The following is a 72,089-nucleotide window of genomic DNA, read 5'->3' on the forward strand; positions in this document are numbered from 1 at the left end:
AAAGGGAGAGCTCTGCTTCTTCTATTTCTTTCCTTTCTGTGCAGCAGAAGGGGGGGATAGAGGGAAAAGGAGAGAGGGAGAGAGGGAAAAAGCAAAAGTGGGGAAAGAGAGAGAAGGGGGGAGAAAGGGGGCAGGGGAAGGGATAGAAATAGCAGAAGGGAGAACAAGAGAAAGGGAATAAGACAGAGTGAGAATGAGAGAGCAGCTGCACTTGCTCATTGATCAGGGCTGGCTCATTGGTGGAGAGGCTCTGACACGCACACACACACACACACACACACACACACACACACACACACACACACACAATCCATAATATAAACAGATACAACTTGTTCCCACATGGACAAACTAGCCACTCAAATCAACAAGAAGACATTCTGCCTGTTTTCCCGACCTCAATCCTATTAGATGTGAATGAGATTTCTCCTCCCAAAGATTTCCTGCCTTCGTCACCACAACGATAGTACCAATGACATCATTGATAAGAGCCTCACCAGGAAAATCATATATTGATTTGGAAACGCAAAAGTATCAACTCAATAGGTGAGATTAGCCCAAGCAGTATAAACCCGGCTAATGTAGTCGCGGGAGAGACAGTGGTCCAATAGGAAGTGCAAATGCTTTTTTTGTTCTATGTGTAGGCACGCGCCTGTGTGTGTGTGTGTGTGTGTGTGTGTGTGCGTGCTGACAGTAGCGAGAGGGTATATTGTCTCTCACACTCTCTAGCACGCTACGCATCACTGATGGCCTCAACCGCCACTCCCACACACACACACACTCCCACACACACACACACACAGACACACACACACACACACCCCACACACACACACACACAGACTCCTCCGCTATACGCTCCAGTGGCCTAAAACACCCCTCGCCCGCTTCCAGAACATTCTAATGGGCCGAGCTTCCGTGCCAGACGCAGAGGTAGGTGGCCTCTGGACGGGATGCCGCCAGCAGAGAGCTACTCCTCTGTATTACATTGGACCCCTAATCGAATGAGTCGCGTGGCGTGCTGTGATTTGATTCCGCCTGTTATGTGGTCCTTATGCCGTCCCTCTGGCCATCCAACGAGCGCAATATGTTTTAACCCATGCTTCATCTATCTTCTTACCCCACACGGGCGAGCTCTCCGCTAGAATGACCTTTGGAATGAGACCGTGTGGAGTAGCTGTGCTTTAGTGGAGCTATTTTGTATGATGATGTGGTTTCTGTTTGTCTATGAGATTGCAGGGTATATACAGAAATTCTTAAGTTGAATTTAATACATTTTAATACCTTTTTTAATACCTTCACAATATTGTTTAATAACAACACGACTTCGAGCTGCAACTAGCGGCAACCTTTCGAAATTCAGTGTTGGGGGTGACTAATTATAAAGTAACAGATTACTGTCATTTTTGTTACTTAACTTTCTGAGTAAGAAAGTGTAGCAATGCTTACAATTCAAATCAAGTATCTTATTACAGTTACTGGATACTTTGTTCCTTTTTTGCTTCAATAAAAACACTGGCCTATACACAATTATTTGGGTAACACTTTATAATAACAACACACAATTCATCATTTATTAAGCCTTTGTTACTTATTAGTTAATGGTTTGTTCATCATTAGTAATTTCTAATTTATCATCAGTAAAACATTTGTTCACACAGTTATAAATATAAATAGTTTGTTCAGAAATAAGCCTATATCAAAAAAATATGTTTATACATTATTGTTAATACTTAATAAATGATATTTCATAATAATATTATTATAACAGTTGTTACATACACATGCACTAATGATTAGTTAGGGTGAGGATACATATTTTATAAACCACTTCCTAATACTATAATTCATAATTAACTCAGGAGTTACAAGTGGTTAGTTAATGATATTTTGTGAGCTCATCTAAAGTGAGGACGTTTTATGCCTTGCAACACATTTACAAATAAGTTATAAAGTTTACACATGCATTTATTAAAGGAACCATATGTAAGATTGTGGCCAAAACTGGTACTGCAATCACTTTCAAATTACTTTAGAGCAGTGTATCCCCTCCCCCTCCCTCCTGACTCGAGGTTGCCAACCCAGATGCCGAAACACTACTGACTTTGTGATTAGTAGATACAGTAGGTAGAGGGTGGCGCATCAGGCCAAAACACAACATCAACATCAGTTGAGGGCTGCAACTTCAGTTTTTAAATGACAATATCCTGGCCAGACTACTGTTGTCAGTGATATAAGTATTTGAAATGAACATGATTTCTTAATGTCTAGTGACATATCAGGGCCATTTTATGATTAATTGAAATACATTTCTTACATACGGTTCCTTTAATTTAGCCGACACTTTCACCCAAAGCGACTTACATATGTCAATGAAATTAAAGGGCAAGGCAACATTGGTGGACGCTGGGGTTTGAACCCCCAACTTTATGGATTACTGCATGTTAACCCAGCTCCCTATCCACTACACTACCTCTGCCCAGTGGTATTACAACAGTCAATTCAAAAATATAATATAGATATGCGTGTTTACTATGAACAAACCATTTTTAACTGTGTGTAAACATGATTTACAGATGAGAATTAATGTAGGAATAATGCTTTACAAACGAAGAATACAGCATTTAATAATAGTTTACAGATGTTTAATAACAGTGTTTAGTAGAAGAAAACAGAAACTCTTGCATAGTTGTAGGGGTTTCTGTCTGGGCCAAAGTAGTGTAGTGGATAAGGAGCAGGACTAGCATGCAGTAGCCTGAAAAGTTGGGGGTTCAATTCCCAGCTTTCACTGTTATGTCAATGGCCTTCAATTTAATTGACATGTGTACGTCGCTTGTCTGCTAAATGAATGAATGTGAATGTAATCTTTACAACTCATTTGAAAATGTGTTGCAAGGCATAGAAAGTCCTCACTTTAGATAAGCTCACAAAATATAATTAACTAACTACTTGTAACTCCTGAGTTAATCATGAATTATAGTATTAGGAAGTGGTTTATAAAATATGTATCCTCACCCTAACTAATCATTAGTGCATGTGTATGTAACAACTGTTAAATAATGGAAATATTACTTCATCAACAAAATATCATTGCAAGATGTATTAAGTTTTAACAATAATTCATAAACATATTTTAGATATAGGCTTATTTACTATGAACAAACCATTTATAACTGTGTGTACAAATACTTTATTTATGAGAATTAACATAGGAACAATGGTTTACTAATGATGAACAAAGCATTTTGTAATAGTTTGCAACTGGTTTATAATAAGAAAATGATTTCATTATAAGTGGTTGTTTCATTAGTATAAATAAGTATAAATCATGTACTTACAAACACATTTTTTGGATAGGCTTATTTACTATGAACAAACCATTTATAATTGTATGAACAAATGCTTTACTGATAATAAATTATGTATGAACAAGAAATTACTAATGATGAACAAACCATTAACTAATAAGTAACAAAGGCTTAATAAATGATGAATTGTGTGTAGTTATTATAAAGTGTTACCATTATTTGTTATTTAATCCTAACCCAAGATAAAAAAGTTAGGTAACACTTTATTTTAATGTGTCGCTGTTACAGTGTACCTACCTAATTAGGTACAGTGGTACAACCTGTGTAACAACATGTACTATCAGGTACTATCATTGTACTTGCATTATGTATTTGTGGGTACCTACATATAGTTGTTACATTGTAATACTTTAAAAAAGCACTGTAAGTGCTTTTACAAAACTTTGCCAATTTGTCTAAATTTTCATCAGAGGCAAAGAGCTGACCTGAGACCTGCTGGATGGGGTAAATCTGGTCATGATAGATTTGATACACAAATCATTCTTAGCTCCAGTCAAGGCCTCATTGTCTTCAGTGTACATGTAACAGCTGTGCTGCTACAACCTTGTTACTCTTTGATACAGTGGAATAAACCTATTAAGTGTACCAGTTAATTACTTACATGTACATATGACATGTATGTTATGTCTTCGATGTCTTGGAACAGGTCTACTAATTCACATGTTCTGTGTGGTGTAACAGCAGACATGTTTCAACACATCAATTACAGGATGCATGACATCATTGACAGGATGTATATAATATGTATGTACTTAACTGGTAATGTAAGTACTTAACTGGTACACTTTATTTTAATGGGTTTATTCCACTGTATCAAAATAGTAATAAATGTGTACCAACACAGTTGATACATGTACTACAGTATGTAGGGTAATGGCAGACATGTTCCAAGACACCAATGACACAACATACATGTAATATGTAATTGTAAGTACTTAATTGGTACACTTCATTTTAATGGCTTTGTGCCACTGTATCAAAGAGCAATAAGTGTGTACCAACACAGTTGATATATGTACTATGTGGTGAATTAGTAGACCTGTTCCAAGACATTGAAGACACAACACAACATACATGTCATATGTACATGTAAGTAATTAACTGGTACACTTAATAGGTTTATTCCACTGTATCAAAGAGTAACAAGGTTGTAGCAGCACAGGTTGGAGCTAAGAATGGTTTGTATATCAAATCTATCATGACCAGATTTCTAGATAACTGGTCTCAGGTCAGCTCTTTGCCTCTGATGAAAATTTAGACAAAAAAAAAAAAAGTTTTGTAAAAGCACTCAGTATTACAATGTAACAACTATATGTAGGTACCCACAAATACATAATGCAAGTACAATGATAGTACCTGATAGTACATGTTGTTACACAGGTTGTACCACTGTACCTAATTAGGTAGGTACACTGTAACAGCGACACATTAAAATAAAGTGTTACCAAAAGTTATTTCATTGTTATGTGTAGGAAGAGCACACACCATTTCTCCAGCACTACACTCTTTCTTTCACTATCATTCTCTTTCAATCAAGACAAAATGACAAATAAAAATAAGAAAAGGTATACTGGACTTTCTTCTAAAAAGGCCCACGACCATACGCAGTACACACACACACACACACACACCCTTGCTGTCTCATATAATTTGCCAGTCAAGGTATCACATTCAAAAATAGGCTGTCACATTTTACAAAAATACTAATTATTAATTTGGGTGCTGCTGGAGAATGTGGGCCCCATGTGATAAAATACTTTTGGGCCTGCATGCTCCCTGTGATGAATATTTTGAAAAATAACCCCTTAAATGGTGACTTCTGGGGAATTTTGTGGAAACTAATTGACAAATTGACCTAAAATATATTATATTATATTATATTATATTATATTGATAGCATATTACTATACAGCCTATACAAACCTACACAGGTTCTTATATTCAACAAATTTTAAGCAAGTCTATTGGGACTTTGATCTCATCACATACTACATCAAGGGAGTAACCCTATAGCTCCTGAGCAAGCTTTGAATAATGTAAAGGTAACACCTGTTAAACTAACCTTAACATGACATTTACTGAGGGTAGAAAATGTTAAATCTTATAGCCTAAACCTTATCTTATAGCCTAAACAAAGCAACACTGTCAGGCCTATATTTAACCTCTATTCTGTAGTCAAGGCAGGGGTAGCTCATTGCAAATAACCCCTTATAACATGTACATATGTTTACATGTTATATTCTTGTTTTTTCCCCCCTTTCATTTAATTAAATATTTGTTTGAATGAAAAGGCCTTCTGCCTTTATGGGGATTTTTAATTTGAAAATGGGTTATTGTGATACTGTATGTACTGTAGGCTTATTAGACATTCTCTGGCTAGGCCTAGTTTAGGCTATGTCTGCTGTTCTTACAGCCTGTGTCATTGAAAACGCGATGGCGCAAGTGATTACTTTTTTGGATGACAATGACAGCTGGTAGAGTAGACTTACTGATAGTTTCAATGACGCATATTTATTTGGAGACAGTAGCCCTACGTGGCCGATGAGCCAGGCAGTCGACTCTTCCACCTCTGATTACGTCCGCCCATTCTTGTTTGCTGGCTAGTAGACTCCAGAGCGGTAGAAAAACGGCTCTGGTAGACTCCATATGTGACCTGACGGCATTCACTCCTATCCAGGGGCATTTATTGTCTTTTTACAGACGTGGTAATAAGCCTCTTGGCTGTTGCCAACTGCCTAAGCCAGTCTTTGAATCTCGAGACCTCTAACCAAATGTCCAAAAAAATAAAATTTCCCATGACATCGTCAATGGTAGCGAACTTTTGGCAACAAGTTTAGGCAGTAAGCCAGCCGTATATCCAGTTTGAGCATAGAGTTTGAGGGGGTGCTAAAAGTTTTTACCGCAAACGCACACTGACATATCGCTCAGGTCCTACTCGCACATATAAATAATATAATATAAATAAATTCACACAAATTTTAGGAGATAGGCCTGCACTTAACACAAATGGAAAACATCATAGTTAGTGGTTCGAAAACTGAATACCTCATCAGATGACGTTTACTACTTTTTAATACTTTTAAATGGCCTTAAATTTGGCTAATTTCATTTACTACCTTTTAATACTTTTTACAACCCCGCGGACACCCTGTATGAGATTGTGACTGTGTGTGTGTGTATGCTTATTTGTTTGTTGGTTTGTTTGTGTGTGTGTGTGTGTTTGAGTATGTAGTTCTGTTTTTGTATTTTTATAAAGCCTACTACAAAATATTTAGTGTTTTAGTAACAGATTAAAATGTAATATTCAAAACTTGTAAAAAAAAAAAATAGATGCAAATGCTCTAGAAATTGGATTTGAAATCAGTGCTCTTGGATATAATATAAGAGTATTAAAGCTTTTCCTAGTTGGCAGCCTATTTCCTGTTCTTTCATGCAAACCAAAAGACACTGGTTGAGGAATATGCAAAATAGCCCATTTCAAATGGCACATCTCTCATACGGCAACAACATACTGTAAATCAGAATAAATGGACTCTCATCAGCATCACTGCGTCCAGGAGAGAGCCAAGTGCATCTTATACTCAGCTCTGAGAATGCACAGTGCAGTGTGGCTGCAGTGTTTATAACCTGATGTTTGTCTTTGTCATTGTGAACAAATCACCAAGCCAACCTATAGACCACATCAACATTCTTGGTGATGATTTATTTGCGGTTGTTAATTCCTTTGTTGAATACAATAGTCATCCATTCATGGTTGCAGTGAGCTGTTTTTAAATGTTTACTGTTTTTCTGGCTCATAATCTGCATGTATTGGTTTGTAATTGTGAACCGTCTGCTACGTTAGCAAAACACCACTGAATGGTGACAGTCAAATATATGTGCTTGCAAGCATTTCGTACATTGTCTCTGTCTTCTGTCTTCTTGGGGATCCATTTTAGGCTACACCACAGAAAACACATTTCAAATCAACTTTTTCTTCAACTGTTGACCAACCTACGTGTGAAATCCATTTCAGAAAGAGCCTGTCTGTGCGTGTGGGTGTGTGTGAGTAGCAGGTGTACTGGCCTCCGTCCAGGGCTCATAAAGACAGGACGGTGGCTGTAGCCCTGGCTATCTGCTTAGCCCGCACCCTCTGCCGTCATCCCCCATGTTCAGTAGCATTCACAACAGACCTGCAAAGCAGGTTTTCTGCCCACATACGTGTACACACACTCACACATATACTGTACATACACACGAACACACACACACACACACAAACACACACACAGATGCACATACACAGACACACACACACACACACAAACACACACGCACCAATTCCATCCACTCTCCATCCCTAAGGCCTGCCTGCAGAGGTTGCTTATTTCATGATTATTTTAGGCCAGGGCGACACATTCACTTTTTCTTGAGAACATTTTCACACCTACAGATGTGCTGAGTCTGCAACTGAGTGCGGTGGAACGCATAACGCCCGCTCCTGGCGAGCTGTTTGTGCGTTTGAAGTGTGTGTGTGTGTGTTTGTGCCCGTCTGTGTGTATGTCGGGGGGTGGGGGATATTTGTGTGTGTGTGTGAGTGTGTGTGTGTGGGTGTGTGTGTGTGTGCATGTGCGTGTGTGTGTGTGTGGGGGGGGGGGGGGGGCGGGGGGTTGGGTGTGTTTTGTGTGTGTATGTGTGGTCTGAAGTTGGCAGGTGGTATCTGATAACATCTTAACTTGTCACATTCAGCCGTTCTGTTTCTCAGCGAGACACCAGAAGCCTTGAGAGAAGACCTTGCGGCTTTGTGTCCACCGTGCACACAACCGACCACAGATTAATTACACTGACCACACCGGAGGGTTATCAGAGAGGAAATGAGAAGTACAACGCCCCCTTGCTATTCATCATCGTATTCCAACACTTGGCCTCTGGCAATACAGTACCAGGCAGTGCCAGCGGCTTGCTGTTATAAAAGTGAGAGTGAGTCATCATAGAAGCATTTTCCCAGATGTTGGTCTTACTCAAAAGCTTTTTGAAGAGGTCATCTGGGAACACAGCAGGTTGCTTGAGTAATCACTAACACTAGTTTAATTGTATTATTTATATGTGTGTATATGTGTTTATATGTGTGTGTATATATATATATATATATATATAAAAATCTTCCCATGCTTTTATGACTAAAGGAGTCATAGACTGTTTATGTTCCATTCCAGTAGCTTCAAATCAGGGGAGCGCATTCAACTTCTTGCAGAGTTATGCATATCTGCCTGAACATGATGCATGTTTGTATTGTAAACAAGATGCATGCTTGTATTGTAAACAAGATTAATGTTTGTATTATAAACATGATGCATGTTTGTATTGTAAACAAGTTGCATGCTTGTATTTAAACATGCACCACCTTCAGTCAAAAATTCACCCATGTGTTAACCACATTGCCTAATGGTCAAAGGAATCAGAATCAGATCAGTGCTTTAAAGGAGAATTCCGGTGTGAAATTGACCTTAGCTGCACTGAAAGATGTTGCCGAGTACTTACATGTGTCCAATAGGCACCTTCGGTCACCCCCTAGTATTCCGAATTGCGCCGATTTTCGCCGAACTTGCATAAGGTTTTCAGCTAGCTGTGGGGACATAGTGTAGCCTATGCAGCTAAATCGCTATTTTTACACCATTAAAAAAGTAACTCCACACTGCATTGGTAGACTTCTGAGGGTCCTGACATTTAAAACGAGATACTGAGAACTTTGGAAGTGCACAGGAAGTTTATTAAAAAAGACTGTTTATACAAGCAGTACCTTCAGAGAATCTCCGCTGGCCGCCATCTTGTAATGAAGTCGCGATCAGTCGACTGCCGAGCACGAACTAACAGGAAGGACAGGGGAACAGATTGCAAAAGTAATTACAAAATTACTAATTACTAATTACAAAAGTAAATAGGAAATATATAGTTACTGTCTACATGAGCATGATGACTACACGGTATCAACGAAGCTCAAAAGGTTTTACATCAGTGATGGGAATCTCGCGTAATATTGTTGACGGAAGACGTGCTGCACACGTGAAGGAAACAGCTGGTCAGTTACGTGATTATTTACATTACTTGTGGACTGGACTTGGAAGTTTTCAAATCTTGAGAAGATGGCAGAATACGAAGAAGACACATAGTTATACGAGGAATTTGAAATCATCGGATCTGCAAAATATAAATGACTACGCTATTCAAAATGTCCGGATAGTAGTGACTGGCTTGGACACCATTCCAAATGCAATGGGTGCAACCATCCCCCACTCACCTCGGCGGATCCCGAGTCACGTTCGGCCAGGTTAGGTTACCTGGAAAGTAGGGATCGACCGATATGGTTTTTTCAGGGCCGATACCGATATCAATTATTACCAAAACAGGAGGCCGATAACCGATATGTAAAACCGATATGTCAGTTGTCAAAAAGGGGGGTAGGTAGTAAAGGCGATGTGCTGCAAAAAATTAATTCAAAAGCATTTAATTATGCAAACTTTTCCTTCTTCTTTTGATACACAATTGTCTATCAACTTGCATCTCTTGCCAGTGTAAATCCTGTGTATCATGTTAATCCAAGAGCTAAGTGATAGCAATTATTTTCATGGACTAGGCCTACACAATGGGCTATGTGCTTGTTAAGGGACCTGTCACAAAGAGGATGCTTTGCCATCGTGTGTGTGAGTGCACGAGAGAGGGAGAGGAAGAGGTGCATGCGTGATGGCAAGTGTTACGGTTGAATAGTTTAACAAAACAGTTTTAAAATAGTTCTTAGGCTATTTAAGTATGCAATTTGTGTCCATGTGTAGGCTACAAGCTACACTTTTGAGAGCCTAAGGCTCAGGACGCGATTTAGTTCAGGTCGGATTAAATTACGGCTGGCCCTGGGTGCATGTTGTCTTGACAGTCTGTTTCAAAAAGGAGCAATTAGACTTTTTGACGTTCGCTATCGTATAATTTAGGACTTGTCTGTACTATGTCCGCCGTGGTGTCCCGTTATTCACAATTAACGAACGAGGCGGAGGCAGAGAACTCCCGACACGCAGCGCCCGAGTTTGTAGGCTAACTAGTAAACAGCATCAGTAATGTGCATCAATCGGGAATTCGCTAAATGAAGGAAGTGGGTGCTTTATTTATTGATCGGATCAAAGAGACAATAGCTTACAAAGTGGAGTTTTTGTAACTTCAGTGTAGATGATTGTGATTCATTGCAACTTCAGCAATGTAAGCTACCTTCCTTACCTTCGAAAAATAGCTCCGTACAGCTGAAGCCCAGTCTACAGTCTGCCTCAGTGAGAATCCTAAACTTTGTCTGTGTTCAGTCTTCGATCCTGATTGGCTGCATTTGTGCTAACTAACAAATCAGACGGTGTAGTGGGCGGGACAATGCTCTTGACCACAGAGTAGCAAATGCAGGGAGTGAGAGACGCTTTACAGACAAAGTAGCGCGTTTCATTCTTTATCCATTTCAATATCGGCTTATCGGTGGAAAAAATGACCGATACCAATTATTATAAAAATGCTAAATATCGGCCCTAATAATCGGCCAGGCCGATAATTGGTCGATCCCTACTGGAAAGCGTCCGGTCCCCCACGCATGCATCTATTCCATTTATCAAAATACACACTGAAACAATGCCCACCCCTTCCTCCCTCCCAAACTACATTTCTTTCTATTTCTGATGGTGGGCTAGGAAAAGTAACGCCAGCATAAACTGCTCTCCGGAATACAAAGCTAAGTGGCTTGTTAGCAAGCAAAGTTTGGTCATGTAACGTTACACGATTCCAAAACGGTGTGATTTACATGCAAACAATTTCATACATACCGCCGGAGTAATTACCGTAGCTTTCGGGATGGCATTTTTCTTCAGATGTAGCCTACCCGTCTTGGGGGGTTTGATCCTCTTGTAAGGATAGCAAACTCGTCTGCATCAAAATGTCGACTACATACACGGTAATCCTTCTGTTTTAGAATATTGACAGGTGTCTCGACATCGAGTTGCAAAACAACATAGTGCAAAAGTCAGGTAACTATATATTTCCTATTTACTTTTGTAATTAGTAATTAGTAATTTTGTAAAAAAATTACTTTTGCAATCTGTTCCCCTGTCCTTCCTGTTCGTTCGTGCTCGGCAGTCGACTGATCGAGATTTCATTACAAGATGGTGGCCAGCGGAGAGATTCTCTGAAGGTACTGCTTGTATAAACAGTCTTTTTTAATAAACTTCCTGTGCACTTCAAAAGTTCTCAGTATCTCGTTTTAAATGTCAGGACCCTCAGAAGTCTACCAATGCAGTGTGGAGTTACTTGGAACATTTTTAATGGTGTAAAAATAGCGATTTAGCTGCATAGGCTACGCTATGCCCCCACAGCTAGCTGAAAACCTTATGCAAGTTCGGCGAAAATCGGCGCAATTCGGAAGACTAGGGGGTGACCGAAGGTGCCTATTGGACACATGTAAGTACTCGGCAACATCTTTCAGTGGCGCTAAGGTCAATTTCACACCGGAATTCTCCTTTAATCAGAGAAAAGACTGAGAGAAAAAAATAAAAATAAATGCATTCCCATGTTTAGCCCGTTGTTTTGTATTAACCTCTTCAGCTGAGGAAAATGTTGCAAAGTCGATAAGTGAACCTTGTGAAGACTGGAAGTTATGGTAATGAATGCATGTTTGATGGTGAGTCCAACATGACATGTTGAGTGAAGATAAGTTGATGATTAGATGTATGTACACAGACCTCTGTCTCTAAATAAACTTTCATCCATCTGGGGCAGAGTTGAGGGACATCTACTGTTGTGGTGTATAATCACTTTGTGTTAAAATATTTTATTAATGTGTCTGTTTGCTGTAGCACATTGTGTATTTGTAAACCTTGTGTACTGTGCAATTCTCACAGTTTCCACTACACCCCTTACAAATCAGTTACTTCAAATGGGGGCTACATACGCCAAACAGGTACCTAAAATCTATATAAGTATATGAAGGGGAAAAACTGATACAAATGACTTTCACATCTAGAAATCATTCTACACAATACACGGAGGGTTGTAATGGAGGCTAAACACAAGTAAATGCAGTTTATCCCCCTCTGAAATTTCAGAAATAGAGTTTATCCACCTCTTATTAGAGTTTATCCACCTCTCAAAAGAGTTTATTCACCAATTGCTACATTTAACATAAAAAAAAAAAACACTGTATCCACATTGGACAATAACCAAGCCAATAACCAATAAATAAGCATCATCAAATATGTTCTGAATGTTCTGAAATCTTACCAAATGGCCCAGTCCTCCCTTCCGTGATCACGGAATTCATAGTTTACCCACATCTTATTTTACCACTGAGAGCAGATGTATCAAATTGAGGTCTAATTCTTATCAATTTGGTTGCAAATGTATTCATTTATTGGTGCTGGTTAATAAACAAGCAATTCATACTACATTACATTTCACACATGTAATTGGTATCATAGTATATGGGCTAAAATGAAGTCTAATAATCATGCTGTTAGATATTGCAGTTGTACAGCATAGCATTCTGATGCTGATTTATACTGCAAACACATAGCAAATTTAAACTGGCAGAGCACTGGTCCTGCAGCTCCATTCTCTTTTTGCAGCAATCACATGTTCGGTTGACCATTCTGGATGAGCTCGCCTCGAAGCTGACCATAAAGAAAGACAGATGTGCAGATGTTAGCAGGCGATTTTTTAACATTGTATAGCTGTTGTAATCAGTGTAACCTACGGACTCGAGTGGCTTATTGCTTTTCTAAAACTATTACTACCTGGCAAAGTTTCATAAAGTAAAGGCACAGCAAATAGAAATATAACGTGTTATTCCTAAATAATCATTCTTCCGCCAAGAAATATATTTCCTCTATCTGAATGGTTGCCAAGCAACTTTGAGACGCAGCTACTTTAACTTTTGTATCAAGTTATGGCAGCGCAGCAATATAGGACGAAATGCGGTCAAGGTGTATGTTTATGCTGCATTTTACAACGGCATCGAACGCGATTCAGCCAATCACAATCAAGGACCGGAACCATCAGTTTTAGAATGTTCAATTTGCAACATTCCTGTCACACCGGTGTGATGGTACCAGCTGAATTGTTAAAACTATGTGCACATGTTTTGTCTTTTATGGATTGCTTCTGAACTAAATTAAGTTATACAGTATGTATGTTGGTCTGTAAATTCTGTTTTCCCACTTCACTGACATGGTGCAGAATACATATGGCTCTCTCCTATTTCCTCACAATTGTAAAACTGCATTGAATGTGAGAATGTTTTTATTTTATTTAAAAACAACAACAACAAATAGATAGCTAGACTACCCACAAACAAGGGTAACACTTTACTTGATGGGTGAGTTCATAACACATTCATAGCAGCTGTCATAAACTGCACATGAAGCATTCATGACTGTTTCATGAGACATGACATTCATACCAAACTTTTCATGAATGTGGAAGACAGAAGGACAAGAGCTTGTCAAAATAAAAGTCCAAAGTCGCAAAGCAGCATTGCCGCTTTTGGTCCAAACCTCTTACCTGATCACGTCACATCTGAGTCAATGGGTTACTCCAGTGCCAAAAAGATAGAACATGGTCAAGCAAATCATTTTTGTTTCATAAAAATGTATTTGTTTTATGATGTAACCTTTGCAGATGATTTCTCATCTTTTGCTACTGGAAATGTCCAACCGTTCATTCCAGGTTACACAAATATGGGTCAGCTGAATGTAGGCTAGTTTACCTCCCAGTGTTAAACTTAGTGATTACGAATACTTCACAACTTGTATAGTAAAGTGACATTCAATGTAGACTTCATAAGATATTCATGAAATATTTACAAAGGCTGGAGAGATTAAATTAATGGTATCCAGATACAAATACAATGTTGGACTTTTATTTTGTTGTCGTTCTGTCTTCCACATTCATGAAAGGTTTGGTATGAATGTTGAGTCATGTCTTATGAAACAGTCATGAATGCTTTATGTGCAGTTTATGACAGCTGCTATGAATGTGTTATGAACTCACCCGTCAAGTAAAGTGTTACCAAAGAAAGTGTAAAGCATTCATAACTAGATGTACCGCAGAGCGGTACAAAATATGACCGCCGCCCAGTCCAGCACATTTTTTCCACAAAAATAAATCACGCTGAAAGGCCTATATGATTCTAACTGTCTCACTAAATTGCATTATCCACACTCAATTCTCACTGGTATCTGCTAGACAACAAGTACCAAAACATGATTAGTTCATAGATTTCACATGTAAAATTAATTTTATACAACCCCACCCCCATCTTGCCTGTTCATAATTCTGAGAAATTCTTGAATTGTGTACATGTGTGTGCGTTTATGTTTATGTGTGTGTGTGTGCGCGTGCTTGTGTGTTTGTCTGCGTATGTGTGTTTGTGCATGTGCATGCATGCGTACATATGTCTACTGTGTGAGTATGTGTCATACGTATGATTACTGTGAATGTATGTGTGTGCGTGTGTATCTGTTTATGCACATGTGTGCACATGGAATGGGTTAACATGACCCTGGAGGCAAACATACAGAAAAAATTGATCATCCTAGGCCCTATGGTTCTCAAGATATTCACAGAAAACTGTGTCTGCCCTACCCTCCTTTCGGGGGGTCCAGTCCAGCGGGGGGGCTACAGATCTAAACGAAAAACGATGGTGCCATGCTATCCATGTGGGGTTACATGCCCACCAAGTTTCGTGTACCCCGGTCTTTCAGTGTCCCAGGAATCCTTGTTGGTGTACGGTCACTAAATGTACACATAAATCATTTTATTGTAAGGCCCCCCATGAACGAAAGTTCACAAAACTTGGCATGCATTCGGAAGGTGTCATAATGATCCTACACTTTCAATTTCGTGCAGTTTTGACCATGTCAGCCAGATATTGTGATGAAAACACCTACTTTTTTGCTTTTTAATTTTTAACTAGGTGGCGCTATACATGAAATAAGTGGTAATGGGATGGGTTGACATGCCCCCTTAAGACCAACATACAAAAAAACAAAAATGGTCCTCCTAAACCCTACGGTTCTCGAGATATTCACAGAAAACTGTGTCTGCCCTACCCTCCTTTCAGGGGGGTCCAGTCTAGCGGGGGGGGGGGCTACAGAAAAACGATGGTTCCATGCTATCCATGTGGGGTTACATGCCCACCAAGTTTCGTGTACCCCGGTCTTTCAGTGTCCCGGGAATCCTTGACGGAAATTTGGACATGCGAAAAAAAAAAGAAAAAAAAATCTGACTAAACCTATATGACCGCATGCTTCGCTGCGCGGCAGTCATAATAATACTTTGAGTTTTATTAAGTGTGCTTGCTGCAAAGCAGCACACTTATTGTTCTTCTTAAGTTTTATTATTAAGTGTGCTTGCTGCAAAACAGCACACTTATTGTTCTTCTGAAGTTTTATTATTATTTTTCCCGTCTCCCTAATTTTTTGTCAGCTCTAGCGCCTAGGCCCTTTGAGACAGAGACACCGTTCCAACTTTAAAACGTCCGGTCAGTACCGGTGTAAGTTGGTCGCGAAGATGACGTCAGGTGGGCGTGTCGTTCGTCCGCCATATTGGATTGAACAGAAAGCGAAACTAAATTTTCACAGGTCACAAATTTGGTCCGAACGCCACGAAACTTGACGTACATTATCCTTGGACCAAGCCTCACAAAAGTTACCGGAAGGATTTTTGATTTTCGAAAGCGTTTGCCCGTCACAGCCAAACGAAATCGGCGGCGAAACTCCGAAACAGGAAGTCGTCCATATCTCAGGAACACTGTCACATATCGATACCAAATTTTGTATATGAACTGGGGACTCCATCCATTTTTGGTAACTATCACCTTTCACATTTGCAGTTGTACTGCTATCACAATGCCTTCCAAGTATACACAATCTCTCTGGGGAGCCACAATGTCTCTAGGCAGCCTTGCCCAATCATGAAATCCTTGCTCTGCCATGGGATAGTATGGACTTACGAACTGAAATAGCAAGGAGAACAGTAGCTATATATAGCTTACATAATAGAGTTGTTTTCACATTGTTACAAGTATGCAAATTCATATATTTACGGGAAATGAGGTTTTACTGGGTTGTTTTGTTGTAAAGACATGCAAGGCATTCTGGGCCATGTAATAGACAAACAGTGGTCGGCAGCGTTAACTTGATTTCCTGTATTAATATGAATAGGTGTTTCTGTAAACCTAGGGACAATAAACAGCTATATCTGTTACAAAAACGAGCTGGTAATCGCTCATTGAAGAGGGAACTATGATAAAAAAGATTGTTTTCCTAAAAGCATGGAGTTGACGAAAGAATAAGCAAGCAATGTCACGTTAATGCTGAACGCTAGGTGGCAACGTTGTATTACATTTTACTAAATACGGTGGCATTAGTGAGCTTCATAAGTAAGGAAGGTGCAAATATGTAATTTATCATGGGAAATGTTATTTCTTGTTTATTCTAATTGCAAACCACACACATCCATTCGTAATCACTCGTACACTTTTGATACCATTGGTATCAAAGACTGTCATTTCGTTTATTTGTTGTTGCCTAGCAACTCTGGGAACAACAGAGCAAAGATTCTAGAACAGAGCTTCAAAGAGACACGTTTTGAGTTCGTGGCCAAGTGCCTAAAATATCGGTTTCCATGTGTATGTGCTGGATGGTGTGCGTCCTTTATGAAAGTAAGTGTTTTATACAGTTACAGATATAATGAGTCATATGGTAGTGGTCAACATAAACGTGCCCCTTCTGTTATTAGAATGCTAAGCGGAGAAGCATGCCAAGCAGAGATGTAACATTATTCATTTCTTGTGTGGCTAGAAGCTACGGAGAAGATGTTGCTGTATGGGATTTATGTTGCTTAGCGTGATGCCATGGTCATTTGATATGAGATACTTGTACTCGTAACTTTAGGACTCCTATTTTTTTTTTTACTAAGAGTAATTCAGGAAGCATTTTAGCCCTAAAAGTAGCGCCTGAGTCTGTGACGGCTTAAAAGAAGTCGCGAAGACTCCTAACTCACTAAGACCGAACAATTTTTTGTGGTGGCATTTCACATCGCGATGTTTTGAAATGCGTCTGCAGGAGCTAACAATCGCGAGGGAACAATTTTGCATTGTAGGCATAACTAAGGGATGCAGTAACCCCACCAACAACAACCAAAACTAGCCTACTCATTGTCAACATGTTTATTAAATGTAACGTTTCATTGTGAATCAAATTAAAATGTTCTCCTCCTTGCAAGCGTTGGCATAGAAGCTAGGCATATGGTGACAGATTCATTTAATAATGTTGCTGCGTGGATCACGGTAAGTGTGAATGAAGTGGCCACTTCTTAATGGGACTCGCTGTATGGAAGTAGGCTAAGTAAAATAGATAAGATCAAATAAGGTTAGGATATGTTAGGAATGTGAATTTTGGCACATTTTCATGATCCACTGGGTCGTTATGGGCCACACAAAATACGGTGTTGCTAAAATTACTCCTATTGTGGCTATTAGAGACATGCGCACACACAAAAACATCACTAATGTTGTGGACATTCCTTTATTCTGAGATACATCAATAGGCTCTCAAAATAATCCCAAACAGACATAAGGTCTTTATAGAGCAAATCTATATAGATTATTTGTCAAATAAACCAGTAAAACAGAATTAGGGGATGGAATATATAACATTCACACTCATAGCTCATATTTTTTAAATAAATCAGTGAAAAAGTATCCTGACAAACAAGCAGCATTTTAATGCCTATTTCATAATTTCAAAATTTTCTCTAGGTTACCTGATAGCCCAGTTTGAGAGGTGCAAGACGCGTGACATTATTTATTTTTGCAGCCAATCACTGCTGTTGTTTTATTTTATTGATTTGATTTTAGTCATAGAAGCTAAATTCGAAGGCAGGCCACAGGTAAAATCCAACGAACTGCATTCACCCCACAAGGCAATAGTTGAATTGAGCTTTTGAGGTATTGCCACTGCTCCAACACTGAAAGGCACTTTTAGAATGCTTGGATCAAGCCAGGTTCAGCATAGCGTATGTCACTGTCTGCTCACGTTGGTGACCGGACCAGGGCAAGCACACTTTCGCAGTTCCCGTCGGAAATGCAGTCTAGTTATTTTTACCATTCAAGAATATAATCTAAGTGAAATATGTGATAACTTCAACCTTGTGATCAGATCAAAGAGATTGGCCTACTCACCAATTTCATGACATTCATTCTCTGCCCCAACTGGTAGCCTACTGCCCGGATTCTGTGAGTGAAGGAAATGATGTATTGCTTAAGGATGAAAGAAAACAATTGCAGCCTTCTCCAAACATTCCTATCACAGTTTTAGGTCTGGGTCCTTAGGTTAGTGTAAACTCTGAAATCCATGGCAGGGGTTTTTGTTGTTGTACAATAATGAAGTCATAAACAATGAGTTTCCTTGTTTTTGAACCTTTCTTCTGCAAAGTCTTGTGCATCTATTTTTGATTACTTGGTTTCTGGTTGGGGCATGTGCATCATGATAGGCCTATGTCATGTTAAACTTTTTCACGATAAGCATGATAAACCTACAATAATAAATAATAAATGCCCCTTCTATACAAACTGGCCAATGACAATGTCATTATAGATTTAGGTACTATCAATCGTAGGCCTATTATTAAGAAATAATAAAAAATTGGGAAAAGCTACGTATTGCAAACAGTCACATTAATTTCACAAATCGCACATAACGGACGAAGGGTGTCGACTATACAGACCTTCGCAAACTCCAAACCCGCCGGGATTCTGATACCCCATACCCGGCTTTAGGATAGGTTGTCTGTACATGCACTTCAGGCCCTCTTCGCAACTCCCACCCAATCCAAACTGTCCTCCGCAGCGCTCGCCCTTCAGCTTGCCACAAACTTTGCAGCACCCGCAGATATCAGGCACCAGCCCCCCCTTGCAGTTGGTAGGATCCACGCATGACACTTCATAACAATTCTCGCATAGCAGAGCCTGGCTGGTCGTGGAAAAAAGGATAATAATTTGGAGGATGAGAACGTATTTTGCTAGAGGATACATCCTGAATGAGACCCGGAGGAGACTGTAATAACCCTGGACTTCCTATTGGTTTCCAAGACTGTTTTGAACTTCTAAATTCATGCGTCTCTCTCCCTCTCCGTCTCTACTTATCTCTGGTCGTTTTTATGCAATACCATTGCGAAGTTGGCTTGTTTGATCCAGCCCTGGTGTCACGAGGTGAAATTCAGTTGAAATGAAGTTGAAGTAAATGATTAGATGTGTACATACATTTAATCATTTACATTACACAGACGACCTCACTATGCTGTCACTGTGTATTAGCTTCTTATCGGACGAAATTGTTGCAAGCCCAACATGACATGTTGAGTGAAGAAGAGTTAATGATTAGATGTATGTACACAGACCACCTCCATCTCTAAATAAACTTGTGTATTTTGTGAATTTTCTATATGCCTATGTCTTTGGTGTATTTGTCATATGCATATGTGTGTGTGTCGGTGGGTGTGTTTTGTGTATCTGTGTGCATATGCATGTGTGTGTGTGAGTGAGTGTGTGTGTGTGTGTGTGTGTGTGTGTGTGTAGGGGGGGGGGGTTGTGTGTGTATGTGTGGTCTGAAGTTGGCAGGTGGTATCTGATAACTCAACATCTTACCATGACCTCACGGCTTTGTGCTAAAGCGAGATCCACAGTGCACACAACAGACCACAAATTAATTTAATCAGAGAGGAAATGAGAGGAAATATCACTTCTCTGAGAAGGTTCCAGTTGCTGCTACTGGAAGAAACTGGAATCCATGCATTTCCACTGATTTATTTTTGGAATCTGATCCCTTATCATACCTGTTCATTCTTACTCGTCGCTCGACTTATCGTGACTAAATTCAAGATGGCTGCAAACGCTAAACTACGTGAAGATACTGTCTGTATAAATCGTCTTGTAAGTAAACTACCAGTGCTTTTTCAAAGTTCTCAATGTCTCGTTTTAAATGTCAGGGCCCTCGGAAGTCTACCAATGAAGTGTGGAGATACATTGAGCCTCGTAAATGGGTGTAAAACAGTGATTTATTTGCATGGCTAGCCCGATGCCGAAGCACCACTACTGAAAAAGCTGTTGGTAGCATCGGCTAACTAGCGCCAGATTTTGGAGTGCAGGGGACAAGCCGAGATGGGCTATGAGACATACGTTCACACTCGGTATCATGTTTCAATACACTTTAGGTCAATATCACACCAGAATTCTCCTTTAAGTAGCCTACATTGCCTAGGCTACTTTACATTCATTTTGTGGTCAAAACCTAATTTAGTGCTTTATAGGCCTAGGTCAGTGCAGACATGAAATATTTTATCTAATAGGCTACAACTTCAATGAAATACTGCGCTATGCACAGGTAAAATATCAGAAAATGAATAACTGGTGAATGACAAGAAGTTCAATAAAAAGATTGTTTAATGCTTATTTCTCCTATTACTCCATTTGTGTGGATGGAGGCGGAACACATCTCCTCGTTGCCCGATCCACCGCCGATTGAAACACCTGATTGCGTGTTTGGTGACTTCAGTGTCCGTGGCAGACCGTGTCACCATGTTTTTCCTCACAGCACCTGTAATCAAACAGACAGATATGTTTATGTTTATGGTATGTAGCATCCAAAGCCAAGTATGCTTACACAATACAATATATGAGATACAGTAGGTATTAAGGAGATTAAATTTAAAAAGAAACATGACTTACAAAGCTCCTCTGTTCGCTGCACGTTGAGGGCTGGTGTGGGGGTGGAGGGAGTTGAGGAGGGACTGCCGTTCCTGGCACATAGTGAGGTGGGCGGTGTGCGAGAGGCGGAAAAAAATTGTATTAAATGGTAGTTATCTGTTAACCATGACTGATAATACACATGGGGCCTTTCTATTCACTAATATTTCAGAGATCAGTCCCTACCTTGAGTAACTCTCCGTATGTTAAATGCAGGTGCAGGGAGTTGAGGTGGTGAAGAGTGTTGCGGTCCTGCCCCATGGTGAGGTGCTAAGGGAGATAAATGGTTGTGATCTGTTAACCATGGTAGGCTGAGAGCTACAGGGCCAAACAATGGCAAACAAAAACAAATCTCTGGTCATGCTGGACACGAATTTGTATGTTTCAATATTTTGGTATGCACTATCTATATCAACTCCATGAATGGATTGACATTGAAATCAATGTGTTTCAATACAATCTGATAATAATGAATTAACTTTTCAGGCAATATTGCATGAATGCAGATGTTTTAACTGACAAAATATTTGGCTGAGATTTTGAAAGTAATGGATAAAGTATGCAGAAAATCTGAGATGGTAATGCAGATGCAATCTGTTGATCTGAAATGGAGTGACTATTGCTGTGTTAATATAGATGGGGCCACTGTATTCAATATTATTTCAGAGATCAGTCTTTACCTTAACAGTTTTCTCCAGGTTGAGGGGTAGTGACTCGGCTGCCTGGCACTCGGCGAGATGGTGGAGCTGGAGGAATAGATACAAAGAGAGGGGAATGTCTTTAGCTCTAAGAATGTTAACCATGTCTCTAATATTAATATTATGATTTAGTTATTTCAATGTTAAGAGATTATTACTTACTTTGCCAGTGCAATTGGCTTGGGCTTGAGGCTTCAACTGATATACCAGGCGAGTTGGAAGGTACCTCAGAGATGCAAAGTCACCATTTTCTGTCTCTTCACTGTCATCAGAGTCCCCGAAACGATGGTTGTTACATAACAATATCATTATTGTTATTGCAATCCCAAAATTTCCAAATATGCATATAGTACAAGCAGACCCGGCGGCAGACACAAATTCACAGACGGGCATTACACCTTTCCAGGGGGGGCACTGGAACTTAAATTGATCACGGTAGTTTAAGCTTACACTTGACAAAACATTCCAACATGAAAATGTAGATCCAATTGTTGTAAAATGGTGCAGCTCCTTTAAGAGAGCCCTGTGCGCAGGGATGGAGAGAGAGAAAGCGAGAGGGGATTTGTGTGTTAGAACTGAGATAAGTGTGGAAAAAGTAGACAGGCTGTTGAGACTGGAGCTAGTCATATTAAAAAAAAAATGCAAAAATAAATCCGCAGATAAAACCAAAATCCTTGTTCATTTGCTAACCACTTTCAGTGAGTGTTAGGGAGTTAGCCCCGAAGTTACGGATAACTTCGGCCCTGGAGTGGTAAGCTCCCTGTTCTCCGACTAGGTCAGAAGAAAAAAACTGTAAAGGTTAACGCTATCAAACAAACCCAGAAACTACTAGGCATACTTCTACTAACTACGATATGAGATATAGCCTACCTGCGAGCCGATAAGCTATATTTGTCATCGGATGACAGGGGTTAGTGCAGAAGTGAAGTAGACTGCGCCACGTAACCTCCTCCTCTCCATTTAGGTGATGGGCTTACCTAATGTTCCTGATTGATTAGCTACGGAATAATACAGATTTTACAAGTTTTATTTGCTACTTGCTAGACTGACAAACGTATAGGCTAGGCCTACATTTAATAAGTGTTCAAAATCAATCTATGGGATTGGGGTTGGTTGGAGCAGCCAAGCTCGTCCAGGGCGGGCACAGATGACTTCCAGGACGGGCCTGGCCCCCCAAAGCCCCCCCATGCCGCCGGGACTGAGTACAAGCATCTCTGGTCTATTTTGGAATGCTACGGGAATGTGTTCACATTACATTTTAACAACCCAGAAAGTATCTTACTTGATCAAGCAAACCCAACAGAGGCAATCGTAACGTTAGATGCTAGAATCCAGCCGATAAAAGTTGACACTGCAGAACAAACAAAATAGAAGATGGGGACCAAGTTCCATACAGTTAAGTTACGTTAGCATAATAAATCACAAACAGATGCCAATAGTTAAACGACTTAAACGGTGATTAAAATGCTTTCATTACAAAGATGGCAGATAGACACTAAAGTTACGTATGAGACCAAACTTGGCAAAATGCAAACGTTAATGCACAGCTAGCTAGAGGCTAGGGCTAAACCATTATCAGTGAGTCGACATGCTAAAGTTGTAGGTAGCTATCATAGCAGACGAGTGCTTCACTGACTTCATTGACTGAAATACCAGTGCCAGTATCACCTTAATCAAGGTTTGCATCGCAAACGTGATTTCAATATATGTATAGCACTAATAGACATTAGCAATAACTTATGCAATTGCGCCTAGCAGCATGCTAGCTAGCAGCTATATGCCGCTAGCATAGTAGCACTATATGGACAACAGCGACACATTAAAACAGACAAGACCAGACTAATGTTAAATAACAATGTGTGTTTTTTAAATCACACTACCATAACATATTCTGCCTAAATTGCTATCCCATTTTAAATCAGATAGGCTACAGACTCATTTGAGCATCACAGCTAACAATAACGTTAACTTAGCCTGTTGCACAAAATGACAAACGTCTCTGGTTGCACTAACGTTAACGTTAGTCCTAATATCAAACAACGTTATTACAATCAATAAACATGATGGTTATAAAACCACAAAGGCCAATGTTTAGCTATTGTGAATGTTGCAATATATTAATAAATATCACTTACTCAAGAGGGTTCAGCGCAACCGTGTCCCAGCAAAGAAAATATCCACTAGTATGACTCTTCTTGGCTCTTGGTGTACAGTCATGTTCAACCGTTACAGTAAAGGCGCGTCCGCGCCAGCGGATCCGACATGGGTCCACTCAGGATCCCCTGTTTGACAGTAGAATTTACGGGGCCGCCTGGAGGCGGAGCTGATCCTCTGTGCGGCACCAAAACGAATGCGACAGTCACGCGGGTTTGGCGACTTGAAGGCGGATCCGCCTAGGAGTCTACTGCTGTGTGGGTCAGGGCATAGTAAGACAACACAGGAATGAATGGTTTTAGTGCAGGCATAGAGCACAGGTGTTAATTGCTTAATTAGATCCGATGCAACCAATTACTAAGACCCGCCCCTCTCACAGATCTTAGAGAGAAATCACATGCCAAACACAATTGTAAAAAGAAAAACAGAAAACAGATTGTACAGGCACCCACAACTATATCATAAGAGGTAAATATGTCCATATAGAGAGGAAATATCACATAGAAGTTGCAGTTACTCAGAAAAAAAGCAAACACAGTAGACTACACAATAGACATTTCTACAAAAAGGGCCTATAGACTATCTCCTTATCTCTCTATTGCGTTAAACTTCCAGATCCAAAAAGTTTCACGCTGCAGCAGCATTTTAAATCTATCCCCTCTTCTTACAGTTTTCTTGGCTCTATGCACGTCAGTAGAACGTTCGCTGCGATGTCAAATGATGCGGGTATGCTACTTCTGCCAGCTTCCGGTACGTTCTGTTTACAATGGCGGACTCTGGCAGACAGGCGAAATAATAGGACCGCAGGCCAAGAAATTAGCTTTTCAAAAACAACAGAAGCAGTACCACGAACACTGTTGTGTTCCGGAGTGCACTGCGTCTTCAACATATAGCGCTGGACTCAGTTTTCATGCTTTTCCACGAGACGAAACTCTGAGGCGACGATGGCTAATACTAATTGGGTGGGATCAGTTTGTTTTTACTTCACACAGCAGCCTTCTCCCCGGGGACATATCTGAGGCTAAATCAGAAGGTGGGAAAAGACGTTTGAAGAAGGGAGTTGTCCCTGTGTTGTTCAAATGGAACAACTTCAAAATCCCCCCACCGAGAGCCAGTGTGTGGGACCGTATTGTCAGACCGGAGTCCTTTGACGAGCCCTCTGATGAACAACCTATGGAGTGCACTGCAGTGGTGGCCCACGATTCTTCTGTCCCAGACCCTATGGCTTTGGACATGACAGCAACTGAAAACCTGCAGCTAAAAGAACAAATTAGGTTGATGAGTATAGAAATGGGGGAACTGAAAATCCAGGCCACTTTTGGATTACATAGATTCGCGGGATCTGATGACGACATCCGTTTCTACACAAGGTAAGTACAAATGTTACAAAACTTGATTTTAACATTGGCTAGCTGCAGTAGGCCTAAGCCATCTGTAATTTAGATACTCATATTTTTCCTTGTAAACAAGTTATGTGCTGATGGTTAACTATATACACTGCTTACCTGTCATCTACATCAGTATTGTTCCCCAGCTTAGTGATTTCACTCCACACACACACACACAACCTTTCCTCACCTATGAAGAGCTACCTATATCTTACCTGTCATGTCCAGCAGTATTGTTCCCCAGCTTAATGATTTCACTCCACACACACACCTTGCCTTTGACTCACCTGTGAAGAAGAGCTGCAGTTACGTCTAGTGATAGTGAGACACAGAAACACAGACACCAATAGAGAGGTACAACTTAGGCCAAAGAAAAGCAGACATGGATGTCCGGTATCTATGTAAATGTTATGTACAGTAATGTTATTTGTAATTGTCTTCTCTTTGTATCTTCTGTGTTGTTATAGATTTGCCGGTTATCGTCATTTAATGATTTTTTGGAGTCTCATCGAGCCATCAGTGCCCCTAATGATTCGGACATCAAGAGCCAAAGCTGCCGAAAGGAAAAAGGAAACCATCTCTGTGGTCCGTCCTGCACATACGGTTTGTATTTGTGTTATTGTTCCATATAGATCCTCTAGAAGCTCAGGCAACTTTCTGCATTCCTCTAACACACATTATCTCCCTCCACAGTCATTACAACCCATAGATGAGTTCTTTCTCTTCTTAATGTACCTGGTTGCTAGCTTAAAGGAGAGGGACCTAGCAAACAGGTTTTTTTAGTGCACCAGTCCACTGTTAGCCGAATAATATCTACATGGACAAACTATCTCTACACTATCCTGGGCTCGGTGGGCATCTGGATGGAAAAGGAGGATGTGCAAGCCAATCTACCCGAAGTGTTCCAAGACTTCTCCGACACCCAGGTCATTGTGGATTGCACTGAGCTGAGATGTCAGACGCCATCATCGCTGCTCCTACAGAGTGAGATGTATTCAAATTATAAGTCTCACTGCACCATGAAGGGACTGATTGGTATGAGGGGTCTATCAGTGACAAAGATCTCTTCAGGCGTTCAGGCTTGCCAGACCTACTCACGGATGACATGGACATGGTCGATAAGGGATTTTTGATCTCAGATGTGGTGAAGTGCAAGGTTTATTGACCCCCCCTTCTACAAAAAACAGATGCCTGCTCAGAGTGTCCTCCAGACACAAAAGATAGCACGTGTCAGAGTGCATGTCGAAAAAATAATTAGGTAGGGTGACCAGACGTCCTCTTTTGCCTGGACATGTCCTCTTTTTGAAACCTAAAAATGTGTCCGGGCGGAATTTCAAAGTCGTCCGGGATTTTGTTATTCTAGCCTCAAACATGTTTACAGCGAATTTGCATTGCTCTCTCTTTCATTCATGGATATATCTATGTCTTTCATTCACATACTAGTCACGGCCTCCCCCTACAGTTCGCTTTGCATTGAGTGGAAAGTGTAGGGCAGGGGTCTCAAACACCCGGCCCGCGGGCCAAATCCGGCCCGCGTCCTGCCCAATTCCGGCCCGCGACGTATGTCAAAATAATAATGTAATCCGGCCCTTGAGGCTATTTTTAATTGCGACAAACAACGATACTGATTAAAGTAGACGATAGATCCAAGTATGGTGACATCTCAATTGTAGCCTACTCTGCTCCACTATGTGCTAGACATCCAGAGCTTGATTAAAACCCAAAATCGCTGCGCAAAGTTTCCAGAAATACTTGTATTACACGCGAGAAACACAAAGACGTGCATTTGTAATGACGCGGAAGCGATGCAGGCCATAGTTTAGCACAAATTAAAGCAGAAATAGGCCTACACCTAATGTTGAAAAACGTTCACGTGTGATGAAGTCTTAGGTAGGCTATGTTATTCACCTAATCTGATTCTGAAGGAGAATATCCTTTTGTAGATTATGATCGATCGTCTATTGACAGTGATAGTCACAGTGTGTCTGTGAATGGAGGTGCGTCTTTGCGTGTATACGACGGTGTCCACTAAGCATACCATGCTTATTTCGACCCTCTGCCCAACATAGCTTGGAGGTTGCAGTGGTAATCTTGTCCGTAATGGACGTGGTACAGACAGCAGGGCTAGTAAAAACAGGGCTCTAAAGAACTACAAAGTCACCCGCAATATGATGCGAACTTCTGCTCAGATTACCCGCGATAGGAACTGATTTGACCAGAATACTTTATTGTAGGCCTTGTGGTTTAGTAATACATCACTAAACCATATACATCTTAGATGTTTTCCTGTTCATTTGTTATGTGGGTAATATGAAAAAAAGGAAAGTAAACCTGCTCAAATATGTTCATCCAGTATTTACTGAAAGGTGCATAATTTGAGGTGCTTGCCATCCAGTGATGGGTACATTTACCCCCTTCATAAACTTTTGTTTATACTCAAAGATTTTTATATTTACAGTAGGGCTTTATCTCTGACTACTTTCAACCCATGTCCTTTTGAAATTTTGATATAAAAATCCAATGGTGTTGCTTTCTTAACCCTGACGCCTAGTTTGCCAGGTTTAAAAAAGTTATGAGAGGAAAATATTTTTATTTGGTGTGAAACACACACATACCCGTTTTTATGCTTTTTGTTTGTTTTATAATTTGTATTAATATTTATTTTATCATTATTTTATTTATAAGCTAAGGTTGCTAGCACAGGTGTCTAAAACTAGATAAAAACACTTGCACTTTCTGTTTGCAGTTTTGTGTGGTATTTGAAAAAAAGAACATTGCTTTTTCAGAAATAGCCGGCCCTCCAATCAGATGACGTTGGCAGAAGTGGCCCCCAGCTCATTTGAGTCTGAGACCCCTGGTGTAGGGTGTTGAGCCTGACCTTAGCTACCGTCATTGGTCGATAGTAATCTCAAAAACATTTAATTGGTCAGTCAGTCACCTCAATAGCGCAAACTTCCTTGTTTAGTGTAAGTTCACTGACGAATTAAAACGTAAATTTCCATGTTTTTGTCTCGGTCGATATCAACATGAAGCTGAGTGCCGGACCTGCAAAGCAGGCACTTACGCGTCGGTCGCAAATAAAGGTGCCAACAACCTACAGGTAGGCTACACAATGTTCAGCAAAGCATCGAACGGCAGCGAGGGGTGAGAGCTCATCAGTGACAAGAGTGACAAGTGACAAGAGTTTTTTTACCTTAACATTACGTCTCCAAAATAATTTTGATGGCACATAACCTCATAACCATAGATTGTAAATATAACATGACGAACGACACTTCTGCCATTGTCTGAGCTATTTATTTAGCTGAACCTTTAAACTGCCTTTAAGGGATAGCCTTAGATGCAGCAGATGTCAATAATCCTCTATCTACTGCAGCCTATATTCAGGTGAATTAAATATGTTGGCATAACATGAGGGATAGATGTAGGCCTATTTCTTTACAAAAGAAATATCTAATAATAATGGATTGAAAAGAGGTAGGCCTAATAATAGACCAGACATGATTGAATAGATAAAAGAAAATGGACAACATATCCACATCAACACAACTGTTTTCATAGGTCAGGACTATTAAGCTCTTAAACAGATTGTTCAAAATTATAGAGCTACTGTAAAAGATTCATGTATTTTCAGAAACACCTTGGATCAAATTTAGAGATAGGCTATGCAACATTAAAGATGGGTCACCATCCAAATGTATCTTGCGAGTATAGAGCTCAACAGCCCCGCTGTTATTGTAATTATTGGTTTTGCACATTTAAAACTTTCATGTTTTCAAAATAGTCTTTTGAACCCCCCCCTGAAGTGTCCTCTTTATCATAATGAAGGCAGTCCACCCCCCCCCCCCCCCCCAACACCAATCAAATCGGGACTAAAGCATAGCATCAAAATGCTGGTGACGTAATTAACGTTATGTGGACTGTCATTCACTGTTAATGGTTTAATTAGCTACAGGAGCAGATTAAAGGGGTGCAATAAACAAACATTATCCTGGTGCTGAGTGAGGCTTGTGGAATATTGAGCTCATAAATCCGATCGCTCTGTTCAAGCTAAACTTTGCCCCGCACTAATTTTGAGCTAAGGTCAATAAGTCTTTTGGAGAATTAGGCTGTATTGGGGCCTTGCAATAAAAAGTCACTGTGAAGGACTTTTTCTGTTAGCTTGACTTTTTCTGAAGGTTGTGACTAATTGGTTGGTTTTTAATTTTCGGGGGACTGATTTAGTTAGCTAATTAAGCAGAGGCACTTATAAAGTCGAAAACAAAGTAAACTAAGTGTGTCGGAAGAGGGGAGCAAAAAAATAACAGCAAACTGAATCCTTGGAAACTACCTGCACTGGGGAACAAAGCATTGTGAATTGGAAAATCACATCAATGATTAAATGGCACACAGTTTGCAGAGATAAATATCTTTTTAAAATGCATTATGATCATTTCATGTCAAAACATTAATGTAACCCAAAGCAATTTTCATCCATCAACCCCTTCTTCTTTACAAGAGGCCTTTGGGAGAGAGTACATCACAGAACATTCTTTGTGAAGTGGCAACACACCAGAGTTCATCGACATGCATGTCAAAACACCTTATTATATAATATTTGTATTGCATCAGATGCACAGATGGAAGGGTTCATCACTGGGACCTCCAGGGCACTTCATGGGTAATACAGGTACAGACTGGTCAAGATCGATATTTGGGAAAATGTAGTAAGACGTGATTATGGGGGGAAATGTAGTAAGGCGTAATTATGGGGGGAAATGTAGTACGGCATGATTATGGGGGAAATGTAGTAAGACGTGATTATGGGGGGAAATGTAGTACGGCATGATTATGGGGGAAATGTAGTAAGACGTGATTATGGGGGGAAATGTAGTACGGCATGATTATGGGGGAAATGTAGTAAGACGTGATTATGGGGGGAAATGTAGTAAGACGTGATTATGGGGGGAAATGTAGTAAGACGTGATTATGGGGGGAAATGTAGTAAGACATAATTATGGGGGGAAATGTAGTACGGCATGATTATGGGGGAAATGTAGTAAGACGTGATTATGGGGGGAAATGTAGTAAGACGTAATTATGGGGGGAAATGTAGTACGGCATGATTATGGTTGTTGAATCTCCACTTAAGTGTTGAGCACTGATTTATATCTATTTATATCTATATTTAGACTGATATCGGTTTGACACCTAACGATTATGGTCTAGGTGTTGCTATCGATGACATTACTTGAATGTTCTGACATTGGCAAGACATATATAATCATGTCATACCCATGTCATAATAGAAGATACCATCCCATTTCATACCATCATGATGGCAAATATCCAGTGATATAACTGTCAAGATGTAAAGACAGAGGGGGCCTCTAACAGGCATATGTCACACACAAATGAGCAAATGTTATCAGACATCAGGAAAGATGTCATGGCATGTGTTCCCCTAATGATGGCAACATGACAGCATATTTCTTTGAGACAAATTAAAATATCATATGTCATATCCAATAAAATGTGTATGGCAAGGTTCAAGGGATGTTGGTTTTGAATGCATTGCCTGCAGTGTAAGTGACAGACTTTGCAAAAACACTTTTATTATGAAAATCTGACCGATGTAAAAAGACAGGAATAATAATCTGCTCAAACTCCTGAGCCCTGATCCACTCTTCCTCCCCTCTGCTGGTTCTGCAGCACAGGGAAATATTGAGCGGTTCTTGTTCCTGTGGTTCCCCACCACTGGGTACAGTTGTGCAGCCGTTGGCTTCGTACGTAGGCAGCAGCAGAAAAAGGCACAACACGGCAGTCTGTGCCCCCCATTGGGTAACACTCCATAATAAGGTGCCATAATAAACAGCAAACTAGTAATTACCTAACCCTTTGTTAATATTTGTTAATTGTTACTAACATATCTATTTGGCACAAGTTAATCATTAATTAAATATTAGTTGTTTGCATAAAATCTGTATGTTAATGTTTTAGCAAATCTATTAACTAATATTGTATTAATATGTGTTAATAGTTAACTAAATGTCTTTTTGGCACTAATTAACAGTTATTTCTTGCATCATTTAAATGTTAAATGTTTATTTGCAAACTTATGTTAATAGAAAAGGTAATGACTTGTTATTATTTAACTAATTGTTATTAAACTGTGCTTCTGCCTATCCCAATATGAACCGCTCTCCATAGGACCCTTACAATAGATAGATAGATAGACACTTTATTGATCCCCAGGGGGAAATTCAAGAAAAAAACATGGAGCTACCTTGACATGCTGCCACTGTTGTCGGCGCCTGAACCGCTTGCAATAAAGTTGGTTAAGCTTAATTAATATATTAGTAATATATAACTAGTCAGACGGTGAAGGGACTGAGACCAAAACTGGCTTATCACATTTATTCCTTTAGGAAAAGTTAAAACAAAACAACAAGTAGTTGAATGGGCTATATTACATGCATCATTCCTATTCACCCCTTGCAAGTGACGTCACGTTTTGTTCGCGCCACAGCAAAATAGCCTAGTGGACGGCAAGAACACGAATCAAATCAATGGGTTGTAATGGGACATATCGCACAGCTAGGAGATTATAGTGAGATTTAACTGTAGTAATGCCCTTCCACGACTGTTGGCTTATTGTTTGGAATACAACAACATCCCATGTTCTTGCATAGATATATTTGGGGGCCAAGCAGCGAAGCTGCGAAGGCACCCATTGTTTTTCTATTTGTTCTTATTATTATTATTATTATTATTATTATTATTATTCCGCCATTAAAGTCAATGGCAGCCCATAGAACCGTCTGGTGAAAAGTTGTGAAATTTGGCACACTGATTAGGGACAGTCCCATGATTAATGTCACCAAGTTTCATGATGGCACCTCAAGCACTCTAGCGCCACCAACAGGCCAAAGTTGGACTTGCGTTCACGCACGTAACTTCTGACCTGTTGACCCGATTGTCAAAAATGAGGTATCGTTGGAACCCTTGGACCAAGCCGAGTTCAACGCACCCTATGACGTCATTTTCCGCCATGATGGATTTTCCGCCATATTGGATTTTAGTGAAAGTGAAACTAAAACTTCACAGGTCACAAATTTTGTCCGATCGTCACCAAACTTGACACACATGATCTTCAGCCCAAGCCTCACAAAAGATACTCCTTTTCGTCTTCGGAACTCAAACCGTTCGCCCGTAACAGCCAATCGAAATATGCGGCGAAGCCGCCAAACAGGAAGTGAGCTCATATCTCAGCAACCCATTGATCTATCATAACCAAACTTATTCCATGGACTCAGGACCCAATCTGGGGGACGCTCAAGAAATTTGGTGACCTTTGACCTCTAGGGGGCGCTGTAATTAAGAAACATGCCTTTTGGCCTGTAGCTGCTGTTGTGCTTAGAATTAAAACGCACTACTGGTGTCTGTTAATACTGTTGGAGGTCCTTAGGCCGATCCAAGCCAATTTGTGATGTCATCATAAATGATTCGGCCGCCATATTGGATTTAATCAAAAACACATAAAAATTTTCGCAGGTCACAAATTTCAGCGGATCCTCACCAAAATTGGCAGAGATCATCTTCAGACCATGCCTTATCAGTGCTTTGCTTTCTGCAACAATTGCCAGAAGCATTCGGCTGTAACAGCCAATCGAAACTTGCGCCGAAGCCGCCATACAGGAAGTGAGCTCATATCTCAGCAACCCTTGCATGTATCAAAGCCAAACTTGGTGTATGGACTCAGGACCCAATCAGGGGGACGCTCAAGAAATCTGGTGACCTTTGACCTCAAGGGGGCGCTGTAATTAAGAAACATGCCTTTTGGCCTGTAGCTGCTGTTGTGCTTAGAATTAAAATGCACTAGTGGTGTCTGGTAATACTGTTGGAGGTCCTTAGGCCAACCCAAGCCAACTTGTGATGTCATCGTAATTGATTCGGCCGCCATATTGGATTTAATCAAAAACACGTACGAATTTTCGCAGGTCACAAATTTCAGTGGATCCTCAACAAAATTGGCAGAGATCATCTTCAGACCATGCCTTATCAGTGCATTGCTTTCTGGAACAATTGACAGAAGCATTCGGCTGTAACAGCTAATCGAAATTTGCGGCGAAGCCGCCAAACAGGAAGTGAGCTCATATCTCAGCAACCCTGCCATGTATCATAACCAAACTTACTACAAAGGTTCAGGACCCCATTAGGAGGACGCTCAAAAAATGTGTTGACCTTTGACCTGTAGGGGGTGCTGCAATTAGCAATATTGCATTTTGATCCGTAGTTGCGATGTGTTTTATCGATCATTTATTTTTGGATGTGAAACAGATGACAACATATTCCATCCAGTTCATTCTAATGCGTGCGTGGTGTGGTAGGGCGGGGCGGGATGGGACGGGGTGGGACGGGCAGGGGTGATTAGGTGGGGGGGCTGGCTGGCGGAGGCGGTGGCAATACTCAGCCCTGTTTCAGCCCTACAAAATCAGTTATGTTTGATGTGACACTTGTTGAAAGTGTTGATCGCGACTGTCTGCTGAGTTCTATCTTGTCGCCGTGGCTACTCCGGCCTATACTGCTTGGCCCCCTCATTGCTGCTTGCAGCTATATTTTGGTTTGTTTTCTTTGTGTTTCGGGAGTATTTCAACCACAATCGCATGCTTATCTCCTCAGTGTATGAAGCACAGCAGCGGTTGCTATAGCAACCATAGACTCTGAACAGGATGGCAGATAGCACTTAGGCAAAGTCTTTGGCAAGATCTGAATGTAAACAGATAATACCGTTCAAGTTTTTTTTAATTTCCTATTTCTTTCAATTCTTTAACTTAAGACATGTAAGAAGTAAGTTTATTCGCTGGGCAACGTACAAACTGACGAGTTACATTAGCCCTAGCACTATGAGCTACGATAAACGTTAGCTAGAATACCTAGCTTCTAAGTGTGGCAGCTAGTTATTATTTCATGTTCTGATATGACATTCTTAACGTTTTGACTATGTTACAACTGATAAAAGCAAGACAAATAAAGTAACCAAATCGCTTTGCAATATTTTAGTCCAGAAATACTTACAGAGGGTCCCAGTTAAAAATTGACACTTCATTCACGATCATGGTGAATGGTGAAATGTAAGTACAACTGCAGCCGCTTGGGGGCAGCATAGTCCGCTGTGGAGTTCCACGGTCGAACCAGACGGCGCATTCGACAGCAAGGGCTGTGATTGGCCGAGTTTTCAGTGCGTTTCTCTGTGTTTTTAGCAGCCCCTGCAACATGCTAGTCCACTGTAGCCTAAGCCTTGTACATAATGTTAAACATAGTTTTGGATTCAGTGGCAAGATTTCTTGATTGTACAGTGTCTGTCTCTCAGTAATGTTTTAAAATGAGAGCTTCGTCAGCTGGCAGTAGGCTACTTTGTCGGTAGTCATGAGAAGTTCGCTTGCTAACAGAACATAAATATGCTGCCCAGAAACCTTGTGAATAGTTCTGATTTTTTTTACTACACTAACGAGGTTGAAATATAGACTTTGCCTACAGCATCTCCTTAACAGTAATGTTAACAAAATGACAGCATTCATATGACAAAGAAAAACGAATTCGGTCACTCAAGACTGTGCCACAGCAACCAGTGTAGGCTACAGTCCTACTCAATAGGCCTACTCGAAGCAGATAGCGTTGTCTGACGGTCGAGTGGGTTAATGCGCGTATTTCCAGAACAGGTCTGCAACTTTCAGGTAGTTCTGAGTTCGAATCTAGGCAGGAGCAGAGCCATATAAAGGCCTAGGCCTATTGTTATCATTTTTTGCAAGGTGTTGCTCCTGGCAATACTTGTTTATAATACGTTTGGTGATTAATTGATAGCTGTTTTTGGGACACGTTAAACGTTCTTTATAATGAGCGCATCCGGGGAGTAAAACGACTGTTACGCGCTGTTACAACTGTAGGCTACAATGATTGCAATACAAAAATATGCGCGTGTTAGTTTAGTTAGTTTTGTGATGTTTTGCACTTTTGCCTCATGTGTTTTCAGGTTTGAGGGCTTTTTTGGCAAGATTGACCTTGGTTAGACTCTGCATATGTTATTTCTCCGTATGGAAAATAAAGTCAATTTTCGACACACGTCTGTTATTAGTTAAATAACAAGTGTTGCTTGTTAAAACATGTGACTAGTGAAACTCAAATGATTTTAGAAATATTTAGCCAAAGCCAAAAAGAGAAGGAGAGACGCCGGTGCAGCTCATATGTCTTCTTAATTTTCTTTATTCTTTAGTAAAAGGTGCAGAACATTATTAAACTTTGACTAACGTTTCGATGTTCGTTAGTCAAAAACATCGACACATCGAAATGTTAGTCAAAGTTTAATAATGTTCTGCAGCTTTTACTGAAGAATAAAGAAAATTAAGAAGACATCTGAGCTGCACCGGCGTCTCTCCTCTCTAAAATATCTGTCCTGGCCTGGTTGCAACGGATTGTGGCCAAACGACAGAAGCGCGGAGAACCCTCCTTTGTCTTCCAAAAAGTGTTACTTTGTGCCCCGCGCTCCCCCACTGCTTGTGAAAGAAGGGGATGGGGGAGGGGGGCTTAACGTGAAAAAGCTTAATGTCACAAAACGGAAACGAGTCGTTTTAGGCTACAGGCCTTCATAATGGTAGGCTACAGGAAGTGGGGGGAGGGTATGGGATGACCAGAGCCGTCATCTATCGTCTTTCCAGGCACACAGCTCGTTATAAAGCCTATCGACTGCCTTAACAGATAGGCTTTGCTCTTGGGTTTGGCCTTACAGCGAACTCAATGCTCTTGTTGCTTGCAGTTTGTTAAATAAAGCGATGCAGATTACATTATTTATTTCTGATTAATTGCGTCTTTTGATGTATGTTGCAACATTTGCTTGTTAGGCTGGGCTACTGTCAATGTCCTGTACAGGTCAATGTTCAACAATTGCTGGTGTAGGCCTAGGCTATTAATCAATTAGGGACTGTTCGTTATTTATTTAATTAAGGGGCTACCGGAGGAGTTTTGGGAGCGTTAGTCAAAAAAGACGTGACCCTCCCTCGCCATCAAGAATTGTTTCTATGACCCTCCAAAGTGATTGAGAAAAAACGCATGATCCTCCCCAGTCCCAACAATGTATTGATGCCTTAGGCTACTGGGTCAATTTGGGAGCTTGCATGCTACGACTCCTTCCTTGAAATGCCTTGAAAAGGCTGTCGTTTGCACAATTTCACAAATAATCACCGGGACCGAAACAAACCTGTCAACTTTTCCCGGGTTTATCGCGTATTTTAACTTTTTCCTCGCTGTCTTAGGAGGAGCTGCAGGGCCGTCGCAAGGGGATGCGAGGCCCTGTGCCAACTTGACAGATGCAAGGCCCTTTTCACTTACGTGCATGAAATCATGCGATAGCTTACTTTACACATAGCCAAGGCTACCGTCGGTGTATTTTAATAGTAGCCTAGTCTAATAAGCTACACCAGCTTGCCTTTAAGAGGGGAAATTCAATTGTATAGCCTATAACATTAGCTGAGTCACATATTTGGCCATATGGTGTTTATCATAGGCTACATCACGAAACCAAATAGTGTAACAAAGGCGAACACTTTAACAGGGGGAATTCATTGGGCATGAATCATTGTGCTGAACGGTATTTGTCAATGAGCAGAAACACACACGACATTCAAACTATTGATAAGATGTACTGGTCTGTATCTGTAGGCTAACATTGGACAAATAAATGACACTGACTCGCCATATCCTGACTCAGGAAAAAAATAAATTTCTTGCTTTGCCGCAAACTCAGCAATGAAATCATAGGCCAGTTTGCAGGTAGCCTAACGTCTTTTTCATAGAAGGGAGAGCCCAGTCTCTCCTGTGACATGGAGGTGCGCAAATATTTTTTAATAGCCTGTTCAACTTCGAAAAGCTTCGTTCACCCGATGCCAGTCACTGATCGCAATTTTAAAGTTCGGAAAGCTTCATCTTTTTAAGTTTTAAGTGCAGTGGCCCATATCTGCCCCCTTTGGAATTATATCTCGAGCCTATTATAAGGTCCAGTGCGTTATGTCCTGGGATTCGGATGTGCTCAAAAAGAAAAGAAAAAACACTTTTTTATAGATGGTTATGAGGAGCAATGTGAGAGAGAAATTTGATGATCATTGATCGTTGTTTTGGGACGTTAAGCCTTTTCCATAGGCGTCAGTGAAGGAGATTGAAGAATGACCATTTTTTTTTATACGAAAATATTTCTTAACTACAAAAACTCAGTGTCTAAAAACTCAGTGTCATTCAGACTCAACCCTCTTGTTGTTTATTATCTTTTTCGTTGTCGTTTGAACGTTGGCAAGCAGGCATGTTGCGGTTGCAATTTAAGTGAAATTTCTACAGTAGGCCTACAACATGCTGTTAGGCTGGGCTACTGTCAATGTACTTGTACAGGTAAATGTTCAACAATTGCTGGTGTACAGGTTATATAATCAATTAGCTAAATCATTTGTCCAGCTGTTTAAACATTTTTTCGTGCTACATTCAAACGCAAAAGGTGCTTTGATATATTTTTCGTTTGAACGTCGGCAAGCAGTCATGCTTTGGTTGCAATGAATGAGGATAATTGCTTTTTTTTTGCATTATTTTGAATATGACTCGCTCCAGTCTCAACAGCACGTACTTTTCCCACACGCTTAGTTCTAACACACATAGGCCTATCCCCTCTCGCTTTCTCTCTCTCCATCCCTGCACACGGTGCTTTCTTAAAGGAGCTGCACCATTTTACAACAATTGCATCTACATTTTCATATTAGAATGTTTTGTCAAGTGTAAGCTTAAACTACCGTGATCAATTGAAGTTCCCGTGCCCCCGCTGCGTCATGGAAGCAGTAAGTCAGTCGCATCAAAAATAGTAGTGGCACCCAAGTGACACCTTGTGGTTGTTTGTGTCAACTGCAGTTTGTGCCATTTCTGCTGAGAAAATGGGGATCGTGATTCATGAAGGAACCCGTCCAAACTTAACGGGGACCCACTGTATGGGTGTTCATTTACCATAATGTTAATTACAGTAGCCTAACGTAACGTTATCTCCCCTTGCTGTTACCACCAGTTTTAATAACTTTACATTTACGATCATGACCCATTTCATCTACCAACACCACTGGCATCTTCTTTGACTATCAGACCCCAAACAGCAATACATTGAACTACAAAGATGTTATAGTAATGGTGTTCAGTTTATCATAATCTTTATGACATAATGTAATTTGCCGTCTGTCTCCCATCTTTTTGCCGTCCAGCATGGAGCCGTCACGTGACTTAAGTCACGTGTCTGCAAGGGGTGAATACCATCACTTTCAGCCCTACTAGCAAGGGACATGCGACATGTAATGTTCAGGTGCACAGAACGACAGTTTATTAATATTCTGAGACTCACTAAACACTCACAGACGTAGACCATACGGAGGTAATGCATAAACATAATGCTAAACTAAATGTACTTCATTTCCTGAATTGCACTTTCCATGCACACTAAGCTAAACCAAAGATTGTTAAGGCGGAGCAAGATACTTCGTCGTAGTTCATGTCTATGGGCGCGAAATGGGGATCGAATCCTGTCTGCATAAAGAGGCGTGTCGATGACGTATTGACGAGCGTATGTTGCAACCGGCCAACAGCAGCTGCATAAATAACCGGCGCACACCTGATATAAGGTTGATTTTCTCCAGACTGGAATGCTCAAAAATGCTAAAAATGTACCTGAAATGTTCAGAAGGGTTTGAGGATCATGAAAACGTGCCCGAAATTCACATTCCTAACTCTATAGAACCAAGACCTTAGCATATGTGGTGAAATTCTGAGCTATGCCCATAGACTTCAATGGAGCAGTCGCTGCCTCTGCTCTGCATAAAGGGGGATTTTGACCCCCCCACTCGTGCGATCCGGGTTCCCGGAAGTGGCTCCTGATGAAACATCTTGCTCCGCTTTAACAATCTTTGGCTAAACTACACTGAATGCATGGAAAGTTGCTAGCGGAGTTTACAGCTAGTCACGTTAGACTCAGTGTGTATGAACTCGTGGTCATAATGAAAACATTAATAAACGTTCTCTAAGTTGCTAGAATTGCACCCAAATCTTAAAGGGGAACTTGGCAACTATTCCAACTTAATAAACCCGTTTAGAAATCATTTGGATGGTTAAATGACCTGTTCCGGTGAAAATGGTGACTTTCCCCGCTGCGCCTAGCGTCCCCAGGCGGAAAACCAACCGTGCAACATTGAGACTACCGTCCCGGAAAGAGAAGTGAGAAACAAGAAACTCGTTTTAAATCGTGTTTCTTACCTTGTAACATCCACATAGTTCTGCCAAACTTATGCTAACAGTTCGCTAGCTTGTAAACAAATCCATGTGATTTATCGTTACCTTTTCACACAGTTTGAAATAGCATAATGTGCAATTTCTCCAGCAGAGGGGGAAATCCTGCCAAGTTTCCCTTTAACAATACATGTAAAGTAACATAATAGAGGTGTTATATCAAAGTTTTCAACTTAAACAACATTTTACAGTTACAAAATTAAAACAAAGTGGTGAGAGCTTTATACAGTCAACCTCCGCAATGCAAAGCATACCGCTTCTAAACGGCTATGGCAACAATACAAGGACAAAACGCAGCAGAGCTGCAGTATAGCGTTTCTCCAAAGGGGGCTCCAAAACACCAATCTCAATAAAGTCAAAGTCAAAGTCAAAGTCAGCTTTATTGTCAATTTCTTCACATGTTCCAGACATACAAAGAGATCGAAATTACGTTTCTCACTATCCCACGGTGAAGACAAGACATATTTTACCAATTTAGGTCCACAGACAAACATAACATTCAAGTAAACAAAAAAATAAGTAAATAAGTAAATAAGAGGGCACATATAATAATGAAAAAATAAGAGCAGCAAAATTTGGTTGAAATTGTGCATAGACAGTCAATAAAATACTAGTGCAAAGTCAGGCCAATAAAAGGCTTGGGTAGTTCTGTTTGACCTAAGTAAGAAAGAAAGTGGCATAGTGGTGCAAGTTATGTAAGAGCAGCAGAAGTGTTGTGTTTAAAGCTGCTTAATTACGGCGAAAATCCCAACCTCCAAGTACGAAAATCACATACAAACACTAAACTACATTTCTAACTCTGTTACACCCCCCTTCCCATGAATTTCACCAAATTCAAGCAGCAACCAAAAGAGTACACTACTTTTTAAACACTAAACACTAGACAGAGAGTCACCAATTACAGGACAGCCAACCACAGAGGTATCCAATAAGGATGAAGTGGAAGAAGAGGAGCGCAAACTCTCACACAACCAACCACTGGCAGTAGGGTGCCTTATACACCCCACAAGATCATAAACCATCATTTCCATAAATTATCCACAAAGCTAATCAGCTAGATAAATAATAATATGTCATTAACTTTTATATTAGCATATAGTTTGTAAATAAACATTTAACATTTAAATGATGTAAGAAATAACTGTTAATTAGTGCTGAATATTTAGTTAACTATTAACATATGTTAATACAATATTAGTTAATAGATTTGTTAAAACATTAACATACAGATTTTATGCAAACAACAAATATTAACTTAAAAAACTATTAACTTGTGCCAAATAGATATTTTAGTAATAATTAACAAATATTAACAAAGGGTTAGGTAATTACTAGTTTGCTATTTATTAATTTATTATGGCACCTTATTTTGGAGTGTTACCCTTGTATACTGTGCTGAGAAGGCCATTTTGAATGCATCTGCACTGACAGAAATAATTACACACTGCTGTACACTGCCTTGCACGGGACCTCCGCAAATTAAAGAGATTAAATAGGGTAAATAAAATAGGTGTGTGTGTGTGTGTGTCGGGGGGGTGGGGGTGCTTGCTGCTTCAGATTTTTAAAGGACATGTCAGAGAGTTTCATGCAAGTAGCTTGGCAGCAGATGACCGCATAAGAAATGAGACCGATATCTCATAAAGATTTCATCAAGTCATGAAGTTGTTCTATCCCAGGAACATCTCGCAATATTCAAAAATATTTAAGGACACGCCATATGACTTCTCCGGTCTCATTCAGGAAGTATCCTCTAGGAAAATATGTACTCATCCAAATGATTATCCATTTGGCCACGATAAGCCAGGCATTGATATGGCCCCTGTGTTATAACAGGGGCGACTCCACAATTAGAACAGTATGCTTCTGGTGCTAGGCCTACTGTCTCTGTGATTTTGGAAAAACTCCAAGATATACAGTCTTCTCTCCTCGTGACAGTAAATAGAATCACTATTCAGGTAGGAACAAGCGACGCTGCCTGGGTCCACTCAGAATAAATCAAAGCTTTGCCAGCAGCTAGGCAAAGTCTATTATGCAAATGGGGTGACCTGACGTTGCCTAAAAGTTAACTTGAAGAAATTATCAAAGATGGCGGAGGTAACTCATAAATAGTAGTATTTCTGTACATATTAACAAATAAGTTCAAGGTTTGTGCCCTTATATTTTGAAAAAGTAAACAACAATTAAGCAAACTATTTAATCTTAAAACTCTGAGACTCTAAAATGTCTGAGCTCATATACGATCTATCTGCCAGCCACTACCTGCGTAGCACAGCCCAGTTTAACAGCTCAAAATGCCCACTCAGTGGCAAGTTGCTGGAGTTGTCGCTGTCTTTTGTAGCTAATGTGACCGTATGGTTCAAGTGAACTGGCAAAGCTGTTTTCATCTCGGGGCCCATTCCTACATTCCGATGTGGCTATGAGGTTGAGTAGAGTTCATGGACTTTTCCCATTTCTTTCTACATTTGTATATGTACATTTTGTGCATTTTACAATTCTCTGTGTCTCTCTTTTTGTTGTAGGATGAAGAAGTAAAAATATAATCATCTTCACATTATGGAAAACACCTTAATGCCACACTCTAACAGACATCCCACAGAAACAAACAACCTAGCATTATTAGACATTACAACAGCAAACAGACACATTCATCAAATATTTCAGTAAACAAAAGCTGATGTCCCTCCACTCTGCCCAGGGCCGTAGTCACCATAGTCATTGAGGGGGACGTGTCCCCCCCAATATTCAAATATGACCAAAATGCCCCCCCCCCCCCCCCCCCCATATACGGACATAAAAAATAAATAAAGAAAACGCGCTATACTGCAGGAAACCAACAAGCACCACAATCTGAAATGTAGTCAAACGTAAATAACGCACAAATTAGTGACCTATGGTTCTAGAGAGAGTAGCCTACACCCCTGAGTGGTTTTTCGTTTTTCGTTAGTGGCGTGCGCTATCAAAAGCTTCTATTTACTGTACCATAGGGCAGGCTACTGTGGTGAGGTAGGGCTATCAACAATATCGCTAAAGCTACCGGTCCTATACTCACAAATATTGTTGGAAAGGTGGAGCACAGGCTAAGGAAATCCCATTATTTTTTACGGAGCCGACTCAAAGGGAACTTTGAAGCATTTTCCATATTGTAGGCTATTTTCCTCGCAATGATAGCGAAAATGAAATAGTGCCCATTTATTTTAAATGATGAATTTGTGCGTGCATGTGTCGCTGATTTCTTTCACGTCTTACAACATACATAATGCATTCATATGCTAGTAGTAATGTCAGAAATGATCCCGTTTATAGGCCTCTTAGAAATAGTTGTTGCATCTTGCATGTTACATTTAGATGTGCACTCAATCGCGCATCCATGCAGGCAAAACGTATAGGCCTACGACTCAAATGTGGCGACGGCACACAATTTGTGAAACATTTTTTACAATGCACTGGCGGTGATAGCCTACACTTAATGTGAATCGCGGACAATAACCAAAGAAAGGAATTTGCACCACCATTAATCAAGTAAAGGCTGTAGTAGGCCTAGTGTTACATGTTGGCACAAAACGTAATTTCTGTCAGAAAGGAGCCTATAATGCATGGGGTAACGTGAGGTGATTCAGGCAGAAAAGAGGCCTTAGCCTATTCCTGAATCCTGTCCCTTTCAAACTACGTTAAAATTGTCACCAGCCACCAGCATAATATAATTAAAATTAAAATACAAAATCCTATTAGGCTTTAGGTCAAAACCTATGAGTCTAAGCCTTAGTTTAAAAAAAATATCTTCAGGTGTAAGCAATTAGTCAAAGAGCCATTGCATTCTGTGTAATATATAGGTTAATAAAGATACTAGTTTGTAATTTCTTTTAAAATATTAATTTGGGAGACAAATGGAGTCATTCCACACGTCTACGTCCAGGGATGGATTACTGAATGGGCCTACTGGGCCCAAGAGCTCAGGGGGCCCTGAAGCCCAAGCCTCTGCGTGAAGTTGCTTCTTCTCTACTCTTCTCTTCTCTTTCCACAAAACTTACCAGAAGCCATCATTTAAAGGGTAATTTTTAAAAAATCTTCCAGGGGAGCAAGGCCCCTGACCCCCCTATCTTAACTGCATTTAACCATATGTCCGTCAACAGTTTGGAATACCCTAATTGACTAAGTTAACTAATTACTTGTTTGTGAGTTTTAATAATATTTTTGCATGCAAGGAAATATTGCAAACCCCGCCACAGATTTGGTCCCCCCCAATGTTGACATCATGACTACGGCCTTGACTCCCCCCCAGATGGATGAAAGTTTATTTAGAGATAGAGGTCTGTGCACATAAATCTAATCATTAACTCTTCTTCACTCAACATGTCATGTTGGGCTTGCAACAATTTAATCCGATAAGAAGCTAATACAGTGACAGCATAGTGTGATGTAAATGATAAAATGTATGTATACATCTAATCATTTACTTCATTACAACTGAATGTCACCTCGTGACACCAGGGCTGGATCAAACAAGCCAACTTCGCAATGGTATTTCATAAAAACGACCAGAGATAAGTAGAGACAGAGAGGGAGAGATGCAGGAATTTAGAAGTTCAAAACAGTCTCGGAAACCAATAGGAAGTCCAGGGTTATTACAGTCTCCTCCGGGTCTCATTCAGGATGTATCCTCTAGCAAAATACGTTCTCATCCTCCAAATGATTATCCTCTTTTCCACGACCAGCCAGGCTCTGCTATGCAAGAGTTGTTATGAGGTGTCAAGTTTGGGCCCAGGTGAAGGGCGAGCCCAGTGGAGGACAGTTTGGATTGGGTGGGAGTTGCGAAGAGGGCCTGAAGTGCATGCACAGAGAACCATGGAATCCTAGCGGGTTTGGGGTTTGCGAAGGTCTGTATAGTCGACACCCTACGTTCGTTATGTGCGTTTTGTGAAATTAATGTGATGGTTTGCAATATGTAGCTTTTCCCAATTTCTAATTATTTCTTAATAATAGGCCTACGATTTATAGTACCTAAATCTACTGTATAATTACATTGTCATTGGCCAGTTTGTATGGAAGGGGCATTTATTATTGTAAGTTTATCATGCTTATCGTAGGAATGTTTGGAGAAGGCTGCAATTGTTTTCTTTTATCCTTAAGCAATACATAATTTCCTTCACTCACAGAATCTGGGCAGTAGGCTTCCAGTTGGGGCAGAGAATGAATGTCATGAAATTGGTGAGTAGGCCAATCTCTTTGATCTGATCACAAGGTTGAAGTCATCACATATTTCACTTATTATGTTCTTGAATGGTAAAAATGATCAAACTCAAAGTATACTTTCTTTGCTGTTTGTGGGTAGTCTAGCTATCTATTTGTTGTTGTTTTTAAGCAGCCCTGGATTAATAGTGGCATTCGTAGTTGTAAAAGGGATTGTAGGAAAGCTGAGCGTAAATGGAAGAAGTCTGGTCTTCAAGTTCATTATGACATTATGAAGGAATCACTTAAACACTATAACATCTTGGTTAAGGATGCAAGATCACATTACTTATCACGAACTTATTTCTGATCATCAGCATAATCCTAGATTTCTATTTAAAACAGTAGAGCAGCTGGTAAAGCCATCTACTCCCTGTGTCCCAGTGGAAAGTGATGCTGACTGTGAAAAGTTTTTGTCCTTTTTTACTGAGAAAGTAGAGTCAATTAGAACCTCTATCACTCCTAATACTATGCACTCTGAAGTCTCTTTCTTACAGGATAGGCATACTTTAAACCACTTCAATACAGTTACTCTGTCTGAACTTCTAGAGACAGTGTCACATATGACAGTATCTTCCAGTCCTCTTGATGTAGTACTAACAAAGTTCCTATTAGAAGTAATTGAATCTGTTGGGTCCTGTTTGCTTTCTATTTTTAATAGTTCACTTTTAAATGGCATTGTCCCTGATTACTTTAAAACTGCAAGTGTGAGCTAGCCTGGCTAGCGCCACCACTTCTCAATGAGACGTGGTCTGGGAACCAAACGTTCATTTTCTCGTATTTGGAAAAAATGCCCAGATCCGTTTATTGGGTGCCACGGATGTCTATCAAATGCGTCTGTGCATAGCTCATCATCGTCTTGCTTTCCCCCCTGTTCTGTGATTGGTTCCCTATCTCAGGCGAAAATTTGCTCCATGGTCTCCAGGCTGCCTTAGCAGCGTGAATCAAATCGCGCGCAAGGCAGCATGGGAACATGAAGTGTGAGCCCATTGCTAAAGAAATCAGGACTTGATCCATCTCTACCTCAAAACTACAGATCTATTTCCAAGTTACCATTTGTATCAAAGATTCTTGAAAGATTAGTGTCCAAGCAGCTTGTCTCTGCACTGGAAAATAATAATCTTTTTGAAAAGCTACAATCTGGTTTCCGAAAGTATCATAGCACTGAGACAGCACTGCTGAAAGTTACAAATGACCTTTTAAGAACAGCTGATGATGGCATGTGTTCTGTCCTTGTACTTCTTGATCTTAGCGCAGCCTTTGACACTATTGATCACAGCATACTGCTGCATAGACTGGAACATTGGGTGGGAATTTCTGGTACAGCCTTACAATGGTTTTCATCTTACTTGTCAAATAGGAAGTTTTGTGTTTCTGCAAACAGTTACACATCTTCATTTTCTCCTGTCAAGTATGGGGTACCTCAAGGGTCAGTTTTAGGACCAATCTTATTTTGTTAAATACATGCTTCCTCTTGGGCACATTATCCAGAAACACTGTGTCTCCTTCCACTTCTATGCTGATGATCAGTGCCGGCGCTCCGCACACGCACATCACGCACTGCGCGTAGGGCACCAAGTGCCTGGGGGGGCACCAAAAATCTGGGTCGTGAAAAATCACCACAATAGGCTACTAGTATTAATAACAAATAAAATATGTCTAAAGCATGTTAATATGCAAAAGCAATACAAAAGTAATATAGGCCTAGACCAAATTAGTCGAGAAAAAGGTGAATCTCCTGTGCAGCCCTCTCTCCAGTCTCCCTCCGGTGCCCCCCTCCCCCACCTCCCAGTGGTCTGTTCGATTATTCCTCAATCCCAAATTTGGCAGACAGTAGACATCGCCTTGAAAAGGCACTAAGAGTCGGGGGCGGAAAAAAGGAAAAAGAAGAGACAGCGGGATGATGCTCGCGCTTCACTTGCAGTTAAGACAATGTTTTAAATAAATAAATAAAAAAAATTGTAGCCCTTGCGTGTATGCATGTCTATGCTTATGCCAGGTAATACTACTACCGTCAATACACTTTGTAACGTAAACTACTAGCCATGTTCATGTTCAAGTGTTACATTGCAAATGATTTTATGCTGGCTAGCTAGTTATTTTACGTTGTGGATATGGATTATGGGTTATTGAATGCAATTCAACACTTTCCTTTAACGTTAGTGTAACCCAATGAATTGCCACTTCCCATTATGATGCGCAATAATTCCCTGGTAGCCCCTAGATGCGTGCACGAGACAAATGTTAAAAAACAACAACACGAGACAAATGTTAAAAAACAACAGAAAACCGTCAATCGGTAAATGAAGAAGAAGTAGCACTACGTCTGATGAGAGACGGAGAGAAAGATTGAGAAGATTTAAAATACGGACGACTTCGAAATCATAGATACTCGGAACTACGGACACTTGGACACTTAAAAACGAAAATTGGAAAACAATATAAAGATCCTCTTTCCCCCGCACAAAGCTTTGGTGAGTCGCAAGTCACAGCTGAACGCAACAGATTTGCATGTTCTATGTAATCAGAGCCAATTATTTAGTACATCTTATTTACCCGAAAACAGATGATCACCCTTTGAAAAGAAAAGAAGAAAGAAGACTTTTCCCTTGTATTTTGTATGGTACTGGAATCCTGGTGAGCAAGGCCTTGAGTGAGCAAGCTTTGGTGAGTCGCAAGTCACAGCTGAACGCAACAGATTTGCATGTTCTATGTAATCAGAGCCAATTATTTAGTACATCTTATTTACCCGAAAACAGATGATCACCCTTTGAAAAGAAAAGAAGAAAGAAGACTTTTCCCTTGTATTTTGTATGGTACTGGAATCCTGGTGAGCAAGCCTTGAACACTTGAAACCTAAGCTAGCCCAGCTAAAATTGTATCGGTAATTCCATACTGTATAGATCAACCATAGAGTTTATTTAATGTATGAAATTTAGACAATTTAATATAATAATGTGCTTGTTAAAAGAACTGTAAGATCCGGTTGCCGTTAGCCGCCGACTCAGGCTACATGGCGTCCACGGAAACCATAGCAACCAAGCTATACGTGGACAGATTTAATAACGCTGTCTGGCTGTCATGCAGCCTGGCTGCAATGACATTTATTAGACTGCTCCTACAGCAATATGCTGCTGTTGTCATTCAAACTCGGAAATTAGTTATATTTAGTATGTATGTGTTATTGTTATGATAGAGATTGAAATTAATAAGAAATCTGTACAATTTTGTGCAGACTGGTTTTTGTTGTACCCCGAACAAACCCCGTTGCCTTGCCCTGGAACTCTTGGATACCTTCTGGATTTCCCTCATCGTCCTGGATTTGGATTCACCATCTACATCAACTTGCCCCTTCCTTTTGGACTGCCCGTTAGGCTACACATCCCCTTACCCTTGTGATTGTGGTAGGATCTGGACATTGCACTTTGCACAAGTTGGACTGAACCATTTCCCCTTTTCATTTGTTTTCTTTTCTTTATTATTTTCTTGAGTGCACTCACATTTTGTTTTGGGTTGGGTTTTATTTTGGTTTAATTTATAGTATATAATAATATTGGATAATAAATATAAGACAAGATATTAGGCAATAGAGTATAAGGTTAGGTTAATATATTAATAGTATTTTAAAAAGGAAAATACAATTAGACTTGGATATTAAATAGAACAAAAAATATAAAGTAGTACATGGATATATAAATACAATAAATAGAATATTAGAATAGAACATATAAAATAGCATAATAGAATAGTAAACAGATATAACATAATACATCTCTTTTAATATTGATATTGAAATAATTTAAACTGAATTGAATGACTTTGACCTGTGAAATAAAATATATCTTTTTATTATAAACTTTATCCACGAGTGTGTGTGTTGTCTTTGGGGTGAGTAGCCTACTAGAATCTGGTCTAGAAAAAACCTACACCAATCTCCACTGAACCTAGATATTAGACTATAGACTGTCCCTGCACAAGTATAGGTCATTACCCTGTCGTGCAGGTTACATTAGCAATCGGTGCATAAGACTAGCAATCCTTCCTCAGGTTGCTTGCTAGCAATGCTATTTCTGATTATGCTTATACCAGAGAGGGTTCAAGCGGAGCGAGAGGCGCAAACGGTCGACAATTTCCGCGTTCGATTATTGCAAGGGGGAGGGGGGAAAATCCCCCTTTATGCAGACCGCAGTAAACCCTCGCTGCACTAATGTCAATGGAGATTTGTGGAATTTTACCAATAAATTGGTCATTATGTCTTTCTGGATTTGTTGAGGGTTTTTTGGAAAATTTTGTCATAATCTGTAAGTGTTTGGGATCAGTTCAAGCCTAAAAGTGTAATTTTTTAGCGTTCGGATTTGTAATAAAATAACTTAATATCAGACCATGCTGCTGCCAGTTACTGTCCGGTTGTTAGCATGCTAGCTAGCCTTTTAGCTAAGGTAACATTTTAAATGGAGAAGTGTAATTTCTTTGAAATGGCAACTAGCTGAATAACATTACTGACATTAGTTAAAGTGGATAGTTTATACTCAAGTGAATTTGCAACAGTATATTAAGTTTAAGCGAAGTCCTTCAACTAGTCACTTGTTAGCGCATAGCTGTACTATTGCCATAGCTACTCCCATCCACTTGTATAGCATTTTAAGCTAGCTCGGTTCACATGACTAATTAAATTATTCATATCATGTCCTAAAGAATGATTCATTGGTATCATACACGATTATATACAATAATACTGTGAACACAATTATGTTTATTTGTTCTTATTGCTTATTAAGAGAGAAAGTTTATTTAGTGACGTAGGGTGACACTCCCACTTATGCAGACCGGAACTGTCCCGTTTTGCTCCCATAGTAACGAATTACGTTGCTCTATCTTGCTAGTAATCAAGGATCTTTGCTTATACCACCAAGCATTTGTGCTTAGGGCACCCAAATGGCTAGCGCCGGCCCTGCTGATGATACACAGCTGTACCTGCCCATTAGTTCCTCTGATCCTAGTATGCTGAATTCCTTAAATGAATGTCTTTGTGACATAAAAAACTGGATGTCAAACAATTTCCTCCAGTTGAATTCTGACAAAACAGAAGTCCTCATCATTGGATCCCAGCACATAGTGAAACAAATGATACCATCCTTAGGTCCATTTCCATTTTTAACCTGTGTAAAACCTGTTGCAAAGAATCTTGGTGTCTGGTTTGACAGTAATTTAAGCTTTGAACGTCACATCACAAAGCTCATACAGTCTTGTTTCTATCACCTCAGAAATATTTCCAAGATTAGTTCCATCTTAACTTTTAAAGACACTGAGACCATTATACATGCATTTATTTCTTCACGCCTGGATTACTGCAATAGTCTTTTTTCTTGTCTGAATCAAAAATCTATAAAGAGACTTCAAACTGTTCAGAATTCAGCTGCCCGGCTTAAGACAAAGTACTGTAATCACATTACTCCTGTTTTAGCCTCACTGCACTGGCTCCCAGTAAGCTTTAGAATTGATTTCAAGATTCTTCTGATTTTAAAGCTCTACGTGGCCTGTCTCCCAACTACATATCTGATCTCCTAGTACCTTATACACCTGTGCGTACTTTAAGATCATCTGGTAGTGGTTTCCTACTATTCCTAAGGTCAACCTCAAAACTAAAGGGGAGAGAGCATTTAGTGTCAGGGCACCTGACTCTGGAATGACCTGCCTGATGAAATCAGGTCAGCCAGGTCAGTATGCTCTTTTAAATCCCTCCTTAAAACTCATCTTTACAAGCAAGCCTTCCTTAGTTTTGTTTAAGTAATATACTTCATTTTGTGTTAAGTTTATTAATTTTTTATTTCAGTGTCAAGTTTTATATCAGTAAGTTTTATTTCAGTGTCAAGTTTTATTTCAATAAGTTTTATTTCAGTGTAAGTTTATTTTCCTTTTTCAAATTTATGTTAAGTTCTAATTGAATTAGTATATATTATTTGATTGTTACATTATTATGTCTTATTTGCATTTTAATTTATGTTGATATTGTACAGCACTTTGTAACTTTGTTTTGAAAAGTGCTATATAAATAAAGATTATTATTATTATTATTAATCATGGTGGTTGCCATGGCGCCGCCGTGTTCGGACGCCTTTTTGGTTGCTCCGCCTAATTTGTGCTTATATTTACTCTTTTACCTTTTATTAACTCCTAATTTTTTGCACTTTTCCACTGCACTGATTACGTATGATGGCGTTACACTTAGAAACATCGGAAATTAATTGCCTTTTTTGTTTCGGGATGTTTTAATCAACGTTTCTACCTGGCCGACTGAGATTCTCCGAGATGCATCAGGGAACCATGGAGACGCATCTCGGCGCAGAAGGAAAAAACACCGAGGAAAACGAGCCGGGGCCCGTAACAGATTGAGGAATAGAGCTCATAGGCCTCCACTGCCTAGCATTCTCCTAGCCAATGTCCAGTCTGTTGTGAACAAGATGGATGAACTAAGAGCGAGGATACAGTTTCATAGAGACATCAGGGACTGTAACATTCTATGCTTTACTGAGATAACTGAAGTGGTACCGCATCTTATAGTTTACGTAGAGCTATTAAAGATGCTAAGCGGCGCTATAGAGACAGAGTTGAAGCTGATTTCTTGGAGGGTGATCCAGCACGAGTGTGGAAAGGACTCCGAACCATCACTGGCTTTGAAAGAAAGTCCCCTCCTATGATGAATGTGAGTAAAGCCCTCCCTGATGAACTTAATGCTTTTTATGCTCGCTTTGACATGAAAAACACAGACTATCTTGCACTAGCTGCAGCATGTGAAGCAAATGAGGATGCACCTTTCTGTGTCTCTGAGGTCGATGTGAGCAATGCCTTTAGGAGGGTTAATTGTAGAAAAGCTGCTGGACCGGATGGAATTTCTAACAGGGTTTTGAAATCCTGCGCTGCTCAGTTAGCTCCTGTGTTCACTTATATCTTTAACACATCATTGGCTTAAGAGACAGTTCCTACAGTTATTGTTCCAGTACCGAAAAACAAAAGTCCATCATGTCTGAATGACTACCGCCCAGTAGCCCTGACGTCTACAGTGATGAAGTGTTTTGAGAAGCTTGTGAAAAACATTATCTGCTCATCCCTCCCTGCCTCCTTCGACCCCCTCCAATTTGCTTACAGAGCCAACAGGTCTACAGAGGATGCCATCTCAAACCTCATGCACACCACCTTAACTCACCTGGAGGAGGGGAATGGAAATTATGTGAGGATGCTGTTCATTGACTTTAGGTCAGCATTCAACACGATAGTACCTCTCACCTTGGTCACAAAGATGAAGGCCTTAGGACTGAACACCACCCTGTGTCACTGGATATTTGACTTCCTCACCAACCGTTCACAAGTGGTTAGAGTGGGGGGTCTGACATCTGACTCCAGATTAACCATCAGCACTGGTGCTCCCCAAGGCTGTGTTTTGAGTCCACTGCTGTACAACATCTACACACATGACTGCAAAGCCAACAGTAGTCATACCTCCATCATCAAGTTTGGAGATGACAGTGATCTTGGGCCTGATTAGTAACAACAATGAACAGCTGTACTTGGATCAGGTTGATGAGGTGGCACAGTGGTGTCAATCTAACAGCTTGACACTGAATATCAATAAAACCAAGGAAATGGTAGTGGATTACAGAAGGCAGCAGCAGAACTACAGTTACACCCCACTAATGATCATCGGGCAACCTGTAGAGAGAGTCACAAGTTTTAAATACCTTGGTGTCCACATTACTGAAGACCTAACATGGACTGTTAACACTCAGTATGTTCTGAAGAAGTCCAGACAACGACTCTACTTCCTTCGTCAGCTAAGGAAATTCAAAGTTTCTACATCCATCATGAAGGCCTTCTACACTTCAGCGGTTGAGAGTGTTCTGGTAGCATCATCACTTGGTATGGGAACTCAAAGTTAGAGATTGTAGTACTCAGAGAGTAGTGCGCTCAGCTGAACGTACTATAAGAACTCAACTCCCTGCTCTACAAGATATCTATTCCAGAAGAGTACTCTTAAGAGCCCAAAAGATTCTGAAGGACTCTTCTCATCCTAACAATGGATTATTCCTACCGCTGAAATCAAGAAGACGCCTATGTAGTCACAAAGCCAGAACTGAGAGACTCAGGAGAAGTTTTTATCCCCAGGCCATCCGAACTCTGAACTCACACTATACTGACTTTGCACACATTCACTCCTCAGCACTCTCAAACATTTCCCAACTCTGAACTCACACTATACTGACTGACTTTGCACTCATTCACTCCTCAGCACTCATGACCCCCCCCCCCCCCCACACACACACACACCTACAAGACTTTTAGCACTTTTACATCCCTCACCCTATGCTACAGACCTTTTATTTATTTTCTTTTTTCATCACACGTCAAAACACACACACACACACATCTGACTTTCTCTAACTTTTGCACATCTCCATAGAACTTTTTATTTATTATTTTTGATTTATCCTCCATCTACCCATGTCCTTGATTGCCTAGCCTTGTCTTACAACATATATACATGCATTCACAGTCGAGTGAAATCAGATATAAGCATACAAAGACGCTTAGAACTCACGTTAAGCCGATGGTAGCACACTGAATGCGAATGCACAATTTGATGCAGGCAAAAGTATTGACTGTTACTAACGAAGGTTTTATAGCAATATTATAAATGTGGCGACAGAATAGCCTAGAACTTGGGTAAGCCTTGCGTTTAGTAGCCTAATTGCGGTGATAGCCAAAACTAATGTGAATCACGGACTATCCTACAACCAAAGAAAGTAAAGGTGATTAGTAGGCCTACCTGCGTTAGCCAAATAAAGGACGGGACTGCACCCTTCACAAACCGTAAAATAAAGTTTATTAGTTTTACAGTTGACTACAGTTGACAGTTCACCATCAGTCCACACAAACAATTCTGGTTTCCTTGCACTAGCTATTTCGCCGTAGCCTATTCTGTCTGTTTTTAAAGCAAACGTTTTGCAAGTTTTGGTGAATTTCTGTAAAGACACAGTGCCACCTATAGGCCTGGGGTATGAAGTAACGTGTTGAGTCGTGTTGAGATGGATCCGTTTGGACGCAAATATTCTTGATACGGTTCCAGGGAAGACGGAGGAAAAAAAGATCGGTTTGGTACGTGTGGACTAGGCCTAAGTCCCTTCACCATACTTGCAGTACACTACCCCCCCCCCCCCCCCCCCCCTACATACACAGCACATTATTTCATCAAGAAGCTTCTCCAACACACATATTGCACACTGCCCTCTCCCCACATACACAGCACACTATCCCATCTTCCCTGTCATCCCCCCAACACACACACCAAGACCCCTGGCAGTTGGGTTAGCCCCTTGAGCCGTGGATCTGCCCAAGGTTTCTTCCTTGGTAAGGGAGTTTTTCCTTGCCCCTGTTGCTCTTGGGTGCTCCTTGTTGGTGCCCCCCCCCCCCATTCCAATCCTCCCCCACCTTTCTTATGCAGCCCTTGCCACTTAATCTACTAAACCCCTCTTCTACTGCACTTTTTACCCCCCTACTTTGCACAAATAGGCTGACACCAGACATAATTTCACTGCATTTCTTACTTCCAGTAACTATATGCATGTGACAATAAACTTCCTTGTATCCTTGTATTATTATTATTATTATTATAAATAAAAAAACTTCTCACATTCAATGCAGTTTTACAATTGTGAGGAAATAGGAATTCTAGAACCTTATATTGTTGCAGAACAGAATCTTCTGTTAGAATGTTAAAAAACTCCCCTGCTGACATCTGCACATCTGTCTTTCTTTATGGTCAGCTTCGAGGCGAGCTCATCCAGAATGGTCAACCGAACATGTGATTGCTGCAAAAAGAGAATGGAGCTGCAGGACCAGTGCTCTGCCAGTTAAAATGTGCTATGTGTTTGCAGTTTGTACAGTTTAAATCAGCATCAGAATGCTATTCTATACAACTGCCATATCTAACAGCATGATTATTAGACTTCATTTTAGCCCATATACTATGATATCAATTACATGTGTGAAATGTAATGTAGTATGAATTGCTTGTTAATTAACCAGCAACAATAAATGCATACATTTGCAACCAAATTGATAAGAATTAGACCTAAATTTGATACATGTGCTCTCAGTGGTAATTTCCAGTCTTCACAAGGTTCACTTATCGACTTCGCAACATTTTCCTCAGCTGAAGAGGTTAATACAAAATGACGGGCTAAACATGGGAATGCATTTCTTTTTTTCCTTTTCTCTCAGTCTTTTCTCTGATTAAAGCACTGATCTCATTCTAATTTCCTTTGACCATCAGGCAATGTGGTTAACACATGGGTGAATTTCTGACTGAAGGTGATGCATGCTTACAATACAAACATGCATCTTGTTTACAATACAAATATTCATCTTGTTTACAATACAATAATGTATTTTGTTAACAATACAAGCATGCATCTTGTTTACAATACAAACATGCATCATATTCAGGCAGATATGCACAACTCTGCAAGAAGTTGAATGAGCTCCCCTAATTTGAAGCTACTAGAATATGACTCCTTTAGTGATAAAAGCATGGGAAGATTGTCAACTCTCTGTTTATATAAGCTAGTGTTAATAATTCTGCAGGTCAATACAATTAAACTAGTGTTAGTGATTACTCAAGCAACCTGCTGTGTTCCTACCAGATGATCTCTTCAAAAAGCTTTTGAGTCAGACTAAAATCTGGGAAAATATAAGTTTTGGGTGTATATATTTGGAGTTAAGGCCCATTCACACCAAGAACGATAACGATAACTATAACCATAACGATAAAAGCGTTCACACTGAACAACGATAAAGAAAGTCTTTCCTTGTGTTTATGAATGTGACGGTTAAAATTCTATGGGTTCTGATTGGCTATTAGCTTTTTATCGCTCTGAAAGTGATCCCTAACGATATCGTTCTTCATGTCGTTATCGTTATAAGTTTGTGAACGTCGTCATTAATATTAACGAGAACGATATGTATTTATAGTTATCGTTATCGTTCTTGGTGTGAATGGGCCTTTAGGCTCAGTCCTCTTTGTTCTCTTGTATGTTTTGTAGTTGCGTGCTCTTTGGTCCAAGGTTAGTAGTTTCATATGAAAAAAAAAGATCTCTTCGACCAAGGCACTCCGTAAGATAAAAATTAGCGCTGTCAAACGATTAAAATTTTTAATCACGATTAATCGCTGAATTCCTATAGTTAATCACGATTAATCACATATTTTATCATATGATTAAAATTCTATTATTTTGCATTTCTGAAATTTCCAGGAGTCCATATTAACAATAAAGCAATTATTGTTTATCTTGATTGGGATTCAAATGAAAGCAAAGCAAGTTACTTTACTGTATTAACTGAACTTTAAGACATAGGTCTATTTGATTATTTCAAATAAAATTTCAAAAAGATGTGCAGCAGACCTGAGGCAACACAATATATTCTTCAGAAATATAGCTGATATAAACTGAAATAAATGCTACTGCAGAAGTGCATGCACAAAATGTAGGCCTACACACATTATAAAGGGCATAACAAACAGAAAATATTATATTCATACTATATTCATTATCTTTGAGTTCAGTTGAAAATAAGGAACTTTTCAACATGAGTGCATTGCCATTTTATAGGCCTACAGTCTATGGTGCACTGTCACTTGCCACACACATCAACGCCGAAGTTTTTAACAGGCAAACACTGGATGAACAATGGATTTTATGGAGCTGCGACCAAATATAACTGAATCGTGATTTACACGGCTGCAAAGTGCGATGCTGGTGTGCGGAGTTGTATTGAAAAGAATGGAATCTAATGTAAATGAATGTCGAAAGCAGAGTGCATCGCAAATAGTAGCAGCCAAAGAGGAATGTTGATAACAGAACAAGTGACGGTGAAAAAATCTTTGGCGGCACACAACTAATGCGTCAGCCTAGGCTACTCTTTGGCGGCTCGTTAGCCCAACCAAGTATGTGCAGCATGCCTTTACGTAGCCTACTAACGGCGCATCATCATAAAGATACATTTGATCTGCATCACGCCCCATTTTAGCGGAAAACATGTTAACATTATATAATTGAAAGACAGCTAGTAATCACACGTTGACGTTACATCTAGTTATTAATTCACAGGACATTCAATCATTTTACTAACACGGCAGTTATGAAGAATTGTGTTTATGTAACTTACTCATGTCGAAACGATGTACATTACCAACCTTATTCGTTTGCAATACCCCATGTATTATACAAATTTAGCATGTACTGTACACTTACCATACAGGTATATCCCATGCAAAACGGTTAGCTTGCTAGCTAGCTACACTGTAACTGTGGAACTTCAGTATAACATGCCCAATTATCTCACCTACTTGTAGGAAATAGGCTACGTTCATATTACAAGTGATAGAATGAATGTGTGACTTATGTTTAGTTGATGTTATGACATGTAAAGTTAAGCTTGCTAGTCAGCCACGGGCCTGACTGTGCCTATCGATACATTCGTGACACTCCTGTTAGTAAACTGGAGAGAGCAAAACATAGGAACATGGTCACATTAATCCCATAAACACAGAGATAACTCTTACACCAACCTTATTTTGTGCCTTTTATTCATGTTTGTTTCAAGATTTAGTAAGTTTACTATAAGCACGTTTTGCTCTCCACTTTGATGCAGCATAGATTTCCATTATATCAATCATCTTCCCCCTAAAAGGGGGCGTGTATGCAGCACATACAACGTTCCATTCCATTCGTCAGTGCGTATTGTTTAGTTTCCGGTCTGGCTACATCGGTGTGGTGTTGTAGTTGTTCTAACGTTACTAGTTGTTGCAACAGCATGTGAAAAAACTAGAAAGTTTGTTACACCAAAATGAACGTTAATCTCGCGATAAAAAAATTGACGCCGTTAATAACGCGTTTAACTGACAGCACTACTTTATAGGGCTGTATAAAGTTCCAAATTAATAGGTCGTAATTAGGCGTTGTTGTTGTAAAGATATTGCATGTAGATGTACTATATAGGCTACTAATTTTTAGTTGACCAATGCACGAACAAAACCGGGAAACGGACAAATATTATCAAGGCTTTGAATGTTTCCATCTGTGCACAGGGTGTCTGTAGATCGGTGTGCATAGCATTCATTCCTGCAGGCCTGTGGCCATGCATGCGCCCATAAAATAGCATCTGAGTTTGCGCCACTGACTTTAGACCAGGAAGTTCCTGGTCTGTGGCAGAATTGTTTTCTGAAACTGCAAAATAACAACAGGGACCATTTGCCCCGGAACACGCCCCCTCTTTTCGCTGAAACGCCCCCGTGGGCGCACATGTACCTGTGGAGGGAAAATTCCAATATGCGCTGACTGCAAAATAGGAAAGACAAAAGCATAAGTATACAAAGTCAATTGCGCTGGGGTGGAAGATAGAGCCCTTAATGACAGAAGCGTTTACGCATAAGCACATTCTAAAAAATGCTGGGTAAAATGGGGTCCAACACAGCATTGGGTTATCTTAACCTAGCAAATTGGGTTACTAAATTTAACCCAACAACTGGGTTGAAATTTAACCAATATGTTGGGTCATGTTGACACAACTGTTTAGTTAAAGTTACGTAATGTTTGGGTTATGTAACCAAATCCCCAAAAACTACTGGTTGATTTTTAAAATACTCTGTTGTTACAAACTTTTAATAACTCAAAGTTTGTATTTACTTACTTGAAAGAACACCTTCTGTTAACAGCTTGCATGGTATAAACAGTCTATCAAATGGCCATCAAAAGCCATGCAATGAAATACAACAGTTCGACACAATTATTCATTTGAAAGTCTTTATTTTTGAATAGATAGCCTAGTATAAAATGCATGTGACACTTCCACGAAGGCAGGCAGATTCCAAAGTCCGTTTTGGGGGTCAGTCCTGTCAATCAAAGAAAAAAAGAGTGCATTTTTATCACTGTTAGCCTACAGCACTTTATATCAATTCTTGCATGAACCATTACCAGTGAATTATATTGACAGACATAAAAATCCATCAGGAGACAAATTATTAGTGCAACACACTCGGAAACCATGACCACCTAATATTACAGAGTTGTTTTAAACATAATACCAGTAATAGCCTACAAAACGTGCGTTTATGTCAGATGAGCTTGATAACACTAACATTACCATTAGCCTAACATTAGGCTGACAAACATAAGTTCAGCAGTTCTAACGTTGCTATGTGTTACGTTAGCTAGCTAACGTAACACATTATTCAGTTAGTGAATCCAAGTTAATGTTATACACCAAGAACCACCCAGTAGGTTACATGGCTATAATATGAGTCATGTCACTCTTATGTCGATACTGTCAAGTAAAGTGTAACCGTGTAAACACATCAAAAGACACCTGTTAACTATTCAGACAGTGGTATTGTTTTACTTTAATAAAAAGATAAGACAGAAAGCCATTGCTAAATGAATCCCAAAACGATGAGTATGAATCCCAAAACGATGAGTTGGAACAGTGTTATTTTGAGCAGCAGTGACTGTAGGGGATCCTACTTACAGGTACTACACAGCTAGTGTACAAATAGAATTGAGAGTTTACCACACATTCATTACCTTATTGTGAAGGAAAGAGACACTTATATTTTTTTGTTTTCTTATACAAGTGTTTCTCTAATCTTTTTCCAACAACACAGAGGAAGGATTGTGTTCTTATTTTATTGAGTGTGTGTGTGTGTGTGTGTGCTGCCAGCAGGTCACATGGTTTTGATAGAGCGAGTGGACAGCGTCTTTGCTTTTTATGTGTGTGCATGTGTGTGTGCATGTTTTTTATGTTCTTATTTGTTTGAGTGGGAGCCTTTGTGTGTATGTCTGTTGTTGTTTGTGTGTGTGTGCCAGTATGCATGTGTGTGTGTGTGTGTCTTTGTGAAATGTGGCTGACACAGTACTCTATTATCTGACAGGCCAGGCCTTGGCTTTTATTTGGAGCTGGAAGCAGCTAAAGAGGTGCTCTGAGGCAGATAAGGCCGGAGGAATCTTATCCCAAGCAAAGCAATTTTACCATGGCCGGAAAATCAAAGGAAAATCTCTCTGCAACATCACTGAGACTCTCTCTCTCTCTTTCTTCTGTCCATGTGTATTTGTGTGTCTGTGTGTGTGTATGTGTGTGTGTGTGTGTGTGTGTGTGTGGACGCTGTTTGTACATGTGTATTTGTGTGTGCGTCTGTGTCTGTGTGTGTGCTGCTTTGTATATGTGTATTTGCGTGTGCATCTGTGTGTGTGTGTTGTGTTTGTACATGTGTATTTGTGTGTGTGTGTGTGTGTGTGCCTATGTGACAGAGAGCAGACACGTGTACACATGTGTTTCAAGTCTTCTGTGTGCAATTGATTATACTCAGCAGGAGTTCTTTGCTGGCCTTATCACTTTCCCATGAAGCCTGAGAGTCTTTCTGTACACACATCACAGATGAGGAAATATCAGGACAACTTTACAAAGATACCGAGGCCCAGCTACTCAATCTCAGAACACTTGATGGCCGGTGATAGTGTGGTGTATAGCATGCAGTAGCCTCAAAAGTCATGGGTTCGATTCCCGGCTGTCACCGTTGTGGCCTTGAGTTGCTACAGGGAGAAGGCCCTCAGCTGAATAAGCATACATTGAAATGCCTGCACACCCACACGACACTATGCCATTTAAAGATACAGATGCACGACTACAGAGCCTCAGAACTAGTTTAATGATGCTGAGGCCTATCGGATACTATCGTATCTGAAGGGTACTTGAGTAGAATGCTGTAGGATTTGGGTCGTCATGAATGCACTTTCAAGGTAAATTGCTAAACCATAGAGTATCCCACCATCATGATTCTTATATTGCATTATCAATAAAGCTTGCTCATATTTCTTAATGATTTACTAGAAGAATGACTGGGAAATGTAATTTTCGCAAGGGAAAATATGAATAATGTGAGTCATTACTCCTCTTTCTAGCAGTTTCATTGGATAGTACTGGGGATACCACCCCTGCAGAATAATTATCCAATCAAATGGTTGTTTAATTTTATTTAAACAAGCCAAATTGTTAAGCCAAGGCTATGTTGCCTGGAGGCAACACCGGACCATACTTTCATTTTCACATCCATGTTTTAAACTAAAACAACTACTGCACAGTCACAGTCAATATTACTTTTTATAATATATATTTTTTATAATATATTTTTTATAAAAACTAAATGCAATTCAAACCAAAAAGCGAGTGCATTTTCTGTCATTGTCAAATCATTTATTAAGCTGAATACATTATCCAGAAAGGCCTGGCGCTTCATTGAATGTATTCATTTAAAACAGTGAAATGAAAATAGAGACTCGTGTAATGAAGATCAGATGAGCTAAGAGTAAGACCAGGAGGAAAATACTTCAAGAGCTTTGAGTTTAGTCTGAATCTCTTTCTTTCTTTCTCTCTCTTTCTCTCTCTCTCACTCTCTCTCTCTCTCTCTCTTCATGTTGCTTAAGACAGGAGCTCTGAATGGTGGAAAACAATGGACTGCTCCTACCTTCTTGCGGAAGGTGTTGCCTAGCAGCAGTCAGGCACGAAGATAAGGCATACAGAACATGGATGAGTGACTATGTGAAGCAAGTGAATGTGTGAAAGGGTGTGTTTGTGTGTGTGTGTGTTCACTCGTATGTGTGTGTGCATGTGTGTGTAGTAAATACATGTGCTATATGTACATATGCTTGGGCACTTGCATCTAAATATGTGCGTGGTTGCGTGTTTGTGTGTATGAGTGTTTGACTTGTGTGTCAATGTGAGGGAGAGTGATTAGGTGTTATCTGACAGAGGTTTGTAGCCTGAGGGTGATTTACTATGCTGATGTCACTTATTATCTAGGATATGTTTATGACTCTCTCTCTCTCTCTCTCTCTCTCTCTCTCTCTGTGAGCTAGTAGATGTGGGAGGCCTATCCTACCTGAAGTCAAACAACAGTGAGAGGGAAAGCAACTCCCTGTGTATGTGTGTGTGTGTGAGAGAGAGAGAGAAGAGAGAGAGAGAGTGGTGTGTGTCTGTATGTGTTTGTGAGTGTGCACTTTGCCACAAGCCCCCAGCATCATTGCTTTTAATGAGCACTTCAATTTTCCTGCTGCATTCCATTTCTAGAAATGGTTATTGATTCAGGGAGCTGTGAGCCATTGCCTGGTGATTCACAGCCTGCCTTACACTCTTTCCCTCTCTCTCTCTCACATACACACACACAAATACACACACAAACACACACACACACACACAAGCGCTCTTTTCTCTCTATCTGTCTCTGTTTATGGGCCTCTTTCTCTCAGGTTTGTTCTTTCCCTCTTTCATTCTCTCTCTCTACCTCTCGCTCTCTTTCTCCTTCTCTCTCCTTCTCTCCCTCTCTCCCTCCTGCTCATTGTGTCAAGACAGCATTTAGCAGCAGCAATATTTAACCACCTCCAGACAAGTTGCATCTCTGTTAGATTTGAAATTCACCTACCCCACTACCCCACTGAAACATCCTCAAATAACACATTTACATGCACACACATGAATGCAAACACGAATACACACACACACACACACACATACATGCACACACACACACGCACACACACACACATGCACACACATGCACACGTACACACACTTACACACATACACAAATGCATGCATTCCAACATAACGCATACACACACTTGCATACATACACATGTATGTACATGCACAAACACACACACAAACACACTCCCCTCCTTCCTTCCTGTTCTTATGCAGTGGTCATTCATCACGCCACACACTCATATGCATACTGGAACCCCTCTCCCCAGCACAATTCACAGCAGCCTGCTAATGCCTTGTGGAATGGTGATGATCTCTCTCTCTCTCTCTCTCTCTCTCTCTATCTCTCTCTCTCACTCTCGAACACTCCATCTCTCCCTCTTTTTTCTGAATTCTTTTGTCTCTCCATTGCTCTTGTCTAGTTCTGTGAGCTGCTAATGGATAAGATGGGGGAGACAAACTAGTGCTGCACAAGGTCACAACAAAAGATTGGGCTCCAGCTGAGTTATAATACTCAACGCTCAACACTCAATGTGTGTGTGTGTGTGTGTGTGTGTGTTTATCAGCCCTCTCGTTCTCTCCTGGAGTCCACTGTTCAGCAACAGTGCATGTTCAGCTTTACCTCATGAATGCAAATCAGCCACATTGGGCCATGCTCTCACACACACACACACTCACACACACTAATCACCACATGCATAGTCACACATAGCCACACACACAGTCATCGACACACTTGCACATACACACACAACGAGCCGGTGGCCCACAAGCAGATGGACAGGAAGTACGGAGCTCCACTAATCAGCTAGCCCTGCTAATGAAGGTTAGATGGTGTGTGTGTGTGTGTGCGTGTGTATGTGTGTGTGTGTGCACATATGTGTGAGTGTGTGTGTGCGCGCGTTTGTGTGTGTGCATGCGTGTGTGTGTGTGTGTGTGCGTGCGTGTGTGTGTGTGTGTGCGTGTGTGTGTGTCTGTAAGTCACGCTGCCCACTTTCACCAGCCAAGTCAAGGGCAGCGTGCTGGAATGGAGAGGTGAAATTAATGAGAAAATCCCAATGAAAGATGAGATGAAGTACTGTACATCACCTTGTGTATCATGGGCGAGCTTCCCCCTGGGAGTGCCATGGAGGGACTGGGGGACTGTATGAGTATGTGAAGGAGTGTGTGTGTGTGTGTGCATATGTGTACATATCTCGGTTGTGTTGGCTTTGGCTATCCCTCTGTCATTTGTCTTTTGGGATGAATGACCCACTCCTCCCCACCCCATGGCACCCTACCCCACAGACCCGCCCCACCCCTCATCAACACCCCCCACCCCCCCATCCCTGGGTGACTCAGAACTCATACGGCCCATGTTGCCCTCTGCTGTAATCGGAACTCATACGGCCCATGTTGCCCTCTGCTGTAAACGTTTGTTTGTCTTCAGTCTTTACGGCACACAGCGCAAAGTGACTTTCTGTGCCAGCATGTAATTCATCAGTCTGGAGGGAAACTAAGGGGAAAGTCATGGGGGAAAAGTGTAATTCTTTTCTCTCTCTGTTGGAGAGAACATGGTGGTAGGTAGAACCATACTCTCTGTGATGGAGTCACAGTAATATGCTTTTTAAAACTTTCTGTTTACATTAAGGTTTCAGAATGTCAACTGAGTGATTCTGACATGGTTGTGATGGACCGCAGGAACATTCAGCATCTTGAAGTGTTGCTGTAATTTGGGCCTTCTTGAAGTATGTCCTCACTCTCAAGTAAACTAGTGTGTAATTACTTGACTGTGAGTGCAGGCAGCATATTAAATTGTGTCTGGCTCCTTCTCCCACATTTCTTCTCTCTATCTCTCTTCTCTTCCTCTCTCTCTCTCTCTCTCTCTCTCCTATCTCTATCTCTCATATCCCTCTCTCTCTTTCCTATCCCTCTCTCACTTTCTCTCTCTCCTATCCCTTTTTCTCTCTCTCTCTCTCTCTCTTCCCTCACTCTCTGGCAGGTCCATTTAATTGGGTGTGCTTATGTAACCTATGTTGTGTGTAAGGCACAGGAGGGCTTGTTAGTGAGGAGACCAAAGCCCATGGCTGCCACCAGTGGTCATCGCCAGCATGCACAGAGGAATGACAGAGCTCTGTACTCGTTGACCACCATTATACTTCTGGGGCCGTATTCACAAAGCCTTTTATCTTACCACTAGGAGTACTCTTAAATCGCACTAAAGATTTTAGCTAGGAGTTTTCTCTTAAAAGTTATTCACAAAGCCTTTCAGACCTACTCTTAGTAAGGAAAGAGAGTGAGTCTTTGTTGCTATGGATGACGTCATTACTCATGAACGAGCTTGACTGAAGTGACCACCTTGATTGGCTGATGAGTGTAACGCGGGAATGATTCCAAACACCTCGCTTACGATGATGAGTGACAGGTGACAGGTCTGAGAATGCGTGCGCTACACAAGTAGTGCGAAGGACGGAAGATGATGAATAACTGAATAAAAAGGCCTAGCCTAAATGAATAAAGAGTAAGGCAAAACAAATAGCCTAGTAGCCTAATGAAACATAGGCCTACGGATTGATGCAGTATCTTTGCAACATTATTAAATAAATCTGTCACCATAGGCTATGCCTAGGTTTGCAAAGATGAGACCATTTTAATTTGATTCACAATGAAACGTTACATTTAATTTATATGTTATCAATGAGTAGTTTTGGTTGTTGTTGGTGGCGTTTTTGCATCCATTTTATGAATGCAAAATTGTTACCTTGCGATTGGAAGCTCCTGTTGCCGCATAGGCGACTCATTTCAAAACATTGCAATGTGAAATGCCTTAAAAAGCTGTTTGTGAATAGGCTTAGTGAGTTAGGAGTCCTCTCAACTTCTTTTAAGCTGTCCCAGACTTAGGTGCTACTTTTAGGTCTAAAATGCTTCGTGAATTACTAGTGAAAAAAAATTAAAGTTTAAAAAATTAAAGAGTCCTAAAGTTAGGAGTGACACGCCCATTATTTTTAGGAGTTGCTCTTAAATTCGCCACTTAGGAGCTACTTTTAGCCTTAAAATTCTTTGTGGATACGGCCCTTGTCCTCCTCCCATACAACTTTAGTCGTTCTCCATCTTTCAGTGGTCACCTCACCTACATATTCAGGCGGCCTGACAATCTTATCTCCACCTCCATCTCGCCAGTCCTCTCCTTCACTCCATAGTCTTTATTCTCTTCACCTCCTTCACCTGCATGTCTGCATATTCCCTCCATCATTCTTCCCACCCATTCAGACACAATTACAGTTCCCATTTGAACAGGTCCCTTGTTGTTTGTCAACAAATTATTACAAGATTACATGATATTTGGTGATGTTAGACTTGATTCAGTTGATAATTATTATGTGCCTATTTGCATACACTCCAGGAAGACATGACCTAATTGAGCAAGGCTAGTCAACCAGAGACTGTTGCTACGCTACCCTGCAAGTGCCACAACATTGTAATTTCTGTCGTTTGGGAAAAAAAAACATCTGCTAAATACCTGGCCTTTGCCTCAACACAGACACTATCACAATGAATCTTTTTTTAAGAAAAGTGTACTATGCAAACAAAAACAAACAAAATACATGAACTATTCAGTAGGCCTACCTTTTAGTCAGTTTTCTTTCTTATCTATTCATGTATCCATTCCAATTATCTACCCACAATGCCAAATTTCTCCCAAGTGCAATTTTATTCATCCTGCCAGTCCCATCCTATCTTTTTTAAAACGCCTCTCACTACTCCTTCCCCCCCCCAGCCTCCTCTCACTTTCACTTCCTCTCCTTCACTTCGCAGACACTCCTCAGTCTGTCATGTCTTTTCCCTCTTCTCTTCCCCCTCTCCTCCCTCTCTGCCCCCCCCTCTTCTCTTCCCCCTCTCCTCCCTCTCTGCCCCCCCCTCTTCTCTTCCCCCTCTCTGCCCCCCCCCTTCTCATTTCCATCTCCTCTCCTCCATCGCTCACCATTTCCCTCAAATATTTTTCTGCACAACTGTCGCTCTACCTACCCTGTCCATCTGTCTCCTCTCTTCTCGCAGCTCACCCCCACCGCCAAAAACCCCCTCCCCCCCTTCAGCCTCCCTCGCTGTCTCTCTCCCTCCTTGTTTGATTTGCTCGGGCCGTCTACAGCTTTCCGTAATCCTTGCCGAGCCCCCTGCAGCTGTGGCATGGGAGTGGAGGCGAGAGTTAGTTGGTGGTGGTGGTGGTGGTAGAAGGGTGGACTGGAGAGCTGACCAGCCAGGCAGCCGCCCGTCAGACCACTTGTTACTTGCTATTTCCTGTCTCCTGCCTCATTAGAAGCTGGCCCTGGCCCCGCGGGAGATTGCTGTAACCGAGCTGCCAGTCAAACCCAGTCCCATCAGAAACAAACATACCTGCAGTGCAATAGGGCCGTCAGCAGGGGGCAGTTTGCCATGCAGCAGCTCCACTGCAGTTACTGAAGCCTCCTGCTGGTCCTCCTACTGGTCCTCCAAATCCACCTCCTCCTCTTCCTCCTCCTCCTCCTTCTCTTCCTCCTCTTCCTCCCTCTCCTCTTCCTCCTCCTCCTTCTCTTCCTCCAATAGTTCCTCCTCCTCCCCCTCCTCTTCTGCCTCCTTGTCTTCCTCCTCTTCCTCCATCTCCTCCTCTTCCTCCTCCTCTGCCTCCGTTGCCTGTGTCATGCTGTCCTGATTGGCGTGGGTGTGAAATTGCTCTCTGGGACCAGACCACTTCAAGCAGCAATGCCGCTTGTGTTTCATCAGGAGAAATCAGGAGACACTCTAATCCCCATACGTTGGGATCTGTCTGGAGGGGCTCTGAATCTGATTTCAGGGACAGCTGAGGTGTGACAGCTCTGATTCCTCGCTTGTTCACAACTACCCGTCTTCACTATCGTTATGGTTACGGTGCCAACCTAAAGGAGGGGAGGGATCAGACAGGCCGGTAATAACATCAGACCACCCAAGCCTTTACTCGCTCTCCGGAAAGCACCGGAACATTCTAGAAGCAAACAAGCTCTTACTTTCACTTGGGGTCCTGTCAGACTGATAGTCACGGCAAAGGCGAGTCTAGTACTGTTTGTCTCAATAGTAGGGCAGCAGCAGTATTGACTAATACATGAAGACTAATAGAATCTAAAGGATGATTACATTTTGACATGGACTGGACCATGTTTAATTCTAACTTTTCTAAGGACAAGAGAATTTGAGAAGATACCAAACTACATCGGCACTTGTTTATAACAATGTAATAAGCATAATCTCCTCACTGAGCAAAACAATGTCGCTTGTTAAGATCACAGCTGCATGCATGCACGCACACAAACACACACACACACACACACATTGAAAGAGAGACAGACAGACAGACACACACAACACACACACACACACACACACACACACACACAAACACATACTGTACACACACTCACACTCACACACACACACACACACTCACACATAGAAAGAGAGACAGACACACACACACACACACACACACACACACACAGACAGACAGACACACACAAACACACACACACTCACTCACTCACTCACACATTGAAAGAGAGACAGACAGATAGATATATAGACACACACAGGTGTTAAAGTGGGGGGGGGGGACAGTTCTGCCACCTCAGATAAATTAATAATAAATATATTCTTTCATACCAACGATATAGCGCGATGATATTGTTAAAATAAATGGTGAGTTAAGCCAGTTAAGCAATTCTTGTCCAAAAAGTATTGCTACACCACAATACTCAATATGTTGCACCAACACTGGATTTTAGGGTCCCCCCCACCTGCCAAATCCCACTTTAACCACTGCACACACACACACACACACTGAAAGAGACACTTCCATTCATAGGGAGAGGCTGATGCAAAGATCCATCCGCTGTTCTCTAGGGTGTAGGAGAGAGAGAGAGAAATGAGAAAGGTGTGGAAGAGAGGGAGGGTGAGTCAGTGACCCTTTGTAGTTACCCTTTGCAGCCTGTGCACACATTCTTTCTCTCTTTCACTCTTGCTGTCCCTGTTTCTCATTTTCTCTCTTTTTCTCTCCTTCTGTCCCTCTCTGTGGCCTAGTCCACACGTACCAAACCGATCTTTTTTCCCTCCGTCTTCCCTGGAACCGTATCAAGAATATTTGCGTCCAAACGGATCCATCTCAACACGACTCAACACGTTACTTCATACCCCAGGCCTATAGGTGCCACTGTTTCTTTACAGAAATTGACCAAAACTTGCGCTTTACAAACAGATGGCTAGTGCAAGGAAAGCAGAATTGTTTGTGTGGACTGATGGTGAACTGTCAACTGTAGTCAACTGTAAAACTAATAAACTTTATTTTACGGCTTGTGAAGGGTGCAGTCCCGTCCTTCATTTGGCTAACGCAGGTAGGCCTACTAATCACCTTTACTTTCTTTGGTTGTAGGATAGTCCGTGATTCACATTAGTTTTGGCTATCACCGCAATTAGGCTACTAAACGCAAGGCTTACCCAAGTTCTAGGCTATTCTGTCGCCACATTTATAATATTGCTAGAAAACCTTTGTTAGTAACAGTCAATACGTTTGCCTGCATCAAATCGCACATTTGCATTCAGTGTGCTACCATCGGCTTAACGTGAGTTCTAAGCGTCTTTGTATGCTTATATCTGATTTCACTCGACTGTGAATGCATGTAGGCCTATATATGTTGTAAGACATGTAAAATAAATGAATGACACTGGCACTACGCACAAATTAATGTAGCCTAAACTTACACCGCACTTTCCTAATAACTTAAGTTCTCTCGCGTCACTGACAGTAGCTAGAATGCATAAAAAAACACCGGGATAAACAGTGTTCAGTCCACCTAGTCATAAGTCATAAGCTATCGGCGCTGCGCAGCACCAGTTGTGATATTTATCTTACGGGGGGTGTAATCGTAGGTAATGTCATGTATGAAAACTAGTATTGTTAGGCAATATAAGTGCAAGTCCAGGGCAGCTGAGGTGTGATGATGACATCATCGATACGCAAGCAGGATGTGCGGTTTCGCTGTCTAAATGAATTCAAACGGGCTATGGTTTCAGATTTTTCCACTCTGGGACCAGGTTTCAGAAAAGTGCGGTTTCGGGCAGTGCGTTTACAGAATTCGTTTGGACGCTCGGCCAAGACGAAGCAAAACCTCTGTGTTTAACCTAAAAAGCGTCTCCGTGTGGACAGGCCCTGTATCTCTCTGTCTCTCTCTTTTTACCTAAAGCCACACAAAACTCACCTCCCACAAATTAGGGATAGTGTGTGTGTCTGTGTGTGTGTGTGTGTGTGTGTGTGTGTGTGTGTGTGTGTGTGTGTCGCATGGCAGTAATTGGCTTGACGATCCTCCATTTCTGGAGACGGGGGAGGACTTAATTTCTCAGAAATGATGCATCTGACCTTCAAATAACAATCAGCCATTAATTATCACCGTAAAAATAGAGAGAGAGAGAGAAAGAGATCACAACACATTTCTTCCCTCCCCTTACACACTGGGCCAATATTAAATCCCAACTCCATTTCTCCCTCTCTCCCCTAGTGTGCACCCATGATCATTAGCCTCCTACTATGCAAGCTGTTAATGACGCCCAGATCCCTGTAATATGGTACCCTGTTTAGCCAGTCTGTTTAAATGATTATTAACCATACATTTGTTTCTCCCCCCTCCCACACTGAACCAAGACAGCATAGCAGGAGCGCATGGAGTAATGAGATCAGCAGGACACCCAAATCATTCCTTTCACACACGTCTAATCCCTGACGGAGCCCCAAATTAGCCTGTTATGTCGGTAATCGAGGGATGATCACAGCAGGCATTGGCATAATCTGCACCCCGAGAACCGTGGTGGTGAACCGTGGTTGAGACAAAATAGCTGTCAAGCTTTATTTTATTATTATTTGTTTTATTTTTATTGAGTTCTTTCATTCTAATATTTACAAATAGTTAGATAAAATAGTTAGGAAATATGTGCATAATAAAGCAAAAACAAAACAGCAACAAAAAAGGTTCATGTTGAATAACCTTTGATACAGTTTAATTAATAGTTTGTGAAGTGGTTCTGAAACTGGGGGTTGGGACCCCCAGGGCGGTCACCAAATAGGGGTTACAAAATAGCCCCAGTTGTGGGCTTACAATTCACAGTATTTCCATAATGTTCCTCCAAAAGTGGATGCTCTGTTCACTCAAATGTAAATCTCTACCTATATATCTAAATCTTTAACTAATTAGCCCCAGGTGGTGACATCACTGATGCCATGTAAGTCAGTGGTTTCCCTACAGTGCGACCTAACCTATCCTAACACTTTATACAGGCATGTAGTGATTTGCAGCATAAATACCTGTGGACACAGCAATGATCAAGTTAAATATGCAGATGCATAAAGTATAATATAAAATAGCTAACTAGCTAGCTTGTATTTCTTGTAAATCTAAATATGCAGATGCATATGCATCCTCAGACAATATCTTCTATCTAAACTATAAATACTTAGCCATAATGCTTACAGCTTATTTTGCTCATGATATGTCTTGTAACGCATTATAAACAGTAATTGACAAAGGTTAAAAAGTATTTTTGCCTGAGGTGGTCTTTAGGAGAGAAGACAGACAGAGGAATACAATAAGGTAGTGAACAAGAGAGTGAGAGAACATAAAACTATGAGAGAACATAGAGAGAACATGAACAGAACATAGAGAGAACATAAAACTATGAGAGAACATAGAGAGAACATAAACAGAACATAGAGAGAACATAAAACTATGAAAAAAGAGAGAGAAAATGAGAGCAGTAATGATTACTTGCAGGGTTCTAATTTAACTTCCAATGTGGCTGGTAACTTTCTGAAGTTACTAGCCAATCAGAATTTCTACTAGCCAAAATTTCTGGTGAAAATAAGAGAATTATGAGTTTATGAGATGAGTGTCACTGAATGCATTTGATCATTTTATTAACATTGTTGGCATGAATACATACCACAAAATATGCACAGAAAGTGCAAACACTTCATTTCATGTTTGGGATCTCTATATCTATCTCTGTCGATATCCTCATCCCCTGCTTCATTCCTCTTCTCGCCCCCATAAGTCTGCCCCAACCACCGCCGCATTTAGTTTAATCTTAACTTAATAAAAAGGAGATAGCAATTATCATCAACAATGAAGCCAGTTGGAACCTGCCACTCGTTTTATCTCCCTCTCCTGCCCGCTCAGACGTGTTCTCAATTAAATGGAGTAGCATAGGGCCTACATGTATGTTCAAGTTGGATCTTTATAGAGAGGACCCGAAAAGTATCATCTTTATGTAACATGCTGTTGGTGCATGTGGACATTGTATACTTTCTCTAACAAGAGTGAAAAACAGTTTGCAGTACAGCTACTATTTATTGGCTAAATGGTGGTCCCTCCTCTGTCTCTTGGTGCCCTACATACCTTATGTATCACGCATGTAATGCCTCTTGCATCACCGGCCAAACTGGCTAGTAAGTTTAGGGTTGGCGGGTGTTAAAGGGAAACTTGGCAGGATTTCCCCCTCTGCT

General features: G+C 40.6%; 5 long non-coding RNA genes across 6 annotated transcripts; 2 read left to right on the forward strand and 3 right to left on the reverse strand.

The window, feature by feature from the left end:
* Positions 1-12,750: 12,750 nt before the first annotated feature.
* LOC121694196 lies at positions 12,751-19,697 on the reverse strand. The gene is made up of 3 exons (XR_006025693.1): positions 19,152-19,697; positions 18,607-18,658; positions 12,751-13,033 (listed from the first exon to the last, which is right to left on the reverse strand). It is a non-coding gene; the product is annotated as an uncharacterized LOC121694196 (long non-coding RNA).
* Positions 19,698-20,847: 1,150 nt separating this feature from the next.
* On the reverse strand, positions 20,848-21,922 carry LOC121694194. Its single transcript, XR_006025691.1, has 4 exons — positions 21,849-21,922; positions 21,355-21,438; positions 21,151-21,221; positions 20,848-21,019 (listed from the first exon to the last, which is right to left on the reverse strand). It is a non-coding gene; the product is annotated as an uncharacterized LOC121694194 (long non-coding RNA).
* Positions 21,923-23,170: 1,248 nt separating this feature from the next.
* On the reverse strand, positions 23,171-39,966 carry LOC121694198. The gene is made up of 3 exons (XR_006025696.1): positions 39,794-39,966; positions 24,002-25,695; positions 23,171-23,217 (listed from the first exon to the last, which is right to left on the reverse strand). It is a non-coding gene; the product is annotated as an uncharacterized LOC121694198 (long non-coding RNA).
* Positions 39,967-44,322: 4,356 nt separating this feature from the next.
* On the forward strand, positions 44,323-55,279 carry LOC121694195. Its single transcript, XR_006025692.1, has 3 exons — positions 44,323-44,619; positions 44,899-44,950; positions 54,790-55,279. It is a non-coding gene; the product is annotated as an uncharacterized LOC121694195 (long non-coding RNA).
* On the forward strand, positions 47,095-48,790 carry LOC121694197. 2 transcript variants are annotated; one of them, XR_006025695.1, is made up of 4 exons: positions 47,095-47,445; positions 47,538-47,638; positions 47,731-47,801; positions 48,207-48,790. It is a non-coding gene; the product is annotated as an uncharacterized LOC121694197 (long non-coding RNA). The 2 variants fall into 2 exon arrangements; XR_006025694.1 differs by having other exon boundaries at positions 47,095-47,638.
* Positions 55,280-72,089: the final 16,810 nt, after the last annotated feature.

This window comes from Alosa sapidissima, chromosome 20, assembly GCF_018492685.1.
Source record: "Alosa sapidissima isolate fAloSap1 chromosome 20, fAloSap1.pri, whole genome shotgun sequence".
Classification (NCBI taxonomy): Eukaryota; Metazoa; Chordata; class Actinopteri; order Clupeiformes; family Clupeidae; genus Alosa; species Alosa sapidissima.